At 35.1% G+C, this 60,948-nt stretch overlaps 4 protein-coding genes across 5 annotated transcripts; 3 read left to right on the forward strand and 1 right to left on the reverse strand.

Annotated features, from left to right (window-relative positions):
• Positions 1–2,767: 2,767 nt before the first annotated feature.
• Positions 2,768–28,821, forward strand: LOC138330733 (choline/ethanolamine transporter FLVCR2-like). 2 transcript variants are annotated; one of them, XM_069278260.1, is made up of 11 exons: positions 2,768–2,942; positions 16,760–17,337; positions 18,488–18,629; positions 21,412–21,549; positions 22,210–22,277; positions 22,918–23,021; positions 23,289–23,399; positions 23,695–23,800; positions 24,364–24,475; positions 24,943–24,986; positions 25,636–28,821. In XM_069278260.1, the coding sequence occupies exons 1-11, from the start codon at positions 2,768–2,770 to the stop codon at positions 25,711–25,713; spliced, it is 1,656 nt and encodes a 551-aa protein (XP_069134361.1). In that variant the 3' UTR covers positions 25,714–28,821. The 2 variants fall into 2 exon arrangements, with proteins under 2 accessions (XP_069134361.1, XP_069134368.1); XM_069278267.1 differs by lacking the exon at positions 2,768–2,942 and adding an exon at positions 8,222–8,650.
• Positions 28,822–31,432: 2,611 nt separating this feature from the next.
• Positions 31,433–35,293, forward strand: LOC138330769 (zinc finger protein 708-like). Its single transcript, XM_069278295.1, has one exon. The coding sequence runs from the start codon at positions 31,818–31,820 to the stop codon at positions 32,886–32,888; it is 1,071 nt and encodes a 356-aa protein (XP_069134396.1). The 5' UTR covers positions 31,433–31,817; the 3' UTR covers positions 32,889–35,293.
• Positions 35,294–36,661: 1,368 nt separating this feature from the next.
• LOC138330778 (uncharacterized) lies at positions 36,662–39,736 on the forward strand. Its single transcript, XM_069278301.1, has 2 exons — positions 36,662–37,130; positions 38,795–39,736. Exon 2 carries the CDS (start codon positions 38,820–38,822, stop codon positions 39,576–39,578), a length of 759 nt encoding a protein of 252 aa, XP_069134402.1. The 5' UTR covers positions 36,662–37,130; positions 38,795–38,819; the 3' UTR covers positions 39,579–39,736.
• Positions 39,737–46,263: 6,527 nt separating this feature from the next.
• LOC138330787 (glucose dehydrogenase [FAD, quinone]-like) lies at positions 46,264–57,156 on the reverse strand. Its single transcript, XM_069278310.1, has 12 exons — positions 57,010–57,156; positions 54,493–54,618; positions 52,405–52,613; positions 52,012–52,201; positions 51,008–51,136; positions 50,647–50,768; positions 49,723–49,890; positions 49,423–49,573; positions 49,004–49,167; positions 48,109–48,286; positions 47,489–47,717; positions 46,264–47,104 (listed from the first exon to the last, which is right to left on the reverse strand). The coding sequence occupies exons 2-12, from the start codon at positions 54,614–54,616 to the stop codon at positions 46,978–46,980; spliced, it is 1,791 nt and encodes a 596-aa protein (XP_069134411.1). The 5' UTR covers positions 54,617–54,618; positions 57,010–57,156; the 3' UTR covers positions 46,264–46,977.
• Between the last annotated feature and the right edge of the window lie 3,792 nt (positions 57,157–60,948).

The raw sequence follows: 60,948 nt of genomic DNA on the forward strand, positions 1-60,948 counted from the left end.
TAATTATAATATCAGTAGCCAAAACATTAAAGGCTATGTCTGTCGCAGCGGTCGAAACATCCAAAAATTCTAAATAAATCACTAAAATGTTTTAACATTGCATATAGTGGGCCTATTGAATAGTGCATTATTAGCATAATTATGGACATTCAACATTGACTAATAATAAAAATTCTACTTACGGTTAAATGTCAGTTATTCTAGCATTGATTGGTAAAATAAGAAGAAGCAAACGCAGGTATTGTTAATGCACTCGACCTTGACAGAGTTCCACCATTCCTTCATTAAATGAGTCCCGAAAGACAAGTAATACAATTTGAAAAAAATCCAGAAGTAATTTCAACATGTAATTCACGCTGGTATTTTATTTCAGACGGAAAGTTATTGTAAGTTTATCTCCATCGTTAAACAGTGACGTGCAGGTTTGAGTTTCGATCCAGAAATATAAACTGCTAACAGCGCCCTACTAAGGTCGCATCTAACGACAATCTATAAAAACAACTCAAACAATTCTTGACGTTTTATGCACTATTTCCAACAAAACGAACATAGACATTTCTAATAAAATGAATACCCTAGAAGGAAGCGTTTACTTTGTTTTTGATCCAGAAACACGATACATCGAAAACCTGAAATGTGCAGGTCACGTGGGACTGTTCATATTCTAGGACATTTCAAGGTCATCTTTGTAATTAGAAAAACAGATTTAAAAAAAATTTCCTGGAAATGTCATTTTGAGTTTAATGCCTCTGAAACATAGCCCTGCTGGTCCGCTCCATCGGTAAATTAAAACTGACTATGCCTTTAGAGCGAAGTTAATTGCTCTCAAGTCTTCACTCTTGTTGTCTCATTGGCTGCATCTCCATTTGCCCAATTTTTATAATCTAATAATTAGCAAAATGTTATGACAGGGATTATAGTCTATTTCAGAGAAGTTAACATGGATTTAAATGTATTTTACCTGTAAATTTCACCCATGCTACTTTACTTATTCCATAAGGGTATCATCATGCAAAAAATGTACATGTACATGTATGGAAATAATATTACATGGAAACATCTATCAATTTGTTACACTTTTTGTGATCTCAGTTATGTTCTTGATACTTTTATGTTAATTGAACACATCAAACATAAAATTAATATTTTGGTACTAACTTTAAAAGCCCTTTTCTATCTTTTTGACAAACACATAATATATACATACATACATACAATATTAAACTTCATCTACATATACACATAAATGCTACCTAGAAAAATAGTTTATGGTTATATGTAATCATACAGTTTATATATATATGCCTTTTTTTCATTAGAAATCACCTTTTTGACAATTTTACTGAAATATACTGCAATATATCGTCATTTTTGGGGGCCCCTTTATGCCGATTTGCTGACAAAAAAGTTTACTTTTATGTTCATAATTGAACATGTGCGAATATCCAAAATAGAATCTATCATAAAAAGTCATTGTTCGAACTATCCATGTTAAAAAATACTGTTTTTCCGTTAACTATCCGGAGGTTAACTGTATAAGTTAACGAAATTTCAAAATCAGCAAATTTTTGAATAATTTCTCATTGTTCTTCAGTTATGGTATAAGGTTCAATAACATTCGCATTCTCTCAAATGATTCTGCAGAAGTCTATCTTTTATAGAAATGTTTAGGTTTTTATAGTGTAATGAAAGTGATGCGCATTGATATATATCACATGTGTATATATCCAATCATGCGAATTCACTAAGTTTTGCAGGTTACTGTTTTCGTTATTACAGCGTAACATTTCAAACAAAAGATATCTCAATTAATCCAAATATTACATTCTGACTAAAATATATATTTAATTTATTAATATATCATACTTAGTAATTATTTCATGAAGGTAATTTTAACGACCATCTGTATGTTCCAAAAAACTTGCGAAAATATCATCCTTGATGAAAAATAGCTGGATTTTCTCAATGTCTAACATAGAATTGGAATGTCGGGACACCGGTAAAGTCTGGTATACAATGTATATGATATAATAATTTAGATACGTGTATATTTACATGTATAATATCACATTATCATCCTACATATAATTGAACAGTATCTTGTGATATATTCTCTATATAGCTACATAAGTACACATGCCAACATTACAAGCATTATTGTCTTGATTGGGTTCTCCTAATAACGACAAATGCATACGTGTTTATGATAATGATAGTGGAATGTGTGTATCACTCTTGCTCTTCTTGTGACACTTTTTTCTAAAACTCTTCCTCACTTTTGACAAACTATAGATAGCTGAGGTAAACGAATACATAATATGGAACTGACTATAATTGGTTTTCTATTGTTCTCCTATACCAACACTTTTCTTTGTTCTCCAAAAAGTGGGCAAATGGAGAATACGCTGTCTCATTGTTGCCTTGCCGTCGGTAATTTGAACCTTTTCAAACTCGGTGCTCAACTGGTGTCATCGTGCCTTCCAGTCAGGGCTGATGGTGTGGCGAGGCAGCCAGAATCGACTTCGGAAGGAAGGCACACTAGGCGGTAGATTGGTGACTGACGATGGCACAGAACACCCTGTAGTATTTGTATTATTTGTGGACACAGGTGGAGAAGCCTGCTTCACTTGGAGACAATGTAACGCAATGGTTCTATATGACCTATCAGCTATGCGGCAAACGATAAAGAATAGAAATATATACCAACTACATTATGTAGGTACATCGTATATGGTATAATCCTGATACTTAAGATTTCAAGATGGAGATGAAAACACCCGAAATTATAGTGTCTCATGACATCCAAATGGAGGGAGAAATAAGTACTGTTGAAAGTGTTTATAACCAAATGCAAAACACTGTTATAGTTGATGGAAAATCAACAACCATGGAAGACGGAGTTATCAAAACCTGTCAAGAGGAGAAAACAGATAATCAACAAGGTATATTTGGTGTTTTTCCTTGTACTCGTTATTGCCTTTCAGAATACAATTTTTCGTTACTATTTTTTTCGAGCGATATGTGCGAATAACGTTTCGTTTAAACACTATAAAACGTTATTTGTTTGTAGAATTTATGTTTTGAAGTACGTTCATGAGTTAAATGGTTCGTAAATGTAATAGACATAAAAAATGTCTAATTTTAATTTGAATCTTATTGTAAATATTAACATAGTATAATATAATAATACAATTTTATCAGCAGTGCTGAAATCATTTGAAATTTGTTATCTACAAAAAATGATAATATTTTTTTTACAAATATACAACTTTTGTTTCTGTCTGTTCATCTTATTATTTGCGTTAAGGTTAATTTATCTGAGTGTCTGATTAAACCGCCTAAAATTCTCAAAACTATGAGCGTTTTTCAATGTTGCCATTGCCTAGCACAAAATGATGGCGCTTATTCTTAATTTTTGAAGATGTTACAATCATTTGTGTTGTAAAGAATATTCAGTATTTACTGAAAACCTTGTTCTTTAAACTTTATTGATTAAGACCTCATTAACACAGTCCCGTTAATTATGATACAATTATTCGACGATATTTCACTAAATCGGATCCGGTTTCAATGTGAGTGCGCTTCGTCTATTTTTGCTGTCTTCTTGTTATATGACATCATGCCTATATACAAGTACATTCAAACTAATACCTTTTGTTGTATCAAATTTATATTACCAGGTCTTATCATCATTTGACAAGAAGTTAGTAGCACGGTTAAGATGTAACTGTTGAACTTACCGCCTGTTATTTTCACGCGCCATTAATTTCGCGAATTGGGTCTAAAACTAGAAAATGTATTTTAGCGAAACAAAATTATGTGAATTGCTCTTTAAGTTCCATATATATATATATACTATTTAAATAATTCAACCAATTCTTGATACTTAACTATTCAAATTTCGCGACGACGATGACCCGCGTGATCGAGAATATATCACAACCACTAAAATAACTGGTTTACGGTGTTTTATTAATCACAGTTTTCATTATTCTTTATCACGTGATCATGTAATGTATCCGGGTGGATGTGCTATTCCGTATCTCTGGTTGTATAATTTGACAGTGAGCTATCACTATAGATAGTCAAGCGTTCCACTATTACATGGAAAATGTACCCCAGTATTTTAAAACACATTAAACACATTATATTTTTTTAATATTTTATTTTCAAACATTTTACACAGTATATATAAATGGACTCCAACACACAAACACTTGCATACGCACTCACTCACAATACTCAAAACATCAAGGTGTCCGTTATGTTACATCATATATACAACATTACATGGCATGCCATGGTGTTACCCTGCATGATATGCAAGTATGTGTACTAACATGACACAATACATATACATGCATGCAAACATACATACATACGAGCATGCATGCATAGGTACATGCATACAAACATACTCTAACAACACATGTGTAGAAACACATTACATAATAATAGAGGTGGCCATCCTAAAATGATATTGGCTGCTTACAGTTTGGTCTAATGTTTAACACCCTATTGAGTGTGTTTTGGGAGACTGCAATATGTTCGTGTTGGGTCTTATAGTGATATCTCACCGAAGCGTGCTGTCATAGATACGAAACCAGCAGAACAAAAAAAGGCTTTTATAGATTATGGTGTGTCTCGGCCTGGGGCCAGAACCCAGAGTCTTACTTACAAGAGGTAAACGTTCATCTGAATGCCAAAAGTAAGGCGATGTCACGAGAAACTGTAGGAAGAAGAAAGATAGAAATTAGAAAGAAATATTCGAAATTCATTCGCCTTTTATTATGATTGCAATGAGGACATCGTTCATTATACCATAGAAGGTCACCTTCAAGGATAGGTTTCTGCTAGCTGGTTTACTAAATAATTTTTATTACTTAGTAATAGTTGTGGTACTAAATAGACGATGAGTTAGTATGAATGTCATCACTCGAGATTCACGAGTGATGGTTCTATGCTACATTTATCAGGGGCCGCGGTGGCCGAGTGGTTAAGATGTCCCGACATATTACCACAAGCTTTCCACCACCTCTGGGTTCAGAGTTCGAATCCAATGTAGCGCAGTTGCCAGGTACTGACCGCTTGTCGGTTGTTTTTCTACGGGTACTTCGGCTTTCCTCTACCAAGAAACCTGGCACGTCCTTAATTGACCCTGGCTGTTAATAGGACGTAACCTAATAAAACCAAACTGCATTTATCACTTGTGTTAACCCAGCAAGTACATCAACAGAGGACATCTGAATTGTTCTTTCATATTTTCCAGTCGCTCTTTATCAATGCTGGTACCCGTGATACAATAATGGAAATTCGTGATAGGAGTTAATGATAGCGTAGTGCAATCGAACGTGGGTTTCCAAAAATGTATACATGTTAACCTGTTGATATTTCACTCCACGATTACATCATGACGACCTTATACTTGACACTTTGTTTGTTTGTTTGATTAATTAACTTCCTATTAACAGCTATGGTCATGTAAGGACGGCCTCCCATGTATGCGGTGTGTTGCGTGTATGTTGTGCGAGGTGCGTGTTTCCGGAGACTGCGGTATATTCATGTTGTGTCTTCTTGTATAGTGGAACTTTTGCCCTTTTTATAGTGCTATATCACTGAAGCATGCCGCCGAAGACACCAAGCAACACACCCCACCCGGTCACATTATACTGACAACGGGCGAACCAGTCGTCCCACTCCCTTTTTGCTGAGCGCTAAGCAGGAGCAGAAACTACCACTTTTACAGACTTTGGTGTGTCTCGGCCAGGGGACAGAACCCAGAGCCTTCCTCACAGGGGCGAACGCTCAACTCAAGGCCAAAAGTGAGGCGGTGCCAAGGGAGGCATTAGGAAGGATAAAGTCAGTTAGGAAGAATAGAAAAGATAAGATCCTAAATTTAGTCGCCTTTTACGATCATGCAATAGGGGCAGCAGGTACAATTCTAACGCCCTACCTGTAGGGCCCCTATAACATCTAAAATGTCTAAAACGATTGACGTACCCTGGGGTACACTTTATGGACTACATTGTGGCTTAGATTGTGATTGATTTTAAGATGGTATGATACAAATTACAGCAAAATAATCTTCACACTCGCTAGATATTTGACAACACAGCAATAGGAAAGATGACTTTGCATGTTGTAAAAGAAGATACATTCCCACGCGTCCCACTAGTAGCATGATAAATACATTGAAATCCGAACAGAAGACTCGTTTTAATCACGAGCACAGTACATTGACATGAAAGATTCCCATCACAACAGAATATATCAATCAAGGCATTGCTAGATAAAACCACCTTAAAATAATTGCATCTTTTATCGTTCGCGTAATCAAATAAACCGTGTCGCGACGATGTTGTCGGTCATTGGGATATTAAATGCATTTTCAGCTAGAAATCAAAATGATTTCTCACCCTAGTCAGACAACATAATTGATAAGTAAGTTACATCTGTTGAATTCGGGAATTTCCGACGGGATGGCCATATTCTCCGAGATCTTGGTGAAAGCAATCGATGGACACGACACTTCGAATTAACCGTTTGGGACTCTTTTCCTTCTCGCTAGCAATCTGACGCTTACATGCGCTGTCGTAATGGCAAATTGATTCGGCTTTACGAATTGCCTCTGGTGAAAAGACCTATCAAAATGTTCTTCAACTCGGAAGCTTTGCATAGCTCTCTAAATTACTTTTTGTAGTGCGATTATCTAAATGTTTCAATCCATATTGCATTGAATGTTTTGCACCCTTTTTATCCCACGGGATTTCCGTCTATACTTTAATTGATGTATTCTGAGAAGAATCTCCAGGATTATGGACCGGAATATCAAGATCGCTTGGAAATCTAAGATTCTTTCTAGATTTCTGTTTACGTGTCTAGCAAAACAATCAGGGTGAAATGAGATAACTTAGACGCAGATGCTGCAGAGCTGTACATAAACAATTCATCAGCGAATGTTATACAGATGCAAATGAAAGCTTCCACTTTGGAGAGTTGAATTTGAATAATTCTGTTTATGACATTGTATCGTTTTCGAAATAGTCTGTTGCATACCATACACGTTTTCACAAAAATCGATGAAATTCCAGACTTCCATATCTATACTGTTGGTATACCTCGATTTGAGATGGAGTTGTTTCAACAGTCAAAATATTAGATAGCTTTATTTATCACTGTAGAAGAATTGGATATCATACTACATATACGAAATGGAATGGATCCGAAGTAACGGTGTTTTAAAAATCTTTTTGTCTATGTATCTCGTTCTTGCAACCCCAAATAATTTCAAATTATCTTAGGTCAAAAGTGTGATTTAATTATATTCTTAAATTTTAGATTTTTTTCTAAAAAGAAGTTATTTTAGCGCATTTCGCGCTGTCAGCGTCAAAAATGGAAATTATAATCATTTTAGAAATATATCCGTGACTCTTTTTCAATCAGTTCCTTAGGAGTAGGCATGACCTTTGTTCGTCAACCTTGTACTGCATCTTGTGTTGGCTAAGTTACTAGCAGTCGTGGGTCACTAAGATGTATGTGGCTCTAGATCTGTGGCATGTAACATAAGTAGGTCACAAGGAACATATCTATTTTTAATCTTTGATCTAATTCAACTAAATTATTAGTTTGACTCCAGTAGGAAGTAATATTTTGCCGAAAGTTTTTGTTTAATAATTTAGCAGATTAATAGTAAATAAAAATAGATTTAATTTTCATATTAAATCGAAAATTGAATAAGCTTTCATTACTTTGTACCTGCTGGAACTCAATCATTCACAATGACTATTCAATATAATCTGCTTACCAAATCTTTCTTCTTCAATCGAAGATGACAGATCAACTCTATATAAAAAAATAAGCAATATTTTCATTTTGTTTTGTTGCAATAACTACTTAATCTTATTATTTATGATGATTTTTCCACTCTCTATAGCTAATTGGCATTGAACTAAAGATCAAATCTTGCCTTTTTGATATACCGATTAAACTTATATTATATACATGCATCTTAAATAGACAATATGCATTGGGTATACCCTATCTTAATTAAAATTGCATTTCACTGTAAATATTTTGCATGAATAAACACCTGTTCACGTAAACTTTTATCAAAGAATTCGATCAGACAATCCATAAACCAATACCAATTAATCGATCAATGCATACACCTGACCCAGTGAGGTGAATCTACTTAAGGGTTGTTATAACCGTTCGACTATGGTATAACGTGTGTTGGTCCTTGTGTACAAAACGGATTTTGTTTACTACACACAGGATGGCGTGTCGGAGTTGAAAGCTAGAACACTGGAGTGGTTCTCATGGCCAATAATTTCGTTGAATAGACAATAACTTTAGATAGATGGTCTATATACCATTAAAGGAATAAACGCTTCTGATAAAGTATGCCAGGCAATCGATAGAATCTCACCGAGCGCCCACAATGCCCGACATATGTGGTGCACGCAGTACAGTCACGGCTGACATACAAACACAGTCTGACGCTAGTACTCCCAATGTGTATTTCGTTTAAAACGAGAATGCTGTAGACCGGCTATGGCGGACGAAGGACACGGAACTCCCTCGGTCCTTGGGGAAGACTCTTGTGTTTATAGGATCTGAACCTGAGCATTATCTAGCCTCACTATGATGGGTAGGTAGCCTTAACATAATAACCAATGCTATATTTCATGTGTATGTGTTAGACTTTGTTTATGTTGGATACCTGACACACGTACGTGTAACACACATGCATTATCGTGCACACACGACCGTGCTCACGCCTTTTTTTCAGCATATATCCATATAATATTATTAAACGCACCGTGTGGTTGGTTAATTGCATAGAAGTGGTAGCTATTAATTCATTCATTCGGATTCTACTGAGACATGTGTATATACTGGCCGAGGTTCGCAAACTAACAACACTTGGAACATGTATACCTACAACAGAAGGAACGTTAGTTTAGGCGTGTGGTATCCTTCTCATATAGCATTACTCATCACAATGCAATTGTCATCAGTACCCATCGTTTTGCATGGAAATTAGAGATCTGCGCTCTCTCTTAATGATTTTTCAAGCTTTTCCTAAGGACCGGCTGACCCTAAAAGTTACTGATCCTAGACTCCTTACAAAGTTACAATTCATCCTTGTGTAGTTTTACTAACAACATTATCCACATCTATTTTGAGATCGTGCGCTCTCAACAAAGTTGACAGAAAACCAGAATATTACGAAATATGTTTTTGTACAGTTTGATCTTCAACCTTTCTTCAATTCTATTGTCTTTTTTGCTTTGTATGTACATGGCAAAATTGTCTGCCCTACTATAAAGTTGCCGGTCACGGGCAGACGGACAGGCGTTAATTTCGAACGCTGATTGAGATTATTGTGGGTATGTAATTAAAGACAAACATATCGACATGTAAGTGTCATTAATAGCAGCAGGTATTGGTAGTTCTACTATATCACTATTAGCTTTATCTTATTCTCTTTGATAGGAGACGCTCACACTTAACACACATGCAAAATGTAAACAATTCGAAATGAACATTTGATTTCAAGCGTTATCTTAAATGAGTGGAAATGGCCTTATGTTTGTTTGTTTGATTAATCAACGTCCTATTAACAGCTATGGTCATGTAAGGACATTTAAACAATTCGAAATGAACATTTGATTTCAATGGTTATCTTAAATTAGTGGAAATGGCCTAAGCGTGAAAATTTTTCTATTGTGTTTCAATAATTGGATATTATAAGTGTGGGTTCAACCATGTGTATCGTGTGTGTGTGCGTCTTTTTAGACTAAAGGAGTGTTTAAATGTGTAATTGTGTAACCAATGCTTAGTTCATAGTGTTCTTTGACTGAAGCCGAAAATCAATGAACAAAGGGCATGATGAATGGATAAGTGACAATGCCGACTCTTTAGACAGAAGAGTGCTATCAACAACGCTATTGTACTAGTACATTGTTCTTTTAACCAAGCTATATTTAAGAAGCCAGTAAAGGTGAGACGCGTATTACACATTTGACCTAGAGTTAAACTTCGCCCCTGCGAGGAAGATTTTGATCTCTGATCCGACCGAAAAACATCATGATCTAAAACAATGGTAGTCATTGTTCCTGCTTAACATCAGCATATATGGATAGGGACGACTGGTTTGAACTTCCAAAGGTTGGCAAATAATGCAGTTACATAGACTGGCAATGTTTGAAGTGGAAGATGTTGGCGATATTTGAAGTTTCATTTCCTAGAGGGTTATTCGGTTTCAATTAGACTGATAACCATAGGTTCGTAATCATTTTGATATCAAAAGGACAACTGGTATTCAAACTGAACTATAATAAATTTGACTCAATTTGACAATAAGATATATACATCTAGTTTAAATCATGAAGTCTAAGATTGTCACTGCTGTCGGAAGAAATATTTCGTTTGCTTGGCCGCAGTGTGAGACAATGTTTAGAGATATGGACGGGTTGTTTGTGAGGAGCATAGCAAAGAATATTTGATCGATTTTATGTGAATTAGCATGGAAATCCATGCCGACGGTTTTATGAGGTGTTCCAGTAGCTCAAATGACGCAGTATACACGCCGCCTACCCTTTACCATGCACCGTCCCGTCGGCAAACTAATGATGTTGCACCAAGGCTATTCGAATCAGTTCCATAACGAAACAAATCACATGATATTTTCGTGCACAGATGATATTATGTTCTGAACGAGATCATTTCATAATGTTATTTTAATTGGCGTTAACGAAATCCTGTATAGCAAAAATGACCATACAATGTTCAAATGACCTTTGCTTCGGTGTAAGTAAAAGTCAGAGAAACCTGAGTTCAAGTAAAGATCTAGCGACTTCTACATGCTATAACATCATGTTCTTCTATTTTGATTTTCTTTGTGTACAATAATCAACCACATATCGTCTGACCACACTTACCACCCATAGCGTGACTGAGTGATCGCATGTTGTCTTTAAAACCTTGTCGCCATTAAATTGATCTTCAAATTTGATCTCATCCCTTTGGTAAACGGTGATAAAATCGTTGATTGAATCGTCCGTCCGTGAACATTTATTCGGTTGGTCACACATTATAGGCCGACACTGACAGTTATTTATCAATCACTGGCCTCTGATCTACATTTGTATGTGCTAATGGGTACCACCAATATGAACAACTGTACTTGCTCTACCTTAAGTTAGCGCATTACGAGATGATAGACCATAGATGCCATATGATGTTTAATTCTTATATATCATTATGAACTCATTTTGGGATCTGTGTATTAACATTGTATAAGTAAAACCAGGAAAACCGTTTATCAACGATGATTTAATCCACGAGATGGAACAGCCATTTTGACGATGATCAGTTACCATGTAAAAATTAGTGACGTCATAATAGTCAGGTTTTTGGTGCAAGTTATACCCCCATAGACGTCACTTTGCCTTGATTAGTTTATATAGTAGAAGTTGCTAGTGAATGTAAATATAAGATATACACCAATCTGCAGAGGATCGTGTCTGTTCAGAAAAGTGCTTGTGATTTCCCCCAAATTTCACCTCGGTATAAACATGTAATTTTTTCACGACCAAAATCAACCTTTTACAGAAGGCGAATTGGTTTTATAATTTACAGGAACACTATCGATATTAGTCTACGTTAATGTATATTGACATACAAATGTTAACCAAATATGTACACGCTAGCTCTGTAAACTAAAAGTGTATTTATATGAATATAAATACATGTCAGAAACCAGGGACACATACATGTATTAGATTTATATGTCTACGATGTACAGAAAACCAACAACTACAGTTGAAATTCAACGAAAAGTCAAACATAAATTTTGATCTGAAAATCGAAATTAATATTATTGGAATTAGTGTCTTAGATTTCCTTTCTAATCATAATTAAATTTTGGACACTCCACTCTGACTAAAATGATCATGATTATATTCCCCTCTAAATGTAAATGTAGGATAGCTTTGTTGAATTTGCATCTGAATTTTCCCATGAATGATAACTGGTATCAAGTTGGATAAAATTATTCTCAATATATTAATTTGTATTATCGATTATATAAAATATTTTCATGCTTCTAAAAATTTCATTTTGTTACTGAATAACTACTTAATGCTGACAGTGCGAATTATAAATAATGCGATTGACATTGAAAAATCAATTATAAAATTCAAGAATAAAAGACGCTCCCTTGTAGTATCCAAGTAGAAACAATATTTTTCTGCGTTAGAATGTACCAGCCCCAAAAACATAGTAAAAGGCGACTAAATTTAGGATCTTATCTTTTCTATTACTCCTAACGTCTTCCGTGACACTGCCTCGCTTTAGACCTAGATTGAGTGTTCGTCCTGGTGAGGAAGGCTATGGGTTGTGTCCCATGGTCAAGGCAAACAATAATCTATGAAAGTGGTAGTTTCTGCGCCCGCATAAAAGGGATTGGGACGACTGGTTTGCACGTTTTCAATATAATGTGGTCTTAAGGGGTTTGTTCGTTGCATCTGATGTCATGATTTAGTGAACTACCATTATTAAAAGGACAAGAAACTCATGAATTCAAAACGACAGAACACAAATCCATATTATACCACAGCCTCCCAAACATTCAAACGTCCACGCATGCAACACAATGTATACATAGAAGCCCGTATCTAAATGACCATAACTGTCAATAGGACGCTAAGCATAATAAGATAAAACAAACCAAACACAAGCTGGTATTGTATGGGTTCTTCCTACCACTACCATTTTCTGGTTGATGCTTGGTTGGATAGTATTTATGACTTATAGTGCATAAATAGTACCTTGGTTGATTGATTTGAAAACAAAATGGCTACTAACATGTATTTAATTTACTGCTGGCAAATTGTGAATGCGTAACGTTTACTCTTTATTTTGAACACGCATGACTGGTAGACGTCCGTTTACCAAAAGTAATTCCTCGATCTCGATAAACTTAATCAACTCGATAAGTTACCTCCTGTCTGGAACCTTCTACATGCATATGCTGTTAAATGGTTGTCCACTTGAAGAAATTATCCTCTTGGAATTAGTTTTAAAAGTGCACCTTTTTATTATTTTCTGCTGGAATTGAGCTTTGATAGTCGATGAAGAACGGAATAATGTTCATTCTCGAGAGAAATTGAACAATTTCATGAAATAATTTCCATAAACCCTCCTGTAGCATTAAAACCGCGATAACTTTGAAATCAGCACCAAAGCAGTTGTAAAGTTCATTTTTAATTAGATTTTTGTTTTTATTGCTCTTGTCGGAATTGGTTTCACACAAATCGCTAAAGGTCATAGGAAGTTTCTGACTAAATTTATGTCAATGATTACTATGCCATCCTCGCGGAAACGCTGTGGTTGATAAATCAATTAGTCATCTGAAACGAGATTTGTGAAGTACGCAGAACTATTCCATTGTAATGTTACGACAGATAAAGCAATTATTTGACGTTGAACGGTGTCTATACAGAATACAATTTTAGGAACATACCCATCGATTTAATAAAGCTGGGCGTATAATCATGAGCACCAGCTTTGCAACATTCTTATTTAATTCTTCAAATGAAATCATCAAAATCTGTTTTGACTAATTTGTGATTCCTACATGATTTAACGTATTTTATTCGTAGGGGAGAAAATCGTTTCAAAAGAATGAATACAATTTTGTTTAATTAATGATTAACTTAATGGTCTTTTATCAGCTACTCTGAGTACATTCGTGTGCATACAGTGCTTAAGGATACACAGAAAAACAATATATCCTAATCTTAGCTTTTACTGTTTGCAAATTCCACAATAATTTATTAAAAAAAATAATCTACTGTGAACAGTTGTTGTACCTTTATGGGCCTGTCAGGGAAGCCAGAAGAGTGGATTAGGAGAGATGCTTTTAAATTCAAAATTCTGTTCTGTCGTCATTTTGACATCAGTTTCATAGCTAGGATAATTGAATATAGCTTAGTGATAGTATATCTCATCCCATATTATTTTCATAGGAAGAAATGTTTTTATAATGTGTTAGTTACAAAACGAATTGAAATTGCGTGTAATACGATCTGGTGTTTGAGTCATAGCTTTGCTGGTTTGGCGGTGTTAGCGTGGTGATAGAGAAACATGAATTAATGATGTGAATGTTTCTGACAGGCTACTGCTCCCGGCCGCAGTAAGAGACACCAGGAGAATCCTGTGACCTGGCCATCAGAACAATAAATGGTCTTTTCGACAATACGGGACACAATATTTTCTTGTCCTATTTTTTTCTCAAATGATATCGCAAACCCCTACTGACACGCTACAAATGACTTTAAGATAAAAAAAAAACAAAAAAAACTAACATATGACGTGCGTCAGGGCGGATAATTTTCGGACATAGTGCGTGTTGTATATTCTGCAGTCACTTACATATCTATATGTAAAATGTATAGTAAGTGTATTTTATACGAAATGCAAGTGAAGGTCGGTGATGTGTATCTCATGCTGCATGTAGAAAATATTATTAAGGGTGGTAAATAAAATATCATTGTTACGTATAAAGATGGTACAGTAAAATCTGTTATAAAAGACAATTCTACTTAAAGGGACGGACTCATCAACATTCTTTTGGTGCAATTTGATATTTAGCTTATATCTGTATCCTTCTATGCCTTTTTCGTCTTTACAAGTTGACTGTAGTTGTCCATTAAAGATACTATGTGAAACTGCATGCAGAAAGCATATTTAAATGTGATACACAATGATATATCATTGTTACGTATAATGATGGTAGTAGTAAGTCAGGTTTTAGTATTCTCGAAACGTAACATTGTTAATGAAGAAAAAACATATTGTACTTTAGTTTTTATTGAAAAATGGCCGGGAGCTAATTCAAAGACACCCTTCTTGCACGGAGTATGAATACATACGGTATATGTCATTATTTTGTGAGTCTGCTGTATGTTCGTGATGGTTTTGAAATATTGCCTTTTCCATACTGTCACCTCACTGTAGCATACTAACAAGCACGTCGTACGTAGGACATAACGTCTCACAATGCTCCACCCTAAGCAGTAAGGTCATATGTAAGTAAATATCTAGGGAGACAATAATAGAATAGAGAATATAATGCATGTAATCTTAATTAGAATTTCATCATAAAAACTCGATTGCCGGCGAAGCAGGTACAATTTTACACTGTCAAATGACAAGCTATTCCTATAGTGCCATTGTGACAATTTTAGTATTCAGTATAACCATAACGGTCAGTCATAGTTTGGGTTTTTAATCACAAAAAGGTGATAAGTATGAATACGTTTAAGAAATAGTCCTGTAGGTAAGGCGTTAGAATTGTATCTGCTGCTCCTATTGCATGCGTAAAAGGCGACTAAACTTAGGATTTTATCTTTTCTCTTATTCCTCAATAACTTTCCTTTTCCTGTAACGTATCCATTTATACCACTTCACCTTTGACCTGACGTTCAACGCCCGCACCTGCGAGGACGGTTCTGTGCTCTGGCCCCGATACATCTGCTCCTGCTTAGCGCTCAGCATATAGGGCTTGTTCGGTATCTTTTCGGCGACGCAACACCAACATAACGCTGCTTACCACCTATACAGACATTCACACACCGCAACACATTGCACTCACTAGAGGTCCGTCCTTAAATGACCCTGGCTGTTAATAGAAGGTTAAACGTTTCAATAATAACTAATACATTGTTCTCTATATAGACATATCAAACATCTAGTACTGAAAGGTTCAACAACATTCCACATAGATAACGTAGATATCAACTCAGTACAACATATCAGTTAACGACTCACAGACAATGAATCCGGTAGCAACAAAACATTAATTAACAACATTTTCATAATGTAATGATAAAATGGCCATCGGTAGACCTGTACAGTGAATGGTTATTTATGGTCAATTCTCCTTATCATAAAAAACGTCAATGAATAAATAAATGATTTTACATGAGGTATATGCTTAGTCGAAGTAATATTATATGCATGCAATATGTTGTACGTATTAACATGCATCGTTTAATTTATGCATTTTTGCAATATGTCACATCGATCAATAACTGAGAAATGACTACTATATATCACTATTTCCTTTTTGTGTGATATCCTTACCTAGGCATTGTAAAAAGAAACTCACACTATATCTCGATATCGGCGACGATAGTTTCTATCCGTAAAGACAGCAAACGTTTTAACAGGATTTTAAGGATGGCTTTGTGTTCAATAACTGGACTGTATTTAGGTAGTTTCATATAATCGTGTACAATTTCTTGTGATCATATATGTTTCAATTATTGAATATTGGCCACCTGATAGTGATCAACATGTTGTCTATAAATACTATCCCAAAATGAAACATTTTACTTGATATTTTTCTGAAGAATATATAGAAGTTAAAGGTACCTCTTAAGAAATGCATTTCAGAGAAGGTTGTCGAATGTAGATTGTCACAAATCACTTGTATTCCCTGGACATTTGTTGTTGTACAGTGTATCTCCCATCATAACAACATATGAATGTAAGTCAATGGTCAGACAGTCCCTGACCACTCTGTTAACTATATCTTTATCTATCCAGGCCACTCAACTCAGTATAATCGTACCGTTATCTATGGTGTGTTAGCCAATGTAACTTCACACACACACACTTTGAATGCATTGTTCTACACGGTAACTGTTCTTATACTTACACTCAACTTTATTTTTTGAAATGTCAGGCAAAGCGTTAAGCCGAGGTTCCTCTCTGGAAAACGGACTACAGGTCAAACCGATCCTCCCGCAGTCTCCGACAGAGGAGGGCAATGGTGGCCCTCTGGCAGCTCCAGGGGGACAACCTAGGGTCTACAAACGACGGTGGATTATGGTCTTCCTCTTCTGTTTCTACTCTTTGAGCAATGCTTACCAATGGATTCATCTGAACATTATTGCTAATGTCATCATCAAGTACTATAATGAAAGCCTACCGGAAGACAGTTTTAAAAGGGAAACAACCGTGGATTGGCTATCGATGATTTACATGTTAGCTTATATTCCGTTAATTTTTCCTTCTACATTCCTGTTAAATAAGAAAGGATTACGAGTGGTAGCTATTTGTGGTTCGTTTCTAAACGCTCTTGGAGCTTGTCTAAAATTAGCGTGTGTATCACCAGACAGATTCCCAGTTTTAATGTTTGCTCAAACGATTTGTGCCATCGCACAGATATTTATCCTTGGACTTCCAGCGCGAATTGCTGCCGTATGGTTTGGACCCAACGAAGTGTCAACAGCAACATCACTTGGGGTATTTGGCAATCAGGTAAATATCGTTTCTTTGAAATAAGGTAAGGGTAATATGAATGCTTTGATATGATAATTATATTTATTTATATACTGTTCCATTTTAAATGTTTTAGATGAAAACATTTGACAGTGGTACATGTAACTTGTAACCTTCTGTGACCTCTAGTTTTCTTCTCAACTATGACACGTGATTTGATGCTAGGGACGTGTAACAAGAAACCTTTTATTTTTGAATTCTAAACATATTTCCTTGAATAGTGATATGCTAGGAGGTCCATTACGACTACAGGTAGTAATTATATCTTGCTATTACGCGGTTATTGGTACACTAAAGATAATTAAGTGGGGCATAATACATTTTGACCTTGCCTCTACTGAAATAAAATGACATTGCTGCTGAAGAATATTAAACAACAAATGCTCCAATAATAACAACACATTGATATACATATACATGTTATTGTTCTATTATAGGTTTATACACTGAGGGCAAAAACATTAATATTGAAATTGTGTGACACGTGTACATCACTCTAGCGGTTTAAAACTTTAGTAATAAAATATATTCATTTTTTTGCATTTTATCGTTACACGCACAGCAGGAAATAATGAAGGCCAATCCATAAAACATGTTGCTATGACAATGTATCCTATGAATATTATTATTGCTTTTTGATAAGTGTAACGTATGTATCTAGAATATCCGTTCAGTAAAACTGACATCTAGTTACCGCGTATCATTTGGCATTACAATGATTTTTGCCTGAAAATCAAAGCACGAATATGTAAAGTATGAAAACAACAATTATATTGTCAGTTATTGATACTATGCTGATATTCATTGTTGGTGAGGTTCATGGTGAAATTGTTATTCTCATATGCAGTTTAGATAAATAAAGACAAAATAGAGGTGTTCATATTTAAAAAAAAAAAAAGAATTAAAAGATATATGAAAATTGGTCGCTTCAGAAGTTGAAGGCGCTAAACAAAATTACTAAACCGAATAGAGTGGTATTAACGCCAAAAGCTAGAATGGACGGGGTGGGGGATTTCGATCTGTAAATATGCGTCTAGTGTTATGACCAGACGATCGAAACCCACTACCTAATGTATATACAATTGTATAGTAGTGTCCATGGCTAAGATACATTGTATCTATCCCTTAGGTCGGAGTAGCAGTAGGATTTCTTGTACCACCGTTAATAGTGCGCAACAGTGATGACTTGGACGAAATTGGTAACGACCTTTGGGCGATGTTTATTGGTACAGCTATTGTGACCGGCACACTTTTCTTGTTAGTTATACTAGGTAAGTTTATTAAATACATCTGAATCATCCACCCATGTTGTTCGACTAACTAAAGTGTCTCCCACTTTGAAATCATTACGCACCTCTTGTCTTACATTGATTTACTTGTCTTGGCCGCAAGACGATTTCCCACTGGAACTCCAGTTTTTCCAAAACAAAATTCATATAATTATTTAATGACTGTAACTGTATTCATGTCTTTAAATTAAGTGTTCAGTTCATGAGAACTTCTATGATATTCGACTTTTGTTCCAAAAGCATGTTAAAAAATAAACGATTAAATGTACTAATACAATGTACATATATATCATAAATTATCAGTAGAATCAATATATATTTACTCAGTATATGATCCAGATATCAGGAATGTGTGCTATGTCCTTTTACTACCATTCTTATCTATACAAGCCAAGATTACCAATGCTGCCATATACACTACCTATTCCCGGTATTAACGGCATTCTAATGACTTAAAAGTACAATATAAATATAGACCATACAAATTAGACCGTTAATCATTTATTTGATGAAACAAACTTTATTTTTATATCAGGTTATATTTAGCATTTGAGATTTAAAACATATGTTTGATGGAACAATTAAAAGTATGGAAGGTATATTACAAATTAACGTTATCTTGATGTATGTATCTCAGAAAACGTTAAGCAACAAGTAAACAAGATCGTTAATAATATGAACAATATTGCAGTGATACGCTATGTACTAGTAAAAAACAAGCATTCATTCAATAGTAAGCTCTGATGGATTTAATGTGATAGACTAAACAAATATAAATAGTACGTGAAATATCGCTACGGACAATTATAAACAGGTAACAACGAGTGACACAAACATAAAAATAGCATTTTAGTATGGAATTAAAAATGATACTAAATGGCGGAGGTAACTTTCAAAAAGCTGTCTAAAATGTCCTCCTTACGTTTACATGTTCCACAGCATATAGTTTAACGCGTAATTTAAGTACCACTCTTGTTTAATTATTGGTATTACTAATTATGCTATTAAAACCTTCGAATTACTGAAGTAATAAAATTATCATGGATCTTACCTAAAATGTCAAAACATTAAAATTAATTGACTAACTGAATGTTACCTAGATCATCCAAATACATGTATGTATTAACTGAGTAGAGTGTCTATTTAATTTCATTTACTATACTCCAAGTCAATGCACAGTTTTGCCAAAGTTAACTTTAAATATATGGAATCATTTATCGAATGTTAATTGCCCCTGATATCATCAATGGCATCGGAATGTAAATGTTTAGCTTTAAAATAATTCAAATCGAAAATAGGGCGTGACAACATTGCCCCCTAGAAAACAAGCAACACCTAATCATAACTATAGAATTCTCGTTAGAAATTTATATTTTGGATGAAATATACTTTCTCTTGTCGACAATTAATTCTCAATATATTATAGATGTTTTCACAGCGTTGTCCTCAACTTCAGTATTTGCTTCCTACGTCATAAATCGGATGTATAGTGGTTGGAAAATTGGACAGTTTGTATTGTCTAACTGATAAGTGTAGTACAGTTCAGTAATTTTTAGGGGTCATTACTGTGAAAACGACCGAGATCTTTATCTTACTTATTTAACACAATGCCTTATTTGTAAAATTACCTCGTCCATATCGGACGTATGTACATGACTATATGGTAGACACGGGTATATGATATGGATGTGGTTATCCTAACAAAACATTGTATTGAGGCGTTAAGATGATACGTAGCTCCAGTATGGTTGTCAGGGTTCTGTGAACTATGCATTCTTGATACCAATTGCCAATAGTGGTGATTAACATCACATACTTATCGGCGAGGCGATGCAGCCGATTGGTGACGTAAACTGGTACCCATGCCCTTTGAAACACTATAGCAGATATATTGTTAACTCTCCAATTTGGTGTGACGACTGGTTATTTTCATGGTATTCAGTTGAACGGCGTCTTCTTCTGCCTAAAGGATGTTTCAGACAGGTACTACTATAGAGTAGCCCATGCAAGGAGACATTATACGATGAATATCAATGTCTTCTACAACATATACACAGTATATATAATACATTTCATACAGGGAGACCGTGATTAAAACAACATGGCCATTGACTGGAAAGAAATAAAGGAAGAAAGTCAGCAAGCAATTCGTTTTTATGAATTTGTTCTAGTATGAATCATAGCTGATTATGTGATAAGTGGTATACATTTGTACAGAACAGAGGCGACGTTAGGTGTCCTTCACAGAAAGGTAGTGGTAAAAATACATTTAAATGTCATAGGTGTATGCATATAACATTAACTACTGATTTCAAGTGTGTGCGTAAATCTTTCCAGTACATCCAAAGCAGGCCAATAGTAACGGCAATAATGTGTTGGGATAAACTCATGTTTACTATGTACTTGATAAAACATGTGATATCAACACACAATTCTTATATAATAAGACATCAGTAAAAATGGGGGGTGCGTGAGGTGAATTACATGGCATGGGTAAAATATTATAATGTTGACGCAAAGCTACCCTCGCCCCAAGTAGATGTTTAAGAATGAAGTCTTATTGAACACAGTGTTACTTTCAAATTAAACAATGGTCCTTAGGATGCGGTTACATTTTAGATTATACTATGATAACTATATCATTGTAATAGCACTAACGAACATGTATGTAATAAAATGAATATCGCAACACTGCTTACTGTTTCTTTGTCTAGTTGCGCCAATTCTTCTTAGGGAGAATTAAAAACCTTCTATTTGTTTTTAGTTTTTCGAGAGAGACCTCTGACGCCACCCAGCAAGGCTCAGATGATAGCTGTGGAGAATGAGGCCAATGAACATTACGGGAAATCTCTGATGAACTTATTTAAAAATAGAGGATTTGTCCTGCTTACTATCACGTATGGTAAGTACATGTAATTTCAATCTTGTCAAAATGTAGGTCACCGTAACCTTGGGTATTATATTCATCCTGTACAACCCCATGACCACAATATGTAGTAGGTATGTTGTAAGACAAGGTAAGTCAGGATGTATGGAAACAGACGTGGACACGCGCCTACTGACTCTTATGCTAATGGGACTTTTACAAGATGTAATTTACTGTTCTAGGCTGTTGGTAAGTTTTAAAGTCTCATTGACGGTCAAGGTCATTTAAGGACGGCCTCCCTGTATGTGTTACGGGGGTGAATGTCTGCAGTCAGTCTGCGGTATATTTGTTTTGTGTTTATAGTGTTATCTCAACGAAGCATGCCACCAAAAACACCAAACAACACGCCCATCAGGTCACATTATACTGACAACGTGTAAAACCAGTCGTTCACTCCACTCCACTTATGCTGAGCACTAATCAGGAGCATAAACTATCACTTTTATAGACTATGATGTGTCAAGAGAGACGCCAGGAAGAATAGAGTTGCAGTAACCAGGTACTGACTTTACTCCTCCACCTTTCGTCATTCTTACATGACCCTGGTTTGTAAATGAACTTAACAAAATCAAAAATATATTTCAATAATAGCTTGGATAATGAATCTAACACATTTATTAATTATTCTAATTTCAGGCATCAATACCGGATGTTACTACGGTATATCTACGTTACTAAATCCGGTAGTCCTCTCCTACTTTCCGGTAGGTACTCACTATCGTCGATTTTACCACATATTGTGTACGTTTGCTGACAATTAACAGGTTTGCCAGTTTTGTAATAAAATAAGTACAGGTACACGTCATTCGACTAGTAGTGACATTAAAAGAATTTCGGATGTTCCTCAGTTTGTATACGAGTTTGTCACAACATTCACATGTGCAGTAAGTGATAGTTTCGTGTGGTATGTGTCTGTATTCATAAATTAGGAAATGAATACTTTTGATAAAGCTAATGCCACAATGGGTTTATCGCAATCGACTGTATTCCATGATCTAGGATTAAATTTCTGATGACATAACACGATATTATCTTTGTTTATCATAAGCAGCGAATGCATGCTATTTCGATGTTAGTACATGTATATATAGAAGCTGATAGTGCATTTTTATTATCGAAATGCCATTCTCAAATAATCATCCAGGAGTAAAAACAAATCTTTAAATTCATTTACTTTATAAAAAAAGTTTTGGTCCAAGTCAAGTTTTACTCAAGTTCCCCAACCTTGAATACTCGGATAATGAAATTTAACAACGGTCCAACTTACATGATAAAGTTTAACTAGGTTTAAATGTAATGCATCAGGAATAGATATTTTAAACATCATTTTACTCTTTCTTCAAGGGTGAGGAGGAGAATGCTGGACTTATAGGACTTACGATAGTATTAGCTGGAGTAGCTGGATCTATTGTTGCCGGAGTATGGTTGGATAGGACCAAGACATTTAAGTATGATGAGTTTCATCACTACAAACCCTTTCAATTTCATTGCTGCCAATGATCAGTATAGGTTACAGAAGGTTTTTCTTTATATTGACTGAAGGAATTGATAAAACTTTTCAGATGTAGTAGTATAGAGTGCAGCTCTTTGCAGATTTGCACCGTGCAGATATTTAGTGTTTTTGTTATGGAGACACGGCCGTTTGTTTATGATACAACTTATCAAAGGGAAACAATTATGCAAGATCTAATTGATGTTACTTTTTTATGTTACAGAGCAACAACTTTAGGAATATATTTCCTGTCATTGGCGGGCATGATAGCTTTTACATTCACACTCGACCTCAGCCGGATGTGGGTGGTGTTTGTGTGTGGCGGGTCTCTAGGGTCAGTTTACATAAAACATATCGACCAAGAACACTATATATATGTGTAAATCCACTGGATTTCATTTGCTTTGAATATCCAAATCAGCCAATTTAAATTTGATGCAAGTAAACCTGATTTTAATCTTCTTTTCCCTATCATTACATTTGATTCCATTCCATATTCAGAACCCGTAGTCATCCAGGAGGACACTATTGATAATCCATTGGATTTTAAGTAGTGTTTAAGACTGAATCGTACTATAGATGAGTACCTGTTTTGTATTCTATCACTGGTGTTTATTAATTTTATTCAGGTTCTTCATGACCGGTTATCTGCCAGTCGGATTCGAATTCGCTGCTGAAATAACATATCCGGAATCTGAAGGGACATCATCCGGATTGTTAAATGCATCCGCTCAGGTAAGTTGGTAACACTTAAGCGAACGAGAGTTACGTCCCTTGTATTGGTGATTTTTTTCCCATTGTTGCTATATATTTACATGGGACAAGGAAGTAATTCCAATACATGTATACTTATAGCTTTAAATAAAATAATTTACAGTGGGTGAGTTCAATATGATACATGTAGGGGCATTTTCAACACACAATTTATTTTATGATTAAAACATCTTTGAATCGCAATATCCTAAATCATTCAATCAGTTTTGGAGACTGATGCTGTGTATTTCATTTTCATTAAAATGCTAATTTCATCATCACACAGAAACATGTTGAAAGCTGGCATAACGGGCATATCGACATTAACAATATCTCATAGAAAGTTTTTTATGCAATATTTATTAATCCCTATCAGATATATCAAATGGCGGTCATTGGTAATTTACCTAAAAATCATAAAAGTGCAAAACCAATTGCAGTGGTTTCTATACTTGCAAAGAATATCTTTTTAATAACCCATTTAAGAGTTTTACTGCACATTTACTTAACATGTAGAAGTCTAGAATATCCATGTTCCTTTTCAGACGTTTGGTATCATTCTGACCATCAGTATGCGTGCCATGCTGAGTAACGTTAGTGTACTGGGCGCTAATCTGACCGTGTCCGGAGTCCTTCTACTAGGTACAATCCTAACATGTGAGTATAATAGAAAAGATATTGCCGTGTGATTTATTGGAGTTATCCCCCTTTTTATATCCTAATTTACAAAAGCGCTGTAAACTTTCTGTGGTGTACGTATATGCAATCTACATTGGAGATTCCGTTGAGACACAGTATGATCTTAATGTATTAGATAAATTTATGTATATTCTGGTTTAGTCACATGACTATGAAATTTGTCTTTTTCTTTCATCAAAAACACTGCTGTAACAAAACACCAACTATCAACTTTAATCAGAATATAAGTGAAAAATAATTGATCTCGAAAAATCTTCTCTAGTTTAATCACTCATTGAACCGAATGTTTCCATACCAAGTTTGCATTATATCATCCGAACACTTAACGTGACAAAGTTATTTACCTTCGTCAATCCGACTTCGAGAAAACCAGGTTTAATGTAGAATTTCGCAGCAATATTCTAACAACCATTCCTTTTTTCCAGGTTTTATAGGTGCAGATTATCGGCGACAAGCTGCCGGAATGGAGGTATATAATATAAATACACCACTGAACTCAGACGGTGGTCAGAACACTAACTATACTAAAGACAATCTAACGTAAATATCTTTCTATGTGTTATACCCCACTGACCAACGACACCCTGTATCACTTCACGTATACCTTTGCACACCAGTCATCAAGTTAAAGTCAGTGTAAGACCACATACTACCATTACCATGCAAATGAAATCTGGACGACATAACTCACAAACTGCAGATCTAAGGGCGTGATACCTATCAGCTTGCTATTTTCACGGGGTCGATCTTTCGATGATTTCACTCGACGTGACAAAGTTATTTCTGCCCCGGCACCACCTGTGCATCTTTTAGCATTATTATTATCACCGGTTTGCTTCATTTCCCACTTTTTTGTAGCTGTTTATATATGTTGATTATATTCAATATCAGTAATAGTTTCTCAAGCTATGTGATGTTTAAAAGAAATAAAAAAATATATTCTATATATTTGCTTAATTAATATTATAATATTATTGTTTAATGGCAAAAGCTAAAAATACAAGTGTCTTATAAGATTAATTTCATTCTTAATTGTTTAATGTGTAAGGATTTCAATTCGATAAAAATCGCCTTATTAGACACACTATTATTTACACTACACTATCATTTATTTCCAGATCGCAGAAGAATTAGACAATATTGAGTACGAAGTTGCTGCTCCCGAGAAGAAACCAGAAGAACTTAGCACACTGTAATTTGGAAGCTAGACACCAGCATAGAGTTAACACCTGCTACAAAGATATAAAACTCCTAGTATTTTCTGGGAAAGCAAATACCAATAGTAGTTCAAAAATAAGATCAAGAACATGTGTATATATTTTAGCTTTTACACATTTTAACGCCAATATAATCTCAAATATGCTTTATTTTAAGGAAATATGATTTTCAAAATACATTATTTATAACTTGCATTTCATCCAGGTTTTTGTATTGTCATCATGGATCGTTTCGTATCTATCCTCAAATCGCCATAGCTTCAACGTATATCATATTTCTTCATTTTAACTTGCAACATGTTGCATCACTACACAGATACATAAAATAATTAAATACTCCGATCCCTAAATGTGTGAAAGCTAGGTAATTAAATTTTGCACATATTTGATAAATCATTGTGGTTTTTTTTAACCAGAGGTCTGTAGTTACAGATGTGTGTGTTTAACTGTAATTACGGCTGGGGAAATAGAGTGCCGTTTAGTGATTAAATTATCATTATATCATGTTTAAAATGTTGAAGCATGTCAGCATTTTCGTGTCCGTGAAGTCACGTGATAATTTTGTTGACTTTTTATGATATTGTACAAATTGTATCATTTTACTTTTGAGTAATATATTTATGAATGTGTGGTGTTTGGGAGATGTTTTTTCTAAGATTTTTGAGACCAACTTTTGTGATCAGTGTTATTTTGCAAAGTGCTTTTATACGTCTTGTTAATGTAACTTATCTAATTGACATTCAACATATACACAAATGCACTAATGATACTGTAGCTAGTATATTTAGTAATACATTTATTATCCCAATTATGTTGTGTCTATTCCTAACAGATATAGTACTGATTCTAGAATGTATTATTAATAGTGTTATTGTGACTTTAAAGGCCAAAGCATAACAGTGTGATCGAAGAGGGATATTTGATAGATATATTTATGGTGCTTGAGCTAATGTTCTGCCAGCTGTCCCCTAGTTTATTGGCGAAGCAGTATTCAGGTATAGTGGTGTGCTCACACCGTACTGCATCACTTTATGCCGCGTATGGTATAATGATGTACTTCTCTCTTTTACTTATCTTTTCTCATCTTATATGATAACTCACCATGATAAATCTGCTGACGTAAGTTTGCATTACACATTATCTTTATATTTGCTCGATAACGCGAATCATTTTTCTACAGAAATATAGGATGGTTCCTTTATTATATCTAACTGCACTGAAGATGTTTCTGTGAAATTTTAAAATTGTGTCATTTCCTTTGCGCGTTGTATACCTTCAAATATGTATCGACATTTGGATGACACGTACATTTCATTCGAGTTTGCTGTATCGTTTATTATATATAATTTTGATTTTAATGACTGAATTGTTACTGTGATGTTAAATATTTTAAGTTGTAATGGATCTGGATCAGCTCTTATAAATCTGAAGACGCTTTTCTATTCTTAGCGCATGGTTCGTGTTATTAAATGCGTTTTCCAGTGTTTACGTTATTGTCAGTCCGTTTAACGTATGTTCAACCATGTCTGTTATTTTTTCTGTATAATTTGGTAAAAGAGGTTAAAAAATGGTAACTCAATGTTTCTTTATTAACATTAGTTATTACTAGACAATTTGGACGATAACGGAAATAAAATTGATGAAACCCCGCAGCATCTTTCATCTCTTCATTGATTAACAATGAAACTACTATTATTATTATGATTAGTAGTCTCCATTTGAAACATCTTGTGTCAGTAGTTGATCATAAGGCCAAACAAATGTCTGTTTAGGTTATATTGGCAAAAAAAATAGGGTCGGTAGGTGGGAGGATTTCTTTTATATAGTGTCGTCTACTCTAAAATAATGGCCGGAACCGGGGTCTGAGATCGAAATCCCGACTTTTATTTTTTTTCGTAGAAAAATGGGGAAAAAAACTAGGGTCGGCGGTAAAAAAATTAGGGTCGGTCGGGTAACCCTAAACAGACATATTATTTTTTGGCCTAATATTGGTTTATGTCTGATGACGTACCTACCTGGCACCTATACATACCTTTATGGAACCCATTCATTGATGATCGCGATTTTCATGAAACATGTTTCACCAGTCTTGACAATTATTTCAAAATTTCATCCGAGAAAATAATTTGTCAATATAATACAGTGTTGTTTAAATCATGTCTCCCGTGACAATAAAACAGTCAATTGTCTGTCATGGCACTAGATTTATATATTTACATATGTATTTATTATATGTTCAACTATGTTATTTTTCCCTATTTTCATACATGGTATTGAATACCATAATTCATTTCTTGCAATTTAGCAAGTTACTGTACATAAAATTAGTTATATAAGTTAAAAGTGCATTCTGTCCTTCTGCCCAGTCCTGTCTCTATATATCCTTCTTCTCAAATCTCCTTAACCATATTCTTCTCCTCCCTGCACATCATCTCCTCCTTCTCTCATCTGCTATTTTTCCCTTTCTTTTATAAAAAATAAGCAATGCTTTCATTTAAAAAAATAATTAAGAGTGAATATGTGGATGAATGTTGATGACATTTTCTATATTGTATATGTTTAATATAATGTCATATAGCATTCTTATGAAATGTTTTTGAAATATATGAACAAAAACAAAAACAAAAGCACGGTACGTACAATATGTAGTATATGTAGTCTACAAAAGCTAGTGTATGCTTGTCAGTGCCATATAAGCTTGCCGGTGAGAAAATTGCAAGGGAAAATTTGTATTGTTTGTCAATTGCTTTTGAATTAAAAGTTTTAACCCTATTTCAATTGATTGAAGGGGTGTTGTCTTTAAGTGAATTAAAAAAAAATATATTGAAATTTTTATGTTGTACCCAGCATTCTTATTTTAATTTTGTAAGTTTAAATGGTCTGTTTCGTAGTTTTGTTTTCCAAAAAGGTAACGAGTGCATCCTTGTCTATTGTTTAGTAGTAATAGTTTTTTTAATTTAATGTGTTTATTCAATTGACAATAATAAGTAATGAAGTTTTTGAGAACATTTTGGTATGGTAACGCTACTTTTTGCAAGATAATGACCACGGTTGCAATATTGAGATAAAAATGAAACCATAATATTTTTTACTTTTCATTGTTATTTTTTCTACTTTGTATTTTATGTATTTGTTATTTCGTGCAAACGCTTCCTTTTAACATCTCCCTTGACCCATCCTCTCCACTACAGGGGTTACTATCACTGACATTTTATCCACCCCTAGACTATCTCATAATAAAAGTGGAGGCAGTTCAGGAAAAAAAAGACAAATTACAGACCTGCAGAGATTTCCTTTGAAGGTTACAGAGAGCTACGCCCAACTTCAAAGCAACACACAGTTTACTGTTAAACAAATGCTTTGATGTAAAATAAATAAAAAGAGTTTGATTATAAACAATCTGTAAAAAAACATATATGACATAGGAATATTCTTAATCGACTGACAGATAATTTTTCTCTTTAATTTGGTATGGTTAAACATGTGGCATGTCTGAGAAATGTCAAAAGTAATCTGGAAACAACGGAAAATAGCTAGATATCAACACCTCTGACACCATGGCTTCATCTGGGTAACATAAAAAAAACCATTGCATGGCTTCAGCTTCATAGGAATGAAAGTTAGGTAAAAAACAAACTGACCGGTATGTTTATTAGTATATATCACTAATTTGCTCAACGCGGAACTTTTAAATCGCCAGTATGTTTGTAGATCTAGTATATTTATTTTCTTGGCGTTAATGGCATGGTCAATTAATTTTAGAGAACCAATCAATGCCAAGAAAACAAAGGTACTACACACATACTGATTATGGCGGCTCGAGACACATTTTTTTCAATCTTTTGAAAGAACAGCGAAATAGATGATTTAACGATAAAACAGTATCTTGCGACGCGTCATACATAATACGTTTTTATTTTACCAAATAAAATGTATTGTATATGTCATGCATCTTAGGGCATAATTAATACAAACTGTGATGAGGCATTGTAACTAGGGGTCATTTTTTTTAAATTCTAAATTTTGATAAAAAAATATGTCCCTAGACGTATACATGTATAAAACCAACTAAACACTTGAAGGTAGAAAGCAAGCTAGACTTGACCTGACCTGATTTGAAAATTATTGTGCCTATCCGGTATTTAGTATGTCCCACATGCATATCAAGCGCAATAAAGACCTTGATAGACGATTCACATGTTTACTTTCCCAAGGTTTGCAGACCAAGCTGTAACTTTGTATTAAAACACTTTAAATGAAGAATATTGTCGATAAGTCGCATTTTGACTTAAATCAGCGACGCCTGCTGGCAAATTGATCATGGTAGGAAAGCATACGAGTACTGTCCTGGAATATAGTTCTAAAGGCATGATATACATGTAAGTAGCTAAAATGAAGTCAAGTCCTTGTACTGTAATTCAATTGTATGATTTATACTTATTATTTAATGCATTTTCACTTTTAACGTTCGGGTCTAATAAGTAATTGTATGGTAGAGTTCTCTATCCCTGTTTATCATTAGAAAGCTTGGTGGGTCTGACTAACTCTAGGACTGAGGAACTACTTGCAAGAAATGAAAGGATCCTTCACATATACAGTATATTGTATTTCATAGAATGAAACTGATTGGCTCAGGGCACTGATATCGGGCATTTAAAATGCTGAGATAAAGGTTCACCAAGTCTGGTTAAATGAAAGACCCTGACCTTCATTCAATGTCACAGGGGTTAAAATGCCTCATCTCTCGATCGGTGACCCTTAATAACGACAACAAACGACAAAAACCGACAACACTTTAAATACAAGAGAGTTAGTGACAACACGAGATATGTTATTCAGTACATTAAAATAAACATGTGTATCACGTTTTATGAAGATTGGTGCAAAAAATAAAGGAATAAGAGCGATTTGAATATTCCGAAATCGGCTGCTGGTTTGCCGTGACGGTAAACCGACATCACATCGTAACATCGAAAATACTTTAAAACCCTAACGACAACAGAAGATATGTTATTTGTCATACCAAAATGTATCTATGTACAAAATTTCATTAAGATTGGAATAAAAATGAAGACTTTATAGCTGTTTCAATATTACCAGATCGGCGGCTGGTATATCATTATCGTGAGTGTGTACATGTCCAGTATTACCGACAACACTTATGACCTCTGTCACTTGATCTATCGATCGTTGGCCAGCGGCCGATTTCGGTATATTCAAATCGCTCTAATTCCTTCATTTTTGCACCAAAACTTTGTAGAAATGTTAATTTTAATGTACTGATTAACATATCTTGTGTTGTCACTAACTTTTTCTTGTATTTAACATGTTGTTGTTTGTTGTCGTTTGTTGTCGTTATTAAGGGAGACCCCCTCATCTTGATGTCGTTATTTTAAGTTTATTTTAGCTTGTTTAAACGACCAATAAAAAAACTCGAATTTATCTGTGATTGGTGCTATTATGCACCTTATTAAGTGCAGTCAGGGGCCAGTACATATGGAAATTAAAATATATGTAAAGAAAAGAGAGGGCGAGTGTTATTTAAACATTTTTACCAATACAGTAAATCCAGATAAAACATAATCATGTGTCTACTGTGCCAGCAGAATCAAACCAAAAATATTAAAAGATTTGTATTATATAAATGCATACTGCATAATTTTATCAAATGATTTTGTTTTGTTTATTTCAGAATCATTCGGAAGACTTGAAATGATAAATAATAAAAGATATTATAAGAAAATAAGAAAGTAGTTTGCTTCCAGGAGATCTGCTTATCTCCAAATAGGAAAATGGATAGTGATTCAGAAAACATACAGAACTATCTCAATGTACAAACTGAACAGAAGTCATATAAATGTGATTTTTGTGAGTAGGAGTTTAGGGAGGCAAGTAACATAGAGAAACACATCACGATACATGAACATACAGGAGAGAAACCGCACAAATGTGGTGTCTGTGGTAAAGGATTCAGTAAGTACAAGACTCTCGAGAAACAGACGAGGATACATCCAAGAGAGAATCGTCACAAATGTGAAGTCTGTGGTAAGGGATTTAGTAGGCCAAATCATCTACAGGTACATATGAGGAGACATACAGGAGAGAGGCAATTTAAGTGTAAAGTCTGTGATCATGGGTTTTATCAGGCAGGTGACCTAAAGAGACACCTTATGATACATACTGGAGAAAAACCGTACAAATGTGATGTATGTGATCAGAAGTTTAGTCAGGCAGGTCCCCTAAAGCGGCACCTCACGATGCATACGGGAGAACAACCGTACAAATGTGATGTATGTGATAAGGTGTTTAGTCAGGCAAGTTACCTGGAAAGACACCTTACGTTACATACATACAAATGTGATGTATGTGGAAAATGGTTTAGGCAGGCTGGTAACCTTGAGAGACATATGTTGACACATACAGGAGAGAAACCTTACAAATGTGGTGTCTGTGGTAAATGTTTCAGTAAGTACAAGACTCTCAATAAACACACGAGGATACATCCAAGAGAGAATTGTCACAAATGTAAAGTCTGTGGTAAGGAATTTAGTAGGCAAAGTCATCTACTGAAACATGTGAGGACACATAGAGGAGAAAAGCCATTTGAATGTGATGTCTGTGGTTGGACCTATGCTCACTCATGTCTACAAAAGAGACACATCTGGACACATACAACTCCTTTCAAATGTGATGTATGTGGTAAGGGGTTTAGTAGGGCACGTCATCTACAGACACATCGACAAATCCATACAGGAGATCTAGAGAAGCCTTTCCGACGTGAATTGAAACATATGGGACGGGAGCCATACAAGTGCAAGGTCTGTGGTGAGGGATTTAATAAAGAAAGTACTCTACAGTATCACCTCAGAAGACATACAATGAAAAAGACAAAGCACAAATGTGATATCTGCGGCAAAGGGTTTATAACGCCCACTGACGTACGGATACATATGAGGATACATACAGGAGAGAAGCCATTTAAGTGTGATATCTGTGGGAAGGAATTTAAGCAGTCATGTAACCTTAAGAGACACATGTGGATACATAAAGGAGATAAAACACACAAGTGCGATATCTGTGGAAAGGGATTTATTTTCGCCAGTCTCCTGAAGACACATTTCCGCATACACACAGGGGAGATGCTTTACAAATAAGGAGTCTGTGGTATGGAGTTCACTGGGGCAAGTCCCCTACAGATGCACCTTGGAACACACATTGGAGAAAATCAGATCAGTTTCTGTGACATCTGTGGGAAAGGTTCTTTAAGGAGAGACGTCTACAGAAACATATGAAGTTACATACAGTGGAGAAACCTCACAAATGTGATGACTGTGGTAAGGAGTTTACATCGAAAAATGGGCTACTGACACACAAAAGACATGAAGATGAAAAGTCTAAAAGACATACAGAAGGAAAATCTCCATACAAACATATTCATGTATGCGATGTCTGTGGTAAGGGGTTTAATCACAAAATCAATCTGGACAGACATTACAGAACACACACAGGAGAGAAGCCATTTAAATGTGATGTGTGCGGTAGGATGTTCAGTAGGAAATATACCCTCATGAAACACCAAAGGATATATTGTAAAGGAAAGCTTATCAAAGATGTCTGTGGTACAGACGTGTGTGATAATGAATTTAGTGAGACACATCAGGTAAAGAACCACCTCGGTACAAATACTGAAAAAGAAAAATCTTACAAAAGCAAAGTCGTGTGTGATAATGAATTTAGTGAGACACATCAGGTACAGAACCACCTCAGTATACATACTGAAGTAGAAAAACCTTACAAAAGCGAAGTCGTGTGTGATAATGATAATGAGTTTAGTGAGACACATCAGTTACAGAACCACCTCGGTACACATAGTGAAGTAGAAAAACCTTACAAATGCGAAGTCGTGTGTGATAATGATAATGAGTTTAGTTAGACACATCAGTTACAGAACCACCTCGGTACACATAGCGAAGTAGAAACACCTTACAAATGCGAAGTTGTGTGTGATCAGAGCACATCAGGTACTACTCTGGACTCAAGAGACCTGTCGGATCACCAAACAGTCCTCCAAACACAGCATGTTTTACAACAAGGAATACTTTTGCTAAATGGGGTGTGCACATGTTATAAAGCATCGTTTAGTGACTGAAGAAAATGAAAAAATGTAAGTAAAGGAAACAAGTATTAGCTTCCCAAAAAGCTAAGAAGGCTACCATACACATTATTTATAAGGAAGCAATAATAGGAAAACTTGACGATATGTTCTGTTCACAGTTAGCTGCCATAGTTCTTATGACAATTATTTTTTGAAGAATTATAATTTTTAAATGTTTTCAGATTCAATGTAAAAGATAATCAACTTCATGATATTCATGAAAGGGCCACTAGGCTACCTTTCCGAAAAAAAGAGTCTCTTTAAAACAATTATAACATAATAAAATTGATAATGATGGCCAAAGATGAGGTTACAACACTAACGAAGTTAAAGTTTTGCCGTCTGGCGCAGATATAGTCAGCTAACATGACGTCGGGAAACATAATACGACCTGCATTATGAAAATTAACGTTTTGTTTATTTTGATAAAGTTGTTAGAAGGTGTAGTGGGCCTTTTCCTAATGCTAACAAGTTTTCCGTCTAATCATATAATTTGACAAGTTGGTGAAATACATAATATACGCATAACATGTTAGAAACAAGCATAACATTTCGTTTAAAAGTACTTTCGTTTAGCGCATACATTTCCAAAATATCCCCTAAGTAAAGCCTAACTTTGTTGAAGCATTTCCTATGCAACGGACAGTTTTTACATGTACTAGGCCATGATCATCTAGCTAACAGTACTAGTTAGGTTATGTATATATCCTCCACGCGCTGATCTATCGTGTAGCGCCGCCTTGTGTGATTTCTGAAAATAATGTCCGACAACTAGAAATCTAATGATAGTTTGTTTGCAATAATTTCCCCACTGGTACCCCTTATACACATGGAATCTCCAACAATAAGTAACCAATCAACACACGTAAATCGTTTTGGCTAGCTAATCAAAGTGAACAGACTATTTATAACCATGTGAAATCCCAACAACATGGCAGGCAAAGCGACCGATTCCAATAGCTACCATCCTGGGATGGTAGCAATAAATGCGAATGTAGAAAACCCTGATGATTGCGAAGTCGTGTGTGATAATGAATTTAGTCGACACATCAGGTACAGAATCACCTCAGTACACATGCTGGAGTAGAAAAACCCTCCAAATGCGGAGTCGTGTGTGATAATGAATTTAGTGCAACACATCAGGTACAAAACTACCGCAGTACACATACTGAAGTAGAAAATATATAGAAATGCGAAGTCGTGTGTGATTAGAGCACATCAGATACAACTTTGGACTCAAGGGACCTGTCGGATCACATAATAGGCCTACATGTACAAACACGTGTTTTACAGCGGAAAATAGTTATACTTAATGGGGTATACATGTTTATTATAGATAAACAAGTCATTAATTAAAGGGACAATTCAGTGAGGCTAATTCTGTTACATAACCACGAAGCAAAATATGACATAAATGTATTGTTCTACATGCCTTATGAAACATATCACAATAAATATTGACAAATTTCACGACGTTGCTTAGTATTTTGATTCATACCGATAAAAATCCAAATCGTTGGTCAATACGATTAAGCATATGCAACATATACGCTGTACCCATAGTCCATACCCGAGCCAAAGTCACGCACGTTCAGCAAATTCAATACATAACCACTTAGGAGTTGATCAAATTATATTTAGACAAGAACATGCATCTAATAAGGTAAACACATTACTGTAAGAGCGATATGAGTAGTTCTAAACAAAAAATTCGTTACTACACTGATAAGGGCCAGAATTCGGCATACAAGACATCCGACCACAATTTGTAATGGCGGACAGTAAGCGAGCTTGAACACTTCACATACATTTCATTACAGCCGGCTTTTCTGGCGTATGACCGGAAAACCTACTATTCTTATTTCTATTAGCACTTGTGTGTTTCCGTAATTGCAAATTTTAATGTACTCTTAGACTGAATTATCCTTTAAGGTCATTTACAAAAACTGCGAATTATTTGACCCTGGGATCTCACGTTTTACCCTTGGGAGGGGGTCAAGTTTACTATAGTTCATATTGGAAAAAACACATTTCATGAGCAATATTTGCTCAATTTTCATAGGAAATTAGTCAAACTTTGTTAGAAGTATTAGCCTGATATCTTATTTTAAAATCATGTCCATATTAGTGCTGGCATTTTAATATTTTTTTTCTGAAATCAAAGATTTCATGGAACCAGATACCCTTCATAGGTTATAAGGTCTTAAGACCCTTTACAAAAAATGTGAAATTTTTGGTAATGAGTAAAACGTGGTGAGAATTATTACCCTGAGATACAGCATTTTAACATATCCAAATACGTCCTCGCATAAACAAAAGACATCAGTTAGCTAGTACATGACATAACTAAGTTTTATCAAATGTCAGGTGACCGTTAAGGCCCATGGGCTTCTTGTTTTAATTTGCGTATGAAATTTTAGCATCCATTAAAATCGAAAAAGATCGACTTTTCTAAATGTAAATTTTGCAATTCCAAATGAGCATTTCTTTTGCGAGATCGTGTGCATACTTTCCAGACATCAGTTCATTGTGACAAGTGCCAACTGTGCATGCAGAACTATTAATCAATTAAATGATGAAAGCAACCGATTACTCACTGTAGACTGATAAATCAATATATATACCATATGACCAAGAACTATTTTTGATTGTTTGATACAATAGAGCTGTAACCTAGTCACGTTAGAACTGTTGTCACCATACTAGTATATAAACCCCACACCAAGAAGTTCAAACTACATAGCTCTACACACCATCAATAACTCGGTGAAGTGCGGACGCATGCTGTCGGTCGATTACACACAATGTACTGAATATTAGTTTGAATTCCAGCTCTAAAGTTCATTGTTGATTCACTGCGCTACTGAAGCTTATTGTAACTATGCGTTTGGTCCCATGGTCATTGTTCCTGTCTGTTCTGTCATTCACTCTGTGCATACAGTCTGGTCTCATTAAACATAGCGATACTGATGCTGTGAACAGTGTTGTATTAAGCCAGTACCGACGCACCCACTGTTTAGGCTGATCTGGAAAACACGGGATAATTAAACATTAAATCCGACCGGTAATTAGTGACCGACGTAACCATATAAGCTTTAATCCGCCCGACACTGTTATTGTGTTGAACTTTTGCTGCTTGTGGTAGAGAGGATTACGCCTTTCCGCTGTATAACGTCAGTAATAGTACGAGCAGCAATGGAGCCATGACTACGTAGCTGCTCAACACCCTGCCTTCAGTACGGTATGTTACATTTTACTATTACACATCATATTTGAAAATATCTGTATAGATAATATAAATGAAAAGAAATGTAGAATCTAACGTTTTTGCCATTTTGAAATCTGACTCCGAGGCTATGATAATTTTTAATATAGATTCAGTTTCTTTGTCATTATTTTTATTTAAAGAAAAGTGATTTTTTTAGAGTTCGAAATCGGCCAATGATTTACAAATTATCTTAGTTCTGGCTGTTTAATGTACACATTGATTGACCCCCTTTCCTCTTTGTCGATAAATGAATTTATTTACCAATATTAAGACTCGGGTTCATTATCTGAAGTATTGAGATGTAGGGTGAAAAGTAAAAAAAATAAAATAAAAATAAACAAAATAGAAGTTGCGGTAGCCAAATACTGTAACTAAGCTGTCATGATCAGCAGTCTGTCTCCGTAAAATATTACACCAATACAAATATGTCCATTCATCTAATTTAGCCATATGTAAAATGCCAACAATAATTGAGTTGTCTGCAATATTTTCCTAAAACATACATTTATGCATGATGACAATTCATTACCACATTTGGTATAATAATATTTAATTAGTGTTATTAAAACCGATAATCACATTAGTGTTTCCATGGAATAATCCATATCGATATTAAATGTTGTTCTCTTTCATAAACTAAAAGGCTTCTTCTTGGTTTGACTTGTCTCGAACTATCTATTGAACCTTTGGTTTTTCACTCCCAAGCAAAACTGAACAGACCAAATAGTAAATGTAAATATAAAGAAACTGGCTTACATTTTGTACGTAACAACGACGAGATAAGAGGGTTTGAAACCACTAAAATGCTAAAAGACTAGTCATGTTTAAAACAAACTATGGGCTGACGTCCTTCTTGTCATTATGTACATAAAGGAAATTTCTTCTCGATTTTGTCGAGTTGTATTAAAAATTAGAAAAAATGTTTGCTAGAAGTAAAATTTGATTTCATGATGATTATTTGTTTATATACGTTATACACTCGACTTGACTATGATGTGCCAAAGTCTTACCGTCATATTCAAACAAATCTGTAGAAGATACGCCCTGTCTGCCATACTGTGTGTTTAGTTATCTCATTGTTATGTTATGTTGGAGTAGATTTTAAAGCATTTTTTTAACATTTCATGGTGTTATGAGCTTTTATGTTAACTCCATGTATCCGGCTGTTCCAGTCAGTCCTACTGAACTCCCTTATAACCCGTGATATATTTAATCAGACGATATTCATGTTAATCTCTAAACGTGTTAAAGGTCAACTATGATCGATCCTTGTGTACTTTATATTGCTCTATATACAAATAACATAATCGTTTCTGCACAGATAATCTTTTAATTAATCCGTTTTTAAAATTGAAATAAAATGTTTATAGGCTACATATATTGCAGAACATCTTTTCATTTTCTGTCGACTTTTGATTTCACAAATCAAATTTATAATCTTATCAAATGAGTTTACATTTATTATTTATTCATGGTTAAATATGGATGAAACAAGCGTATACAATTTACAACTTTTATTATATCGTATGTTGTCACATAAAATTATCTACATTTGTATGTTCTCTTGCTCAGGATTATGGTGAAAATTCATCACATTCACAATTTTTTAAAGGATTTTTTTTCCACATTTCTTTTAGTTTGTAACATCTACCGCCAGCAGCGATGTCGGAATCACCGGTGACGGTGGTAAAAAACCCGCGACCAAAGAACGACGCGGTGGCAGCCTCCATTAAAAATATCCGGGAACAGAAAGGTCTTGAGAGACAACTGACACACATAGAGAAACTATGGCACATGGAGCTGAAACATCTGACTCGAGAAAAACTTGAGGTGACCTATGAACTAACTCGGCTTGAGGAGGAGAAACAGAATCTGGAGTACCTGAATGAGGAGGTGGACGGAAGCAACCTCAAGACATACACAGACACCATTAGAGACAAAAATGGTCAACAAAAAGAGGAGGATAAACAGATCGATAAGTTTAATTATCAAAATTCTGAACTGAACAAGGTTCAGCTAAGATTACCAGATGTTCATAAGCCTTTGGATATTCTAAAGGAAAATGGATTGCATCAATCTATACCTGTAGCAAAGAAACCTAAACTATATCGATCTAACTCAATTCTTCGGCACCAGATACACACGGATAACAATGTTAGCTTCCCTACCGAGAATAAAATCACTCGCACGGAATCCAAGGAAAATGTCAAGAACTTAAACCTGCCCGACATTATGTGTTCTGACCAGAGTAAAAGCAAGTTCGTGAGGATGATAGAGAAGGACGTGGAGAGGTTTATAAGTAGTGAACATAACGCCGTAGAAACACCTAGTACGCCACGATCTAAATTTTACAGGCGGAAGAAACAATTGTCATTTCCTCCTCTGACACCCTTGCGCGACCGACGACACACAGTGCTTTGAATGATATAATTTTCGAATAATATTACTACCAAATATGCACATTTTAACTTTGGGCATATAGAATAATTATAATTACCAAAACGAAATCTTTTAAAAAAACTTTGCACACAGTGAAATTTCGCTTTGTCATAATAAAGAAACCGTAATGAAACTTCGAATTATCGAAAAAAAAGAGCTCGAAAGCTATTTAATGTGAATTTTGATAACGTTCAACTAATTACTAAAAGCTAAAGTTTGTCTTCCAATAGTGACAGAAGCAAATTCTTTGATACCAACTTTCAACGGCACCTTTACGAATAATATTATCTCAACAATCAGAAGTGTTCTATGACAGTGATAGAAGATAAAAGACATCAGCCTTGTATTGGATATTCTACCACGTATTCAGTCGAAAAAAACCCAGCGCCATATGAAGATTTTAATAAGTTGCCGAATGAGTAGGATGTCCAACATTTGGTTACTTGTCTTCCACGTCCAGCTTAGCATGATTGAGTTGTAAAGCTGTTCAGTGTTTAGGCCAAACCTTTATCTCATGGTCAAGGTTGCCAAGTAGCTATACATTGTATATAGTTGAGACGTCTAATATCAAGCATACATTGTATATCCGTTGATATTCACAGTGCTTGTACACTATCATTACCGTGCAACTTTGGTAAACTGGTTTATTTTTCCGACATACATCAAATTGTATATCCCAACTCTGGTTGAATATGGTCAATAGATTAATGTTTCTGATATCAAACCTGTTTCTAGACATGTGGGTCACTGTCATTAATTAGTTTGTGGTTCTGATTTTGTGATGACAAGTTTGTCATAAATTTCTGATTTCTTGCTTGGCCCTTTGCTTCTTCGTAACTTAATGGACGCTGGCGCCAACTAAATTGGTCGGCATCTTTCCTCCGGAGTTCAGACCTAAACAAGGGTGAACAAATGGAATATCTGAATGTATTTACCATTCACATCAGTAATTACCTAATTATATATAATAGTATTTCGCACGTGTTTGTTGACAGAGGGTTTAAAACTAATATCATTGGTGCCATATTGTGAACAGATATTTATCTTTGATATGAGTGCATAGAAAGTTACGTTTTAAATATTGACTATTAAATTTAGTTTTTTTTATAAATATTGAAACAATGACGTTAACTATTGTTATTTTAGCTTTTTGTAACCAATTATGATTAAATGATCACATTACAAAATTTTGACAGTAACATGTTGCTTAATTGACTGTAAATATGAGTTTCTGTGTATATGTGGACACATATTGAGAAAATGAAGTCGCATATTTTACGGGATTGTTGATGTGCTATGATGCACATTGTTTCAAATTACCTGTGCATTGATACTGATGTTCAGGATCGCAATCAAAGTATTGTATATCCTGTTAAACACATTAGGTTCCGATCGAACTTCCACATGTACAATTATATGTTGAGAAGCATTCAATTACGGCGAGTTTTTTTAGCCCACCATCATCAGATGGTGGGCTATTCAAATCGCCTTTCGTCCGTGGTCCGTCGTCCTTCCGTCCGTCCTTCCGTCCTTCCGTCCGTCCGTCCGTCCGTCCGTCCGTCCGTCCGTTAACAATTCTTGTTACCGCTACTTCTCAGAAAGTACTGAAGGGATCTTTCTCAAATTTCATATGTCCGTTCCCCTAGGACCCTAGTTGTGCATATTGCATTTTGGGACCGACTGGTCAACAAGATGGCCGACAGGCCGCCATCTTGGATTTTAATGGTTAAAGTTTGTTACCACTATTTTAAAAAAGTGCTAAAGGGATCTTTCTCAAATTTCATATACAGGTCCCCTAGGACCCTAGTTGTGCATATTGCATTTTGGGACCGATCGGTAAACAAGATGACCGACTGACGGCCATCTTGGATTTTGATAGTTAAAGTTTGTTATCGCTATTTCTCAGAAAGTACTGAAGGGATCTTTCTCAAATTCCATGCATAGTTTCCCCTTGTACCCTAGTTGTGCATAGTACATTTAAGGACTGATCCATAATGCCTTTCGGGACTGATCGGTAAACAAGATGGCAAACCGGCCGCCATCTTAGATTTCATTGTTAAAGTTTGTTACCACTATTTCTTAGAAAGTACTATAGCGATCTGTCTCAAATTTTATATGCAGTGTGTTTGAAAAAGTTTGAAAAGCAGGGAAAATATCCCTCTTTCCATTGTCAGACATAGATCATTCTTTGGTGGGCGCCAAGATCCCTCTGGGATCTCTTGTTTAAATCCTTATTAAAACAGGTCAATACAGATTATAATAGATGTACAATAATGTGCACTGTAAACTGCCTAAGCGTAACAGTTATGAATCGGGTCGATCAAAGCAACCAGCTTGTTCACTCGGTAGAACATTTGGCTTGCGTTCGAAGGTCACGGGTTCGAACCCGGTATAGCCATGTATTTCCCGCTCCTCTTCAATTTGGTGCTGTTGATTAAACCTTTTGGAGAACACTTTACAGGGATATACCTGAACCTAGATTGTATGATTGCGTTTGCGCCGCGAAGGCTAAAGAAAGAAGTGAGACTAGGAGAATTGACAGATAATATCTCTAACCTTACATTAGTCCATGATAATATCTCTAACCTTACATTAGGCCATGATAATATCTCTAACCTTACACTAGTCCATGATAATATCTCTAACCTTACATTAGGCCATGATAATATCTCTAACCTTACACTAGTCCATGATAATATCTCTAACCTTACACTAGGCCATAATAATATATTTAACCATGCACTAGTCCGTGATAATATCTCTGACCATACACTAGTCCATGATAATATATCTAACCATACACTAGTCCATGATCATATCTCTGACCATACACTAGTCCATGATAACATCTCTCACGATACACTAGTCCGTGATAATATCTCTGACCATACACTAGTCCATGATAATATCTCTAACCTTACATTAGTCCATGATAATATCTCTAACCTTACATTAGGCCATGATAATATCTCTAACCTTACACTAGTCCATGATCATATCTCTGACCATACACTAGTCCATGATAACATCTCTCACGATACACTAGTCCATGATAATATCTCTAACCTTACACTAGGCCATGATAATATATTTAACCATGCACTAGTCCGTGATAATATCTCTAACCATACACTAGTCCGTGATAACATCTCTAACCATACACTAGTCCATGATAATATCTCTGACCATACACTAGTCCATGATAATATCTCTAACCATACACTAGTCAATGATAATATCTCTAACCTTACACTAGTCAATGATAATATCTCTAACCTTACACTAGTCAATGATAATATCTCTAACCTTACACTACATAATATCTCTAACCTACACTAGGCCATATAATATATCTAACCTTACACTAGTCAATGATAATATCTCTAACCTTACACTAGTCAATGATAATATCTCTAACCTTACACTAGTCAATGATAATATCTCTAACCTTACACTAGTCAATGATAATATCTCTAACCTTACACTAGTCAATGATAATATCTCTAACCTTACACTAGTCAATGATAATATCTCTAACCTTACACTAGTCAATGATAATATCTCTAACCTTACACTAGTCAATGATAATATCTCTAACCTTACACTAGTCCATGATAATATCTCTAACCTTACACTAGTCCATGATAATATCTCTAACCTTACACTAGGCCATGATAATATATCTAACCATACACTAGGCCATGATAATATCTCTGACCATACACTAGTCCGTGATAATATCTCTTACCATATGTATACACTAGGCCATGATAATATCTCTAACCATACACTAGTCCGTGATAATATCTCTACCCATACACTAGTCTATGATAATATCTCTTACCATACACTAGTCCATGATAATATATCTAACCTTACACTAGGCCATGATAATATATCTAACCATACACTAGTCAATGATAATATATCTAACCATACACTAGGCCACGATAGTATCTCTAACCATACACTAGGCCATGACAAGAAGCCTGATGTATATTTTTGAATCAGAATATCAACTTTAAATTTGTTGCCCATGTATGCAGTGTGTAGCGTGTGTGATGTGCGAGGTGCGTGTTTTTGGAGACTCCGGTATTTTCGTGTTGTGTCGTCTTGTATATTGGAACTGTTGCCCTTTCTATAGTGCTATATCACTGAAGCATGCCGCCAAAGACACCAAGCAACACACCCCACCCGATCACATTATAACAGAAAAAGATTAATTTCGTGAAATAATCATCAAGACTTTCAGTATTGGTACGCCACTTTTTTCATTGTTTCAAAAAGGTATAAAAGGGCTATTTTCATTTAATATTATCACACAGTCACTATTTAAAGGCATTGTGAAGGCATGGGCAATAGTTAAGGTAGGCCTTAATAAGACTCAAAGTCTCACGTTAGAAGATATGATACTGTAAGGCAATTTGAACTTTATCTTAATATGTAGTAATTGGGCCTTAAATAGCGAGATAAGAACCGTCGGTCCTCCAAAAATAACCATTATGCATGTAGTGTATCCCCTTCGAATATTCATTGGGTTAGACTTGAAATAATAAATCATTAATGTATGAATATTTCGATACACGGATATAATTCTGCACTGTAAATGAATTACAGAGCTACCTTCTAATATACATATTATAAAATTATAAAAATGAACCTGCTGGGTATTGTTATTAATCTACTAAGATCAAAAGATCAGAGCTGGATTTGCCTGTTATGAAAGAAAACTATTGTGTTATGCGATAGGCAACGGCTGAAGTTATTAACTGACGCAAAGAAATGGGCAGATTATGTCGACTACTTAACTATGGCTAAAATAGTCTATACAATCTACGTGTCAAGTGAGGATAAGATTGGGGTCAAAACAAAAACCTGGTACTTTCTACAGTATATGATAATAAGTATTTAAACTCGCTATAAATAACTTAATTTCATGTCGAAATAATCTTATTGTATTTTCTTACTAATAAGACCTAAAGGAAAGTAACAAAAATGATAACATTTTGTATTATTTGTTACCATTCGTACTAGAAAAACGGTGACTTCTTTTTAGTATAAGACATTTTTGCGTTTATTTCTCTAAATCGAGCTCTTCGGGGTGTAGAAATTAGTAAGCTGTCATTGTTAATTAATCTTAAAACAATCGTTTATAAAATAGTCCTGAATTACGGAAGATGAAAGTATAGTCATGTATTGTAAAGGTTAAGCACAAAAGTTCCCGGCATAGTACCATAGCCCTCCACCAGTGATTCGAGAGTTCGAATCCTATGTGGAGTAATTGTCAGGTACTGACTGCAGGTCGGTTGTTTTTCACCGGTACTTCAGCGTTCCTCTACCTATTTAATTTCAATGGCCTGACGTTATACCAACCAATGTAAATTTAACAGCTTATGAATGGTAACAATGATCTCATTTGTTTATAATTTCATTTATCTAGACAAGAAACCAAAGTATGTAAACCGAAAATCTCCATGATTTCAACAAAAGTTGATACATATTGTAGTTTCTTCACATTTTGAAATTATTTCTATACTGTACCAGGAAAAAGGGCATTCTATTTGCTAATTACACCAGTGTTTACCTTATCGTTTTGCACTTTAACAAACCATTCTATGATTGGTGGAAACATGTGTGCAGTGTAGAATCGTAGTCGGTCGTTTGTTGTCCGACTAGTGTGAGTGTCCAATGTGAACCCGTATAATCACGTTGCATGATCTACTTCGCCGGATGTAGAAGTATTTAATTAAAGTGCAAATAAATACGTGTATGTATTATAAAGATATGAAATGAAAAAAATCAAAGAAAACAGTAATATTGTACTACAGACTGGCTACACATGATGGAGACTAATAAAATCAGTTACCTGTAAGTGATCGAGATCGGTTTATCTCAGTCGAGGGCTAAGATTTAGTAACATAATCCCAACCGAGGCGTTAGCTGAGGTTGAGATGTTACAAAAAGCCCGAGACTGAGATACCCGATCTCGATCACTTACAGGCAAATATATTTTTCTCGCACATCTGAAATACTCTGAAAGACCCGTCTATACATATGTATATGTGCGTAGAGTTTAAAATCATCCCGTCTTGGGTTTCCTGGTTCAAAGGCGATTAACCATTTCATCTGCGCTTTAAATCAGTCATTCCGTGTAAAACTATGGTTTGAAGAAAGACGATGATCAATCGGTACATACGTACTGTTTTGATAATTAAAAACAACAATGGAAATCACAGACAATGATATAGTATATAATCGCACCCATTAACTGATCAGCCACACCTGTGATCTAGAACGACATATAGGAATTGGACGGGGGATGAAAAATAATAAAATAATCGTATGTGTAATCATTTGTTAAAAGCGTGCTCGTCATAATGTATTTCTAATATATATCTACCGAATATAATTGAATGGAGAAAACTGATAGGAATTGATGGTACCTTAAGATAGAAATAACTTCCTCCAAAGAAAACACTTAATCATTGAACTTTAGTAATGCGAATGATCCAATGACTCCAAGTCTCCTAATATTTTCTTACATGTTGTACGTTTCAAAGGCTATGTATACTGGAACACCTTTGAATTGTGAGCACAATCCATGACAGACAGTTTTACACTGAAATATACATGTATTTATACTAGATATTCAACACGACACATGTCACAGTTTTTACGGTATACTATGTTACATTTTAATCACCCTATTATCATACAGTGTTAGTAACATAACTCCACTGAAACATTAATGTATGCATACTGGGTTTGGTAATACTCCTCAGGATACTCCTTAAGCCTGTCCTCTTTTGATACAAAATGTAAAAACTCAACAACTCGATTGTTGGTATCCTGAATATTTTTCCCCGATTTGCTTTTTAAGAATGTGATGGGGAAGCAAGTATCAGACACGACAGCTATTGCATATCGTCTTTCACGTTTCAATGAAACACGGCAAACTATATGAACACGGTATTACAAATACCCCGATGCAGAAAATGCACAAATACCCATACAAGTAAAAGAGATCGATTTGATATAGCGTGAAATATACAATGTGTAGAAACTTTCGTTACACAAAAAAAGTTCAACAGACTCTACATTACAAAAGAAAGTATTCAAGAGTATTCACAACAGAGCTTTCAAAGGAAATCAATCCACATATAAACACATTTAAGACGTATAACATCTTCGTATACGATGATTGTTCTTCGGTTTTGTTTTGATGTAAAAGTATATATATATATTTCCTAAACTATATTTATGGAATGTTCTCTACGAATTGTAATTAAAGAGAATGATCACGTCGCTGATGTGCGATAAGACACTTTAAGAAGCGCGAAACATTAAGGGAGTTTGCTCTGTCGTTTATTGGTCACGTGATCTATTCATTCAGGATAATATCAGCAGCCTTCTCTCCAATCATCGTCGCCGGACCGTTTGTGTTGCCTGCGGGAACACTTCTCATCACTGAAGCGTCAACGACACGTAGACCAGAAATGCCCTTCACTCTGAAATTTAATAGACCATAATTAATCCACGTGTAAGAAGGGTTTTTTCTGTAATTCGTTTCGAATATCTATGATAGAAAATTACATTTAAATGTTCGCTATTACTTACAAAGGTTACTTGGATAGTCTCAGATAGTATAATTACTCATTACATTTTACTGTATTATGTTAAAATATCTTTATACGAATTTTTCATAGTTTTGAATTGTCTTCAATCGTTCAATACAGATATAATATCTTTAATGTTAACTGTGTTTGGTCGTTTTGATGAGGTAAAATGTATAGTACATCATTACTTTTTTATGTTAATATAACACATTCGTGTAAAAAAATTACTCGTAGGTTATCATCCCAGAACTAGTTTTATCTATCACAATCCTCTACCTTAGTTTGGTGTCCACCACCGCTGTAGGATCGTCCCTGGCCCCCATTCTACACGTTGAGGTAGGATGGAAGCATGTGAGGGTGTATTGTCTGATGTAACACTCCCAGAAACTGTCCGATCGAAACTCGTGCTGAGAGCACAGGTGATAAAATGGCGATTTGAAGTTGACATCCATGCCGATTGATTGCATTGTCTTCGTTTCTACTAATTTCTCCACAATGCGTATTCCTACAAAGAAATACATTAAAACGTCACCATAAACATAGCTAATACAGCATTCCTTCATAACCTTACATATAATTCCAAAACATAAGCAAACAATAATTCATTTGAAAACAGCATTAAACAACTACATATATATTCACACTAAACTCAAAACGTGTGTGTTAGTATACGTAGTTACACTCGACATCTATCTATGCAAGTAACTTTGTCCAAATTGTAACTAGAAAAAAAAATGTTTAAAATTAAATGGAATAACATTCTATCACATGGTTCAGTAAAAAAGAACAAAAGTATACGAGTGATTTCCGCTCGTTAGCAGGGAGCTGCCATTCTTCCCTCCTTCTAGGAGACCGCAATCGAATCCTACCAAGTAACCACTAGAATTGATACTTACCAGAAATCAGTGTTTTGACATCATCGGGGTGTTCCAAGTAGTGTGGATCGATTTCCGGGTAATCAAACGGATCCGTCGACTTAAGCCGAATCGTCCCTTTACTTTTGGGATGGAGAAGTATGGGATAAAATGTAGTGGACATCACGTCTTCTCGTAACGTAAATATCTTATCGTCAACCTGGCCATTAAAAAACGCCAAGTACAGGTTCTCATCAAACCGATATTGTTATCATGTTCCTCAGGTTTTGGCTGTCTTCTAATTATACCGACATCAAGTACATGTAGGATATAGAGATATAGATAGATCTGGAATGGTGTTGGTGAATCCATCAATGATTACGTCATCAGTTTACTTTTATACCAATGATTTGTCACAAACTTCGGTCAGTGTTCAAGAAAAGATAACTCTTAGTGACTAAAGGGGATTTTAAAATGATAAACTCTACAAAGTTATACAATAATAACATAATTCCATATGTTACACTCATTTCTATTAGCGAGATCTTTGAGGTTATTTTTCCATCGATCGAAAGAATTGTGTTTCATGTATAATATCGCCATATATACAAAAAAGTTTCGCGGGGAATTTTAAAAGCTGCACAGTCGTTGGCCAAACTGAATTATTGGATAAAATATCACTGCGCCACAACTCAATATGGTATATCGTAAAAGTAAGTAAAATAACGGAAATTTATATCTGATTAGTACCTGAGTGAGTTATTTGAATATAATTTGTGGTTATTAAGTCATAGACAAAAACGGACGGACATTCTTTTGAAGAATGTCTTTTCGTTTTTTGTCTGTGACTTCATAACCACAAAAATAAAGATATTAAGAATAATGCTCAAACATACTCTACAAGGTTATGAAATATGATATGAACCATTAGACTTACCTCATCTCTATAGTTAAATTTGACGATTCCTTTCATGCTTGGAGGGAATATATGCGCACTATGGAAATGAATTTGGATGTCCGAGCTCCGACCGGCGTCGCTTTTTAAGTTTGAATCGTTATATAGAAACGCTAGCCCTTCAGCGAGTGTAGCGGACATGTATCCTGAAATGAAAGAGCGAAACAAGCAAGCGTTGTGATCTAAACATCTGTCAATGTCTTCGCTTAAAGATCGTATTGATAGTTCATTGGTTTATTTGTACAGTACTTGCCATTGATTCAGGTAAGATACCTATAAATACCTACAGAATGATTTCCGATATTTTCTATTCCCTGATACTTTTAGGTGTTACAGCCTCTGGGTGACTGAAGTAAATTAAAATAAAATATCAATGGTATTATACAACAAGGATGGATTACCAGTTCTGAGGACACTGTACTGTAGACGCGTCCACCAGGATGTCAGTGACGCTAAAGTAATAGGACCGGTAATGTTGATAGGAAATGTCAGTGGGATTAAGGCGTGATCTTCTAGGTTTTCACCAACAGGCAGATCAGCCTCAACTGGGATCTAAAAGGAAAACCATATGTTTGATTCAACGCTAATCATAACGACATTCTAGACTTTCTATATACTCCTTATTTGAACTGTTGTGTGTAGAAGGGGTAACTAGTTTAGAATTGCGATATCATATATTATTAAAATGTACGATGGCATACCCCTAGTTTTTCGAGGTGTTCTTTCGGTCCAATACCAGACAACATCAGTAGCTGTGGGCTGTTCACGCTGCCAGCAGATAGAATTACTTCCTTCCGCGCAAGTACCGTTTTCTTCCTTCCATTTTTAATGTACTCAATTCCAATTGCCTTCTTATTCTTTATTAAGACCTGTAATTGCATAAGTTCATATTTATTACATTTCACCTGTTTTATAATCATTAATGAAATAATTGATAATTCATATGATGAAATAGTGCAACCTCATATCAATCCTGTAATTGTACTAATAGATAATACATTTATAATGATATTCACGGTATTAATTTCAGTTATAATTATTACGTCAATAGAATAATTCTTACTTATATACAATGTATGTATGTGGATAGAACGGCGAAGGTCGTACACAAGTACTATGTTTGATGATATTATGATAATGTAGTTGTATCACCAAATGTCCACATTATGTTTATAAGATATTGTTCCCTGTACCTAATTGTCTAGCCTTGTGTCCGAGCAAACTTTATTTTTAATTTTTGCCTTCTAAAATGAGATTTTTTTTTCTCTTCCAGTAATGTACAATATGCATACAAAATAAAGGCACATCAAAAATGATATTGCAATTACAGCGATACTAAGTCACAGATACATATGTACAGTTACTTAAACTTAGAATAGAAGAGGTTTAGCATAATGCCTAAAATATGAACAGGTAGAAGCAAGACCTTCGATTCGACATTTTGAAAATAATTCAATAAATCATAAAATTTTGCAGTATTTAATTGCTCTTTACAGTTTAGTCCGTTTGAGGATTCCATACCGTGTGTCTATTAGAATGATTTAACACTGACAGACTAAACAATAACCGGAAGTATGATTTACCATTGATGTTTTAAGGATTGTGCAGCCTTTTGGGATACTAACCTTAGTTGTAAAGGAGTTAGGACTGACATGTAGATTTGGTCTATTAATATGAGGCTTCACAAATGCTCTGTAGTTATTCCAACGCTCCCCATTCTTTATGTTGGACTGAATCCATGAAAACCCTGAAAGGTGCGTCATGTTCTTATTCTGATCATTTGTTGTCTTACTTAAAACTCGCCTTTTTAAAATTTTCAACGTAAAAAAAACTTCCATGACTTTGATACAACATACTGTAAACATACCTATTTTAGCGGTAGTTTAATTTTAGCGTTAAACAATAAAACCATTGCTCATTGCTTTACAAAATACTAGAAAGTTTTATATTTGTTTTACAGAAACGACCAGAACCAAAACCTCTTACCAATCTGGTCTGCTCCATTGCAGTCTACGACGTTGTACCCAAGGTCCTGCCCCGCCTTAAGATACAATGCCTGCATTGGTGTTGTGTTTGGCTGAGTGATCGGCACAGGTCCACCAACCCCACGGTAGTCTTAGTTAGAAATAAACAAAATTAAATACGATTTGACTGATGCTAAATTTATTTGCTTTTTTGTAATGTTTAATGAAATTGAATGAGTTATGATATGCATGCAACTCGAGGGCACTTTAGCTGACTCAAACTGTAAAAGCCTCATATGTGCAACCCTACAGTTACTTAAACACAAAATTTCATGCTACAAATTCGATCACGGCGTTATTAATTATTTTTGATCCTCCAGGTAGGGTGTTAGAATTATACCTGTAACCCTATTGCACTTTCTGAAAAGGCGACTAAAATTGGGATCTTACTTTTCTGTGTTCCCGAAAGTCTCCAGTGATACCGACTCAATTTTAGTCCTCAATTGAGCGATCGTCTATGTGAGGAAGACTGTAGGTACTATCTCTTGGCCGTGGCCAAGACATCCCATAGTCTACAAAAGTGGTAGTTTCTGCTCCCGTTTCGCGTTCAACGTAAAGGGAGTTGGACGACTGTTTTGTCCATTGTCTGCATTATGTTACCGACTGAGATGTGTTGATTGGTATCATTGGCGGCATGCTTCATTGATATAGCACTATAACAAGGGCATAAGTTCTCCTATTACAAGGAGACACAATATGAATGAACCGCAGCCTACTAAAACAATTTTGAAACATCAACACAGGGTAGTCCGTCCTTAAACGACCTTAACAGGAAACATTACTATGACGTTAAGCCTAATACGCCAAATAAAACCAAACGTTTACATTGATATATATTCATAATGTATTGTATTTAAAAGGTGTCATGACAATATCAGCGATAATGTTTATTTATCTATGATCGTTTTGGCAAAGAAATACTTCATGTTTCATTGGGAGATAAATCTGAACAAATAGTCAATCTACCCGGATCCTTGAGTCCTTCACTCTGAACATCTTCTATTTTTCGAAAGTACGGGAGGACATCTTTGTAGCTCCAGCCTTCACAACCATCGTTTGCCCAGTTATCATAATCGTGCCGGTTGCCTCGAACAAATGTCAACCAATTGGCGGAACTACTTCCTCCAAGAATCTTTCCGCGTGGCCAAATAACTGCCTATAAACAAGCAAACATACTTTTTTTCTTTTGAATTACTCTGTAAACTGAAGAATAATGACACACAGAATGAAATTATAGTCATTTCAGCCAGTTTGAGATATACACTAAGTTAATCTAGACGTATACCATAGACAAGGTACAACGATAAACGTATAATAATGACGGCCACAACCATCCAGGTAAAATCTACGTCAACATACCTGTTGTTTGAGAGCGAAACAGGCATGCTTTTGTGGTTCAGTAGGGTAATTCCAGTCATTTTCTGACTCCAGTATCATCATGTATTCCCCCGGGACCCGAACGTGAGGGTTTTCCTCGTCAGAACCCCCTGCCTCAAGCAGCAGTACGTCATTGGTTGGCTTTTCTGAGAGACGGCCAGCAAGAACAGACCCGGACGATCCTGACCCAACTAAAATGTTCATTTTTATTGTAATTCTATGTTTATAAAATCCTTACATGATTTAAAAGCTTTGACTGACTAAGTAATAAGAAAATCATTGAATGATGAAATACTTTTAGGAAGCGGAAACTGAAATTATTAGACGCAATATAAGGTAATCCAAAATAATTTAACACCGCAATGGTGCCAAACCGTTATCATATTTCCTGTTTCAGTAACTACATGTCTTGATTTATTATAACAGATATCGTACTGAACATCAAATGAATACTATCAGTAATCCTGGACATAGGCCGATTCACTGGTTACTGCCTGCCTGATAGATTACATCCAGTGCTATATGGATTTTATTCTTTCCTTGCATTTTACTAAGTTACCTCCCTTTATCCATTTTAGTTATCCATTTTGATGTCATAATTATTTTGTGACCGGAACTTCATTTTCCCTTAAAAGTATGACGTTACTCTCTGAAACACATGACGTCACAATCAAAACCTACCCACAAGTGTAGATAAAACAACTAGAGCCTGAATTAAATTCCATACCTGAGCTTTTAGCTACATTCGTTATGCAGTAACATGAAGTCAATTGTGTATGCTTTAGCACTTTGAACAACGTCTGACATATATAAAATTTAATGTTTTTATATACATACTCCGCTGTATTTTAATATTATACCTTTGTTCCCTTTTTAATAGTGTATGTTATCAGCTGAATCGCATCCCGTAACTCGTCATATTATCTTAGGGAGCATGCCTCTTTTGCTACACATATTCCTTATTCATAAGAAAGTATATCGATTACAATGCTCGACATCCAATGGGTTATTAATACTGTCGAAATGTCCACTTCTGGATTTAAAACTGAAGGCTCTGTTTAGACAATAAATGTGCTGTTAATTCGACCCTTTGATGTTCATCAATATAACACATACATCTAACAGTGCACTGTTGTTGATTTTGTGGCTTTGAAGGCGGGCATCGCTGTCTAAAATCTTCAAAAGAAGTTACTGAATGTCTGTGATTGATCGGTGCTTTTTTCATGATCTGCCTTCATATTAACTATTAGATAGTCCAGTGGTGAATGTAGTGACAGTAACATTTCTCTACAATTTTTTTTCTCTTTTTAAAACCAATTCTACATCATCTACTGTCCGCTCAGTTTTAGCAATATTTCAATACAGAAAACTCTATTTCAGTAGCAACGTTTAAATGAATTTCTTATATTTGCTAATCTCAAGATATGAGATTCATAGGCAAACTATTTCATTTACCTGAAAAGAACATACAACTCAATTCAAGAACTTGACCTGACAGTGCGCTGAAACCCACATGAAAAGTCCTTTGACCTGAAATTCCGGATTGAATTTCAGGAGAAGTTGTAATGTACATCCAGGTCAAAAAATTTTCCTATGTAAAAGTTTCGATATGGCAACGTGGATATCACATCTTTTGTCCACCAAACATTTTTTAAGGAATGGTGGGGTTCTAATTGTATTTAAATAGAGAAGAAAACAATGAACACATTTGTTTCAACAGATAACGTACAAGTGCTGACAAAATATGATAATTTGTTTAGTTTTCGTGTGACCACAAATCAAAGTTCCCTCCAGCAGTGCGAAAATAAAGTTAATTAAACCAGGATGTATATAACATATCTATAATGTTCCCTAGGATAAACAAGTCTGGATCATATATAAAAAGTACTATTTTAATGATCCGTGATTATTTGTCGTCATTATTTTTTGAAATGATAACTGATATTTTGTTATTCAAGGTAATTGACATATGATGACGTTTGGAGAACCAAGTGTGGGGTATTTAAGTTTGACACATCCATGTATATGATATTATAAATGTTATGGCCGCTCTAGTGTACATGTACTTACCGATGATGTAGTCGTAAGTTTCGTTAAGTTTCACGGGAAAGTCCTGATGGCGACTCCCAGGAGAATACAAATACAAGAGAGAGCCCACAACAGCTACACAAAACGCATTAACATAGCTGCCCATATCTGAAATAAAATTAAGGAACAAGGGGGTGACATTTTCATAGTTGATTTTACTACGAAATTTCAAAGATATGTAATAAACCATTTTAATAATTATCATCTAATCATTTAAAGTTGTATTTCTTGTAATTTTCACTGAAACGATATGTCGTTTTAACATTTGATATTTGAACATGGACATGTATCTTGATGATTTAGCTCCCCAAAACCATATGTCAGCCTATAAGAGAGCCGAAATCTAGGGATCATATATTCCTGGTTTTGAATAAAACGCCTTCAATCACCGCTTTGTTCAGTACCTTCGGGTTTTGTCGGAATTCCGAATCGTATCACGTGACTGACGTCCACACGTCCTGCACGTGGTGATCCAGGTAACTAGCGTAAGCGCACATGTGTTTGTTTACGTTTTCCTTCTGGCTAATATGAGCAAATCGTGCTGGTATATGTCCATAGAACGAGTATTTGAAACATCTAATTCACACATTGCCGTAATTCAATAATGAGTGTATCAAATATTGTAATGTGCGAGCATTATTTTCTTTGTAGATCCAGTCTGCTGAGGTCGACCACAATTTTTGTTTACTACATATAGTTGACATTTCTCTTGGTTTCACAACTCTCGTGTTACTTCGAGATTGTCGCGACGATGTTCGGAAGAGTTCGGAATGATTCGGCCTCTTTCGAGCCTATTTTTCACGTGTACACGTTAAAAAGATTTTTCAATTTTATAATTAAAAATACTTCCAGTGCTGCAACTTTATAAAAAGTGGTAAAATTAGAAAGTTTAAAACTCAGAGAAACGGAGAAAAATGTGTATAACACTTAAACAGTTTTAACTATGACAAAAAGAGCGAAAGTGATAGACCATACAACTTTAAACCATCGTGTAAGCAAATATCATAGCAGTGGGAAGATCAGAAATGTTGTCATACCTACTGCACCATCTGAGCGTTTCGCTTGCTAAATATGTATGTACATATGTTTCAATTTTCACACTGAAGATGGACTCAATGAAACTTTTTAAAAAAATCCGGATTCATTTGCTCATGAACTTGGGTATGAACTTGGGTATCGTAACATCGGTTTTCGCGAAAGACAATATTTTATCATTATTTACTTTTGTCTAAGAAGGCGTACATGTAGCTTCCTACTTGGCCTTGGCATAATTATCTTAACAGCGATGGGTTTTTTTAGTTCTTTTAAAGTGCAAATATTACGCACAGATTTCAACAATTTTAAAAGCTCGTTTTACTGACTCTTGTGTATTGTTCGAGTCTAGCAACATTACCTACCGAAGAAAAATAAAATGCTCCATGTCCCTGTGTGACGTGTGTCGAAACTACGTTAGAACGTCTCAGTTACAAACAAATGATGAAGTCTAAACAGCGATAAGAAATACTACGTAAAATGAGTGTTGATTTACCTTTAATCAGTTGTTTAACTTGTATCAAGGCTAAAGGCTGCATAAATAAATAGAACCTTTCCGTTTCAATCCCGTCACGTTGACTCCATTTTGAATCGAAGCGGGAGACAACCGTATCATACAGTCTAGAAATTATCCTTCCGCATCTTCGGTGGAACATTTTTGTAATCACTTCTAATCTATTGTAAATGTTTTATGTTTCATCTAGATTACATTGTTAATAAAGTTGTTTCTCAATATATTTATAACAAATTGTAATATTTGCGCTATTTATTTTAATTAGTTGTATTCTAATGACGCACTATTTTCTATTTTCTTACGTCTTTCGTTGTAGACTTGCACAAGCCCAGAAACTCAAAAATCAACAAAAATCTGATACGATTGAATTGAAATATAAAGATTGAATCTTGCTTTGGTCGATTTCATTGGGTGATGAATTGAGTTGCTCTTGAAACAAATTCAACATGAACTGCTTTGCAGTTCTTTCAATTTGTTTCACATCACCCAATGAAAATCGACCAAAGCAAGATTCAATCCTTAAATATATACACGACACCCATGAATGATTTTCATTAATTTTGTCCTATTACGTCTTGATTTTGTAGTACTTTTTTAAACTATGATCAAAACAGCTTTTAAAAGTCTATCGAAATACAAAATGTTGTCGAGAGAAACAATCCTGCTTCTCCCTACTCATACCCGCTCCCCAACACCCCATCAAACAACTATGTGAATGTAATTACTAAAATTGGGTCACTCATCATGACATACTTAAATATAAATTAATCAGCAATGTTTGAGGTGCTATTTAATTTTGCTCCGAATATAGAAGACAATCCCAATGCAGACAATATCACGAATTACCTCCGTAACATTACACAACTGTAGTCTAAGAATGAAGAGTTCAATAGGTGAGATGTGTGTTCATAGTTTTTATATATAGTGCAGCCATATTGATTATATAAACGTACCTGTTGCACAGCATTCAGCGCCTTACACCGATATGTGTTATCTAGGCCGACCTAGAGAGGACTGAACTCGTATTAAATCCCTGTACCTGTTATCTCGGTAGCTCCACCGAGATATAACAATCATTGTCTGATAACTGCGCACTTCCATATGATACACCTCGTTTTTGTCCCTGAAAAAAGGGCGCGGTGCCGTGGTCCAAATATTACACAAAAACTTTTTTCGAAACTTGCCTGATGGTCGTTTTCTTTTGTACATATAATTTTCAACCAATGAAACTTTTTTTTACTTGTCGTTTTGCACAAAATTTTAAACATAAGAAACATAAGACCAGTTGCAAAAAACCTTATGAAATCAACACAAAGGATTTAAAATACGTAATATCACAAAACTACAACAGTCAACATGTCAACAATAGAACGTGTTCCATGTGATATTACAATAGCGCCATATGCAACAATATTCCATTGGCGAAGTCTATGGATATTACACGGATTGTATAATAAAATGTAATATATGGTGCAACATATTAAATACATCAGTATTGATGAAGACAATTTTAACGCCTTCTACTTATATAGGCGAATATTTTTATTGTTAACTCATCTTTTGTGTTATTTATTCTTTGATATGCCAGCATATGAGTCTTTCATAAATATTTTTATTATATTCATATCATATAGTTATCATACAAGTTTTTAATAAGGGAGGGGGCTCTTTGATATTTGCAGAATATGTTAACATATATTTTGCTTGAAACCATGAAATAAGTAAGACAAAAGGCATTTCATTTGATGTTGGGTGACCATACTCGAAAATCAACATGAATATTAGAAAATGTCTACCGTGCCTTATTCTGATTTTTGACTGTTGGTGTATGGCATGTATTGACGAAAACCAATAATAAAAATTACATTAATTTGAGAAAATATTTAACCATGGTATGTAGAGGTAAACATAGAGATTTGACGAAAGTTTGATAATTCATCTTGACCACATCTTTCTTACTATGCTCAACTATATATGTATATCACAGAAGTGGTGCATTGGTACATGTATCAACTGAAACATCTCCATATAATATGTCATGTTTGCGTTATATAATCGGCATTTGTATGTAATGGCTAAAATGACTCAAATCCGGTCAAAGAAATGTTGGGAGTACCTGCTGCCTGATATAGACGCTAGAATGCATAATAACATGGTTATTTAGAGAACGAAATATGATGCTGCAAAGATACATTCTTTACATATTTTGTCAAACAGCATCTCGACACATGTCCATTGTGCATAGCAATACGATATATAGTTAGCCAGCCATGACACATGCAAACGTTGTATGCACTGTGAGTAAAAATTGTTAAAGAAGTATCATCTTTCAAAAATTTTAGGAGGGGGATGATCTTGTGTTGAATTCCGCTCTAAAAATGACCATAATGTTCATAAGATTGCAATCAGTCTATCAGAAACTGACTAAAATAATTTCAAAATGTCTTTACATATTTGACATCTACATAAATTGCCCCATACACACATTAAACATATGTCCAAATATTACTATTTTTGGTTTGATTGTGTGTTCCCTGTAATGCTCATATTGGAGTGCATACAGGGTGTCCCAAAAACATGTTCCGAGCTTGACGCTTTATAAAAAATGATTTGATAGATGGAGGATTTCGATCTATTTACCATAAGAAAGGTAATGATCTTCTCTGTACAACGATATATAACAATCCAGACAAATATCTTTTTGTTAATACTTATATTGAAAATCGAGAGAAAGTCATATTTCGATAATTTTGCGATTTAATCAGAAAATCAATAACTTTCAGTTAAAGAATGGGCGCGAGGTATGTGTCCTTCTTTTCGATGACATGATGGATTATGTCCCTGAAATTCCTCATAACCTCACAATTCTGTAAATCTGCTTCATGGAGATAGACAGCATACCTGGGTGACATTTTCATAAAATTTCATTTACTAAAGTAGAGGATTTTCCAACCGCATTGTAGATTTTAATGACTTCAGCCCGAATCCTTATGGCGCTAGAAAGTCATCAAAATGTGACGTCATCGATGATGTCATAATTTCTATTACGACGTCACCACACATAATGACGATGTAATCTGTACATTTGTACCCAATTAACTTAAATTTGGATACTCCTGCTTTCCAAATCATTTTGAATTTTCAAAAAACGTTTAGTATTGCAAAATTTATTACCCGGCAAATTCGGGACATGTTTTTTGGACACCCTTACTCAATCTAATTCAAATAAGACTTGTAATTTCGTTTCACTACGATGCTCTACTGTACGCTCCAATACCTGACCTAGGATCGGAACATCTCGGGACGTACTTGCAGACGTTTATAATTCCGAGATATTCGATCACACCGAAGGTTTCATAACCGACATCCTGCTTGGCTAACATAGGGGTAATGCTGTGTTGACCCTGAACGAGGAGTTGTAACATCTTGTACTGTAACGCATCGTAGAGCATTGTAGAGGAGTGAAATTACTAGTGTAATTTAATTTGATTGTATCTCCCTTCATTTTAATATTTTAGATGATACTTTTTGTTTGTTAATGTGTCACCGTTAATGAATGTTTGTACCTTCTACTACTATCATGCTTTGCAGGGATAACTTACATAGACAATATCTGAAGTCTCATATCTTTGTGTCTTTGACAATAAAATAGTTTTAGATTGAAATTGAAACCTGTGTTCTTTTCCAGCACAACGCCATTTTCACGACAATGTTTTGATTTACAGGAAAAAGATCCTATTGCACTTTTATCCGGTTATTTTTTAGTTATTTTCGCTAATTGTTACCACCCACATAATACACAGTTGGCAATAAGTTAGTTTACAGCACACATTTTTTCAAATATAATTTACATTAAAACGAAAAGAATAATACAACTTCTTGTATCACGTTTTATTTAAATAAAATCATTTGCAATTCCAAAATCACCGAATTTGTCTTCGAATCGTGATTAAAACCCGTGTATCGATATGAGTATAGGAACAAAACGCGTCTCTATGATGAAGAATGTTATGCCAGATCTATCTTTAGAAAAGGACGGTGTTTCAAGGTTCTTAGTTATATCACTCCCTGGTGTTTGGAATTAACTCAGAATTATAAGCACCATATTTCAATTTACTTTGATCCCGTCTGCTGTGTGCATATGTCATCAAATGTAACAATGACTTCTTTGATCCCGGTCGGCTATGTGTATATGTCATCCATTGTAACGATGAGTTCTTGATCCCGGGTCGGCTTTGTGTATATGTCATACAATGTAACGGTGAGTTCTTTGATCCCGGGTCTGCTATGTGTATATGTCAAACAATGTAACGGTGAGTTCTTTGATCCTGGATCGGCTTTGTGTATATGTCATACAATGTAACGGTGAGTTCTTTGATCCCGGGTCGGCTTTGTGTATATGTCATACAATGTAACGGTGAGTTCTTTGATCCTGGATCGGCTTTGTGTATATGTCATACAATGTAACGGTGAGTTCTTTGATCCCGGGTCGGCTTTGTGTATATGTCATACAATATAACAGTGACGTCTTTGATCCCGGGTCTGCTATGTGTATATGTCATCCATTGTAACGGTGAGTTCTTGATCCCGGGTCGGCTTTGTGTATATGTCATACAATGTAACGGTGAGTTCTTTGATCCCGGGTCGGCTTTGTGTATATGTCATACAATGTAACGGTGAGTTCTTTGATGCTGGATCGGCTTTGTGTATATGTCATACAATGTAACGGTGAGTTATTTGATCCTGGATCGGCTTTGTGTATATGTCATCCATTGTAACGGTGAGTTATTTGATCCTGGATCGGCTTTGTGTATATGTCATCCATTGTAACGGTGAGTTATTTGATCCCGGATCGGCTTTGTGTATATGTCATACAATATAACAGTGACGTC

Source organism: Argopecten irradians, chromosome 1 (genome assembly GCF_041381155.1).
Source record: "Argopecten irradians isolate NY chromosome 1, Ai_NY, whole genome shotgun sequence".
NCBI lineage: Eukaryota > Metazoa > Mollusca > Bivalvia > Pectinida > Pectinidae > Argopecten > Argopecten irradians.

What these genes read in the sequence shown, in the direction of transcription:
- LOC138330787 (XM_069278310.1), bottom strand. Translation starts at nt 54,616, where the DNA reads ATGGGCAGCTATGTTAATGCGTTTTGTGTAGCTGTTGTGGGCTCTCTC. An exon ending in AACACCTCGAAAAACTAGGG is followed by an intron (nt 49,574 to 49,722) that starts GTATGCCATCGT and finishes TTTTCCTTTTAG; the next exon opens with ATCCCAGTTGAGGCTGATCT. An exon ending in TGTCAAAACACTGATTTCTG is followed by an intron (nt 47,718 to 48,108) that starts GTAAGTATCAAT and finishes ATTTCTTTGTAG; the next exon opens with GAATACGCATTGTGGAGAAA.
- LOC138330778 (XM_069278301.1), top strand. Translation starts at nt 38,820, where the DNA reads ATGTCGGAATCACCGGTGACGGTGGTAAAAAACCCGCGACCAAAGAAC.
- LOC138330769 (XM_069278295.1), top strand. Translation starts at nt 31,818, where the DNA reads ATGAGGAGACATACAGGAGAGAGGCAATTTAAGTGTAAAGTCTGTGAT.
- LOC138330733 (XM_069278260.1), top strand. Translation starts at nt 2,768, where the DNA reads ATGAAAACACCCGAAATTATAGTGTCTCATGACATCCAAATGGAGGGA. An exon ending in TAGTCCTCTCCTACTTTCCG is followed by an intron (nt 22,278 to 22,917) that starts GTAGGTACTCAC and finishes TCTTTCTTCAAG; the next exon opens with GGTGAGGAGGAGAATGCTGG. An exon ending in GATAGGACCAAGACATTTAA is followed by an intron (nt 23,022 to 23,288) that starts GTATGATGAGTT and finishes TTTATGTTACAG; the next exon opens with AGCAACAACTTTAGGAATAT.